The sequence below is a fragment of the Chenopodium album genome, chromosome 12 (genome assembly GCF_948465745.1).
Source record: "Chenopodium album chromosome 12, dcCheAlbu1.1, whole genome shotgun sequence".
Lineage (NCBI taxonomy): Eukaryota > Viridiplantae > Streptophyta > Magnoliopsida > Caryophyllales > Amaranthaceae > Chenopodium > Chenopodium album.
The window spans coordinates 46,794,102-46,866,190 of NC_137845.1; the positions used below are offsets into that span (position 1 = coordinate 46,794,102).

A 72,089-nucleotide genomic window follows, 5' to 3' on the forward strand; every position below is an offset into this window, starting at 1 on the left:
AATTGATTTTATGGGACCATTTCCCTCATCTTTTGGGAATCAATATATTCTTGTGGCAGTGGATTACGTGTCTAAATGGGCTGAGGCCATTTCTTCCCCAACTAATGACCACAAGGTGGTAATGAAGTTGTTCAAGAAGGTCATTTTTCCAAGGTTTGGTGTCTCAAAGGCGGTGATAAGCGATAATGGTTCTCATTTTATTCACAATGCCTTTCAAAATATGTTGCAAAATCATGGAGTTCATCAACAATTTGGCCTTCCATATCATCCTCAAACAAGCGGCCAAGTCGAGGTTTCCAATCGGCAAATCAAGTTAATCCTTGAAAAGACGGTTGCAAGAAATAGGAAGGATTGGTCGGACAAGTTGGATGATGCTCTTTAGGCTTATAGAACGGCTTTCAAGACACCTATAGGTACCACTCCATACCACCTAGTCTATGGCAAATCATGCCATCTCCCGGTTAAACTCGAACACCGTGCTTTGTGGGCAATCAAGAAGATAAATTTTGATTTGGCAAGTACGGGGGAGAAAAGGTGGTTAGATCTGCATGAGCTAGAGGAGCTTCAATTTGATGCTTATGATTGTGCTAATATTTACAAAGCACGTTCCAAGGAAACTCTTGATAAGCTTATTGAGAAGAAAGAGTTTTATGTTGGCGATAAAGTTCTTCTCTACAATTCGAAAATGAAGTTGTTTCCAGGAAAGCTCATGTCAAGATGGAGCGGTCCTTACTTGGTTAAGAATGTCTTTCCTAGTGGTGTTGTAGAGGTTTCAATGATGGATTCTTCGTCTCAGTTTAAGGTCAATGGCCATCGACTCAAGAAGTATTTCGATGGTGCTTTTGTTGGCCTTATTCACATATTGCTTCTCTGACAACCACCTTAATAGGTGGAGAATGTCGAGCTATGACGTTAAACAAGCGCTTCCCGGGAGGCAACCCGGTTTTCTAACCCTTTTCTTTTGATTTTTCAATTCTCTATATATATATATATTTTTTTTTTGAGAACTTTTCTTATTCTTCTTTGTTTTCTTGATTTTAGGTACCATGAGATTGGATCGATGAAAATTTCCAACAATTTCGGTGTTAATTCAAGGTTTCATGAGGTTTGGTTAAGCTTAGGTGAAGGAGTTTGTTGGGGTTTTATGCTCTCATGTTTGCATTTTCATTGATTTTCTTCTCTTTTTCGAGTGAGTTTTCAACTATCTTGTTAGTGCAAGCACGAGAGTATGTTAATGAGCGGAATTTTCTTGCCTGGTGCGCACGCACCACCCTCCCTGCGCGCGCGCACCACAGGGGTCAAATTTTTGGCTTTGTTTTGGTGCGTCTCAAGCAATTTCAGCCCCCCCCCCCCAAGACCCTACCTGGTGCGCACGCACCACCTGGCTGCGCGCACGCACTAGGTAGGCCAGCGTTTGTGGCTTGTGTTGCAACCCTAAGCACGAAAAGCAGCCCAGCCCCTGCTGTAGCTGGTGCGCACGCACCAACCCAGTTGTGCGCACGCACCAGCAACACCGGCATCGCCCCCCTATTTTGTGCCCTCTTCTCCCTAGTTCACCCCTTATTCACTCCTTTCTCTCACCCCAACTTCCCCTTCATTCCTCTACTCTCTTATTTATCATCAAAACCTTTCTATTCCTTTGCAAATTCATCCTTTTCTTTTCAAAACATCACAAAATTACATTAACTACAACCAAATCTTTCAAAAATAAAAATAAAAAAAAATCTGAAATTTCTAAAATTTGGGCCTAAATTCGAACTTTTGAGGGTTTGTGTTGGTGCTTGGAACTTGTCTTTGGGTGTTCTATTTAGTCTATATTCTTCATTTGTGCAATTTTCAAGTGATTAAAAGCTTCATTGAGGTATAATTTCTCACTTTCTAGTCATCTTCTTCCTCATTTTTGAAGCTTGAAACCCTTGTTTTTGCTTTCATGGTAGAACTCCATTGTTGGTTCTTTTAGCTTGTAATTTGTGTTGAATGATGTTATTGGATGATATATTGAAGCTTTTTCATGATGAATTTTTATACCTTGCTTGAATCCTTGATTCACCATTGTTGGTCATTTTCTCTCTCATGGGTATTCTATATGATAGTTTCATTTCTTTGATAATTCAATGTTTTGGGATTAATTTGCTCATAATGATTCATGATTTGGTCTCTTGTGTCCAATTTTGCCTTCACTTCATAACTAGTTGTTTCAAACTTATGTTTCAATATTCAAGGCATAGTTCATGTGTGACCATTTCTTGTTTCATTTTTGAATAAATAATGTTTGTGCTTGACTTTAGAGCAATTTCTTTTGAATCTTCTTGAACAATGATAATTGTAAATGAATTGCTTTGCTTCTTGTAGATGGCCCCTATCCGTCATAAGAAGCGTGCTAGAACAAGTTCAAGCAAAGCTAGGCACGTTGTTCCACCTCCTCCCGAGGTGGTAGAAACATACAGCATTGAATTCTCTAAGGAATTACATTGGGATAGGTTCAAGCAACTATCCAAGCGGAAGCTCAAGTCAACAAGATTCTACGATCAAACAGCAACCAAGCTACTTGGAATTGATGATGACGTTCGCTACCTAGCCAAGAACCTCGGCCTCTTAGAGTTCTTGGATTTGAGCGCCCCTACCTATGCTAGGTGACGTATGAGTTTCTATCATCCCTTGAAGTGGTTCGGGATTCAAGTGGTGACTCTTCAAGGACTTTAACCTTTCAACTTTTCAACAATGATCATCGGTTGTCGAAGTCACAACTTTGTTCCTTCTTCCGATTTCCTTGGGCCGTCGATGAAGTCCATCTTGTCTATCCGGCCAATGTTAAAATGACTAGAGACCATGAATATGATGAACTCAAGTGGTGGCGGCGTATCTCTGATGAAAGGAAATATGAGCCTCAAACTTCCAAGTCCACATCGATCGTTCATACGGCTATGAGATACTTTAATCGTATTCTCACATATGCCCTATGTTCTAAGGACTCTTTGGGAGCTATTTCCCGCGAGGAGCTTTGTTGGCTATGGTTTATGGACTAACAATATTATGTTTATTGATTTTTAAATTGGATTTTAAAAAGGGCCATGTTTGGATTGGTTCCAACTTGTGAACAATTTAATTCTACTCTTGTTTTGAGGTTGAGAACTCAAGTTTTATTTCTTAAAAGTTGGTTTTTATTTTAGTCTTCTGATGTGTGACTTTGAAATATAGCCTTAGCCGTTATCACAGTGGCGGTAATATTTTTGTGATGAGTGTCATTTATGGCACTCTTAGGCTAGGTTTTCTTTATAGTTTTACTCTCATTTTTAGTCCTTTTTGCCGTGTTTTTATATAATAATGCTTGCTTTGCATGTTTGTGTGTAAGTCTAGAGAAATGCGTGCTTTTAATAGTTTTCTTGTTATTTTGTTCATTTCTCGACTATTTCTCTCGCTTCTTTGTTTCCTTGACTTGTTTTGTAGGAGTGTTGAGTTTCCCGAGGTTTGAGCACCAAGGAGAAAGCTCGAGCGCATTCAAGAAAGTTGATGGAGCTAAGTTCGGGATTCCAAATATGCAATTCAAGCTAGCTCCGCAAGCTCGAGGGCCTTGGAAGCAATGCTTTGGCTTGAGGCGTTCAAGTGTTTAGAAGAAAAAGGAGTTGCCCTTCTCACGAGCATCGCCTCGAGTGCACCAATGATAGGGATGCTCGGGAGCACGGAGATTGATCGAGCAAGCGAAGGAGGCAAGGCCACGAGCACCAAGCAAGGGTGCGCGTGCGCGGCGCAGGGGGTGCATGTGCGCAGACCCACTTGTGCGCGCGCGCGGCCTGGTGGTGCGCATGCACCAGGCGCCCCGCTCCCCTTCTCTCGTTTCTTCTATTTATACCCTTAGACTTTTCCTTTTAAGGGGGACGACTTATTTTGTACTTGACACTTATTTTCCAGATATAGTAGAGAGAGAAAGTAGAGAGAGAAGCTTAAGATTACTTGATTGTACTTGAATTTGATCTTTGATTTCAACTTGATCTTGGATTTCTTCTTCACATCAATGAAAGTTTGTGAGATTTCTTTCCTTTGAATTTACTTTTATTGCAATTTCCTTTAATTCTTGAATGTTTGATTTGAATTTAATTCTTTGCTTTAGAATTTGTTGAGTGATTGAATTCCTTCTTGATTAAACTTGACATGAATATGATTGTGATTGAATTTGATTTGTTTTTCAATTTCACCATGATTTGTGAGTAGATTAGTTGCTAGGGAGAAGGGGAAGCATGCTTGATTGATGATTTATGCTAGTTGATGATCCTTGATTGATTGAATTGTTGCAATTAAATTGGTTGACATAGTTGTGCATGTGATTAATTAGACTAGGAGTGATCAGCCTATAAGATTAATCTAGATTGCATTGCAAATTTCAATGACATGAACCCTTGATTTGAGAATTGCTTTAACTGATTGAATTTGATTGTGATTTTCCTAGTTAGCCATTCTTAGTGAACCCTAGCTTGGCTTATAGGAGATAGCTCTTGAATTTCATTGATTGCAACTATTGTTTGTCCTTTGCAATGTTTGAATTGATTGAGTGATCTTTCAATTGGCATAATCATTGAGCTTGCATGTGGAACCTATTCCCTAGTGTTTAATATATTGAATTTCTCGATTTATCTAGCTTTCTCGATACCTTAGTCACCAACCATATCTTTCTACAATCTTCGAAGTAGCTTGACCTAGGCTATAGCTTGCACCTACTCATTCATTTGGGTTCGACCCTTGACTTACCATATACTCGTATTAGGTTGGTCGAGTGTTTATAAATTTTGTTTGGCTCTTGGAAAGGGTAGAAAACGACCTATTTTTCCCTACGTCATTTTGATATTTCCTAAAAAGGGTTTTATTTAGAGAAGAAAGTTTATTTTAAAAAAAGGAAATTTCCAGGGTATTACAAATTGTATGTACTATCTAACAAGGTATCTCTCCTCTCTTTAAAACCATAGCCTCCGATATTGAATTTTAGGAGGGTTATCCATTAGTTTTACCGGCGAAAAGCCCCAATCTTTATTTCTTTTGTGTTTTTCTCTGCACTACTTTTTTTTTTTTTGAATGGAATAGGGAGGGTGATTTCTTTAAATAATAATAATCATTCGGCAGTTACAATCATCCTTAAGATATCTAAATTCTCAATACAAGAATAAAACACCCCTAAACTAATGGCATCGCTTCTGAACTGCTCCTGAATAATTTTAGATGTCTTTGCTTCGTTCTTGATGGAGCTTCATTGATGTATAGTCGCAAAAGTGATAAAATCTTGATTGGACATCAAGATCTACAAATTTGCAAGACAAATCTTCTAAATCTTCACCCCTATACCAACACGCAACAGACCCGCAATTCCATAAATTTGCAAGACGAATCTTCCAAATTTGTATCCCTGCACACACTAAAAACAAACAATACTAAACCCTACATTAAGGGACCGTCCAAACCTACATGGAGGGATTGACTATAATCACCAAACAATTGGTGATCTTTATTTACAATATTAAAGAAGAATTTGGGGCTTACCATCTATAAAGTCGATGACAGCCCCTAAGTTTTACTATGGTGGCTAGGTTTAAAGAGAGAGAACGGAGAAAATTTTAGGGTTTTCTTACTTGATTTTTGTATTTGTTACTTTTGTTTGTTTTTTGGTTTACAATAACTCTTCCTCTTTGGGAGGAACTTTCACCCCTCGACACACTGAGTATCTCTCCTTCTTTAAGAGAATCTTTTTTTCTTCGAAAGACAAAATTTTTCTTCTCCTCTTTTGAGGCAGAATTTGCTTTATTTGCTTAACGGATTGTCGTGAAACTATTTCATTGTAAAAAATTATACGGAATTGAAAATTTACCAATTTCTCGATTACAATAAGATAATCAGATGAAAATAAACATCATGACTAGGGGGTGCTTATGATGCGAGTCGAGTTCGAGTTTGGCGTATCTCGACTCGATTTGTTAGCATATCGAGTCGAGTTTTGACCGAGTCAAGCTTTGACCGAATCAATCTCGAGTAGCTTGTTAATTGTTTTGGTCTTAGAAGAACCCCCTAAATAGCGTAACATTTGTTCTTTCTCTTTAATTTTGTATTACTACCTCCGATTTTTTTTAGTTGCAACTTTGGGGTATTATTTGATAGATATAAAGTATTCCAAAGTTGCAACTAAAAAAAATTGGAGGAGCATAAGAAATATACATGTGATGATATGGGTACTTAAATGATATATATTTATTAATTATTATTGCAAAATAAAGTTATTGAATCAAAATATTTTTATTTTGTTTAAATATAATAATGTATAAAAGAATTCGAGTTTCTCACCAGTTTTTGAGTCGAGTATTGAAATATTCAACCTGACTCATTAACATTTCGAGTCAATTTCGAGTCAATTTTGAGCTCGATCTTTTTACACTTTTGATTAACCAAAAAGAAAAGTAATGCATCTAAATTAAAATTTTCAAATATAGAAAGCAATGCATTTTTTTCTTTTTTTCTTAAATCACAATCCTTCTTGACTCTTCAAGAGCTCTAGACTCTCCATAGTCAAAATCAACAGCACCATACCTACTAAACTCACCAATCATCATCGTGTTCGTAAAATTTAGCTAACAAATCTATGGCTAAATCATTCACATTAGCACTACCACAACCACAATCACAGAATCTGAATCAAATTCTAAATTCCCAACTTAATAAAAAACACACAATTATCTCATCATCATTATATTCATGGACCCGAATTTCCAGCTCAATATTCCGAAATCCCAATTGTATAAATATAACTAATAATAATGTCAATAATTATGTACATTATAGAAGATTCTCCAGTGTTTTTGCTTCTCCAGTTTCTTCTATTTCTTATTGTTATTTTCCTCTTTACTCGAATTGCAATTCTCTTCGTTTTCCTTCTCTTTCTTTACTTCCTTTGCGCCGATCTTGTTTATCTTCTCTTCGGTTATCGATAATGTCTCAGAATGATGAACATGGCGCACCCATCAGTCAGGATTCTAACAAAACAGTAAGAATTTTTGTTACAATTTCTTTCTTATTTATATTTATATAATTCCCAATTTTTGTTTAAGGGTAATTTGTTATTTAATTTGATTGCTCTTAGTAAAATTTTGATTTTTTTTCTGTATATTTCTAATGTTGTAACAATTATATTTTTCTTTTATATGGTGGGTTATATTGAGATGATTCTTTCCTACCAGTGATTGATATTTGTTGAATGATAATGATTTTTATAAGACCGTGTATTAATTGACTAGAAACATTTGATAGCTAGGCAAGTTAGCTGAAAGCCTGAAACATTAGTTATCGATTGAAAGGAATGCTTTGTTTTCCTGATTTTCACTTATCTGAACGTAGTCTGATATGTAATACAAAGTAATGAGGAATGTTGATACTTAACTGATTTTTCAATCATGAATGTGTGGGACTATTAATGAATTAATTAAATTTACCAATTTCTGAAGTGATCTTGCGCATTTAGAAATGTTTTAGGCCATCTGGTTGGAAATTATAAAAGTGGATCGAATTATTTTTCTTAGAATTTTCTGAATAAATTGAAATCCATTTCTTTTTGAGACTTAGCCCTATTCACTTCACCTTAAAAAAATAATATTAAGTAAAAATAATTTCAGTTCAGTAAAATTCAGTTTTCTTTAAGAAAATTATAATAGAAAATCAGTAAAAAAATAATTTCAGTTCAGCAAAAATAATTTAAGTTCAGTAAAAATAATTTAAGTTCAGCAAATATAATTTTGTTTCAGTAAAAATAATCTCAGTTCAGCAAAAATAAGGTGAAGTGAACGGGACCTTAAGCTTTTTGTTGTTGTTGTGGGTAGGTAAGATGTATGATCAAGGGCCGAGTTCAAGGAGTGTTTTATAGAAATTGGACGATTGAGAATGCAAATCAATTGGGTTTGAAGGGTTGGGTGAGAAATAGGAGAGATGGGTCTGTGGAAGCTCTTTTTTCGGGCAAGGCTGAAGTCGTGGATGAGATGGTGCAGCGTTGTCGCCGTGGGCCACCAGATGCTATGGTTACTGCCCTTAATGTTGATCCTTCAAATGAGGATCCTGGATCAGGTTTTGAGCGCAAACCCACTATATGAACTTGACATCTACTTTGATGGAGTATGTTTTAGCTGTATACTTTGAGTAATAATTCCCCTTGCTTATGTATCTGCTCATTTAGGCTCGTAGTGCACAGGATTTATGAAATAATAACATACTTTAGTTCATCTAATTGTAACTGTTTAAGTTCTATCGACATATTACTATGCCTTGTCTTTTAAATGGGATGTGTAATATGAATAATGAGATGTTAGAGTCAAATCTTTCAATGTGAAAATGAAATGAGAATAAAGGAAGTATATATTGGGATGTTGCTAGTGTTGCTACTTGCTATGAGCCTATGATGAAAGTCCTGTCTGCAACTGGGTGTTTTCACTGTTTTGCACTGTCTTCAATTCGACAGAAGATATATTCCTTGTGTGTGTGTACTGATATTCCACCCTACATGATGCAACATCATGGCTGGGTTATACTTGGTATAAGATTGTGAGTTCGGCAATAAATATGTTTGTGTAAGAGGCCAATCATCCTGCATGTTATAAGCAGGCTGATTTAGCTCTTAGCTCACAAAATGACCTTCTGAAGCTTCAGTGTAGGGACTCCGTATGAAAAGATCTCAACACGTAATAATTTGTTAACCTGTTTTTTTCGATGGCCAGATAATAGTAGCTGTCTATCTCCATTCTATGCTTATCTTTTGTACGAGTAAATTTTTGTGTTGCTCTTCTCATTGGCCCTTCGAAATCCAAGCAAATAGCAAGTGTGAATGTTTGATCACTATGGTTCTGAGAACATTTAGAAAGATTCTTGGTGTCTGGCTGTGAATCTTGTTACTGCTTCACCACGTTACATTTATGGCATAATGCATTGTCACATGAGATTTTTGGTGTTTATCTCAAGCACTTGGCATTTCCGCAAGGGCACTGTGCTCTTAGACTACCAAAAATAAATCTTTAACTTATGAATGTTGATGAGTTCAATGGTCGGATAAGTTATTTAGTTCTTTGATGAGATTCATTAGTCATTACAGAATAACAGTCATGCCCAATTTTTTGAGGTGTACCAGTTTCAAGTGATCTTGTGCTGAAATGTTTTGTAGAATAGCCTTTGCAACATTCCATATGTCTGAGTTTATGAATCCTCGGTTCCACTTCTGTCTTTGGCCGTCATGAATCAGTTGTTGACGCCTATGTTCGACTACTCTGGCTCTTCTTCTCAGCTTTCCTCTAGGATTTAGATATAATGGTGTTGCTTTTGAGTTAAATTTTCATTTTCTCATCATCCAACGTCATTCTATGTCCATAACTCTTTTAATGTACCCTTAGATGATCTCAAGCGAGGGAGGGGGGAGGGGAGATACCAATTTGTCCCCATATTTTTTCTTAAATGATACTGTACCAATTTGCTATCGAAAATTTTCAATGTTCTTATTTAGTTAACTATAAAAAATGATATCAATTTGCTATTGAATTTTTTTAAAATATTGATGGTTAAAGATGTATATTTAAAATATCCATTTGACCAGTCATCTCTTGCATATTATATTCCATTAAACTTTATCAAATACTCCACTTGAATTAGAAAGAAAAAATATATATATATACTACAGAGCCTATTATTATTTCCCTCCTCACATGATTGATGTTCACCACTCCTACCATGCTCATACTTTCTTTTTTTTTTAATTTGTTCAACTCAACATAATATAACGAATTGTTTAAAGTGTTGCAATTATAAAAACAGAGAGTAGCTAATCTATTCTACCCATAACGTTCCTAAATCATATCCTTAGACATTATAATAGATTTTAATTAGTAACAAGAATTTAACCAACAAGGCTAAAACAAGAAAAATCTTTTGTGAAAAGTAAAATCTTGCAGCCAAAAACACCAAATAAAAATTTAGATGATCATGAATCACATCAAAGTGCTTGAAAAATGTCTACAACTGCAAACAACAATTGAGGAGCCATATGGATAATACTCTGGAAACAAAATAGACAAGACACAGTACTTTTTTCTTCAGATGAACAAGAATGTCAATGGAAAGATCAATAAGAAAACAAATAAACGAATTCATATGGAATATCATATTCCACGAGATTCAATTCCCACAAAGGATGTGTCAAGTAAAGTATAGCCTCAAGTTTGTATCAGCTTAGTCCTTTAAAAGGATAATACAAGCCTAAAATCATATTATCACGGTTATTTAGATGGCAACGGACCAACATTAAAGATCCCATAACATTACTTTGTTTCTAGGATGAGCCTGAACTTCGCCTGCACACCTACTAGCATATCGGATATACATATGCCTCTATTAAAAAGCAATCTACACCAATAAACTTTCAGGTTTACACTTCAATGCCTCAAGCTACCAAAACAATTTGATGTGTCAAGTGCACTGCCTCGACCAAAAGGGCTATGAAAAGCTTTGCAAAACTGTATTCTACAGAAAAGAAACTAATGCAGGAATAGCAGCTGGGGCCTTCTTTGTCTTAGCATGAAGCCTTGCCATAAATGCTGGGTTGGCTTTAAGCCTTTGTTTGACATATGACGTTCGAGCCTCCTCTACCAATGCATTAGCTTTACCAGCATCTTCAATAATATTAAGCAACATTCTCAGGCAGTCCTTCCTATTCTCTTCACGATGTTCAAACCTGAAAGCAAAATAGTCTTCTAATGAGATATGTTCCCAGGTAGGCAAGGAAGATCCAATTCAAAAGGCAGCTAACTATTTTGTGAGCAACATGAAAAAATCTAATATAATGTGACTTGTAACCCACAGAAACAGATCACAAAAATATGATTGAAACAATGTCGGTTGCTTCTGTTATTAGATAGTACAGTAGCTACCAAATGTTGAGCAATTCACAGAAGGCAAAAAGCTAGGCAAGCCTAGCACAAAAGACATATCAGCAAGCAGTAAACCAGCGAAACAATCACCAACAAATTCAGGCCTTGTTTAGTTCACCTTATTTTTACTTATTTCAGAAAAAATAAGTTCATATCAGATCAGAAAAAATAAGTTCAGATCAGATCATCGTTTTATGTACAGTTTGTTATCGCTAAATATCTTTAATTTCGTAATGAAAAAAATTCTGAAAATCACATATTAATAAAATACACATTATTACGAATCTAACAAGACCCCACTTGATATATTTTTTCCGTATAGATTATCATATATTTAAGGTCAAAGTTTGGTCAAATCTGACATTCAGATCAGATCAGATCAGACCAGTCCAGTTCAGATAAGCAAATATAAGGCGAACTAAACAGGGCCTTAATCACCACAATGCTCCAAAATAAAGGAAAAGGAAATTAAAATTGGTATTATACATAAAACCCAAGTTTCACCCATATTCTTAAACTAATTGTGAGTTTCGTCCCAGGTTTTTGGAGTGCTTCTCAAGTAGTCCCAAGTATCGTTTTTCAGTTTTGTTTCTTTTCATTCTTTGATGTGATAACACTTAGGCCATGAAGGATTGGGAGTAATAAATAAAGGTGATATTAAAAGTCGAACTACGAGAAGCATAAGTGAATAGAGGTGATATTATAGGACAACGTGTTTACAAATGAAATAAGGCAGTTGTGACATGAAGAAAGTAGAGAAATGGAGGAATTGTTACCTTCATAATGAGGGTAATAGTTACCCACCCTTCCTTCAAGATAACTATTACCACAAAATGAGGATAAATGGGTAATAGTTCCTTTTTTCTTCAACTCTCGATCTCTCACCACACCAAAACTACTCAATTTAATAATCCTTCTTACAATTACACATCACTATCTCATCCTTCCTTACATTCACTTTTAGTTTCTTTAATTTGACTTATAAAAACTTAGTAATACATCATTCTCAATCCAAGCATATCCATGTAAATAACACTTAGAAGTATACAAGTACATCAAAAATGTTTCCCTAAAACAAAAAATACTTCCTGGAATGTTTTTGTATGTGTTTAGAGTACAAGATTACACTACGCTACCTAATCATATTAATTAGCCCAGCAGTGCTACTGCTCGGTGTTCCAGTACACATATTCCCAATAATTCACAGGAGGGCCAAATATTAGATCAAAGTGCTTGTAATTAATCAAGATGGGTTAAATTTAAGATTACTACAAATCCTTACAAAAGAACAAAAGCCTTCTACCTAAATACAGATACACTAATACTAATCATCCAAAAATAAAAAAAAAAGGAGTAAAAAAATTTTACCAAACAAAGACAAGTTAGCTGGGCTCTCAACCTCTGCAAGTCCACACTGCTTCATATGATCATATCTAGGGCATCAATCCATTCAAATTCACCGATAGGTGAAAGGCTTTACACACAACTAATTTTCCATTCAAGTTAAGTCAAGGTGATGCTAACCACATTATGTAGTGACTGTTTAATTCTATATTCTTTCCACCAATCAGACTCCTAAGACGATCAAGGCCGGCCATTAGCGTGTGCAGCTTGAGCGGCCGCACAGGGCCCAACTTTGGTTGGGGCCTCATATCATAAAAAATGTATAAGTAATATATGTTGTAGAAATATTCATACATACTTATTGTGGCCTAGTGGTTTCATGAGCTCAAGCATACATTACATGCAAGTAGTACGTGGCTCAATTCCCACTATTTCTACAACCATTAATGCATTTCATGACTAAACTCTTTATACGAATTATTTCATTTTTTGATAATTACAACCTTCAAATATTTGTTCTTTTATTAAGAGTGGGGAAAAACAATGATTTTATTTCTTGTATAAAAATAAGCTGTGAGTGGAGAAAATTCATGAGTCAAATTTACTCCATATTTGCACAGGGCCTCCAAATAGGTTGGGACGGCCCTGAAGACAATGTCAATATACAGAAGGCATACATAGATTAACTATTAATTGTTGAATCTTCAATTTCATAGAAAGTAGTATACCATTACTTGTTAGTATCAATGTTGTCTCCTTGCTATTTCACTTCACACTTTTCTGCCCAACATGATTTCGTTTAAGGCTAAGGATATAACAAACCAGATTCGAAATATTTTAATAATTTCAGAACACAAAATGCACTTAAAGCCTACGTGTTGTAGGACTATAGTTTGGCAATTTTAATTGCAGAAGAATAGAATTATAAAAACTACAGAGATCTATCTCAAGCTTACCTCTCACTTATGATTGTTAGCTCGTCTTTTCCAGGATGGTATCGTTTCCCTACTATTTCCCTCAAACGACAGAACTGATATTTTGAAAGTCCAAGCTCCTTCACTGTCACTGATAATTTTACCTTTCTGTTTTTAGGATGCCAAGCATCACCACCTGGTGCAAATACCACTCGTGTATGCCATCTAAGGACTGGACCCACACCTGGTGGATCATCAGACTTCTTTTTGTCAACCTGCTCAGTCCCCTCATCGGATTGTGGAGTTCCCTCTGCCTCCACCTTCTCTATATACTCAGCCACAATCTGATCTTCAAACTCCTTGAAGTGCTGATATGCTTCCTCTGGTTCAAGCTCCTGTCTTTCACACTTATCTCCCAACTCATCAAACTTTGCTTGGACTTTCTGCTTCATGTCGTCTGAAATAATCCGTTCACATTCATTGTTTAATAAATGGAGACTTAGCATTGAAAACAAATCATACTCTATCACTTAAATTTGACTATTAACAGCAAGGATATATAAGTAGTAAATTAGTGATAAGAAAACAGATAACTAGATTAAGAAATCGTAAGACATCATCGCTGATAAGAAACTAGCAAAAAATGAAAGATTATGGATATATACCTGGGAGGAGCTTGTCCCAATCGCGCATATCCTCCAAAATCTCCTCACACTCCCTCATATCCCTAGCATATCCTTTTTCAGTTGCTTCCTTGATGATGGCATTCCACTTTTTATCATCCATGTTAAAATATTCATCCTCCGTCATCCTTTTGACAACTATATCCTTGGCATTGTACAAGTCAGGAATATCATCATCTGTTTTATGACCATCCTCGAAATCTGACTCAACTTCTTCGTCAACTACATCATCTATTGGACTGAATCGGAGATACTCTGTTATTTCGTCATCAGTTTCTTCATGCTTCCCTATCAACCTCCTCGCCAATATGGCTTCAAAGACCGATGAAAGCGCTTCTTCATCACCATTCATGTACTTTTCTATCCTCATTTTCAGCTCTAAATTCAATCAATTATACATTATCAGAATCATCATCTAAAATACACAAGGGAAACAGCTCAAAACATTCTAAAATTACCATCCATTTACATTAAATCCAAAGGTACCTTAATTAAAGATTGTTCAATGACAGTAAGTTCAATGTAACAAATTGTTTGAATTAAACAAATTGAAACCAAATATTCAACTCAATGAAAATCAAAATCTCACATTTTCACCAATTAACAAGAATTTGAACTATCTAAGATCCAAAAAGTAAATACATATAAATTAAAACAACTATACAACTAATCTATAATACATCAAATACCCAAAAACTGTAAAACCCCAATAAAATCAAGACAAAAAGGGATGAATCAAAAACCTTTATTACTGACATCTTCGACATCAGTGGTGGGATCTTGAACCTGGGGTTGAACCAAGCTGATTTCAGGAGGAGGAGGTTTAGGGTTTTGGTCAGAAGAATTATCTTCAGAAGAGAAAAATCTGCGAGAAAAAGAAAGAGAAATTGGGGGTAAGATTACATTTTGAATTGATGGGATTTGTTTGGAAGAAATTGAAGGAGAAGATAGAAAGTTTCGAGTGTAGAGTGAAGCATTTGTGAGAAGAGCTCTTTTCATGGCTTCTTCAGCTGATTCAGTCTCTCTTCTGCTAGAGTTACAGTTTTTCAGGGTTTAGGCTTGATTTAGTGAAAGTAAAACGATGTGCAAAATGCTAAAATGGCTTTCTTTGGTTTAGTTGAGTTGGGTTGGTGGTTCGAATGAGAGTATGGCTTTTACAATTGGGCCTATCAAGTGTAGGAGATTGGGGATGGCACATAGGTAATGTCGTAATGACTATATTTGGGGTGATAACTAGGGGTGTTCGCAGTGAGATTTAGGATTCAAATCGCACCAACCTGTACTTCTAATCAAATCACATCGCTAAATGCGCTTTGGTGCGGTGCAGCTTGCGGTTTAACCATACTTTTAAAAAATTATAATTTTTTTTTTAAAACAAAACTTTTATTTTATTTTGAGATAATTAATTTATAATTCAAATATTAATCTTTTTTTTTTACCTTTAATTAGCTATTAGTCAAAGATTAGCTTATATAATTTAGTTCTTTTATATTTTTTTTAATAAAAATATAGTATAAAAACTGCAAACCGCATCAAAGTGCGATTTGGTCTAATTTTTTTGAAAATCGCACCAAACCGCAAATCGCGGTTTGGTCATTTTCAAAAACCGCACCACAATTTTCAAACCGCAAACCACACCAAACCGCAAAATTGCAGTTTGGTGCGGTCTAAACCGCACTCTAAACAGCCCTAATGATAGCACTAATTGAATTTGCGGTTTTGACCTACAATAGCTAACTCCGATAGTGTTTTACCCTTGGAACCACTATTTTAGCTATTGGGTTTTAGGGCGGAATCATTATATTGATTAACAGTTTACCCATGTAATTTGATGTGTTAAGCATTTATTTACAAATATGCCATTTGATGTACATTTCAATTACGGATATCAAGGTGACAAAAATAGAGATGTAAGAAGTTGACCGACCCGAAAATTTAATTCGAACCCAATCCTGACATGTTATCAACCTGATCCAAATTCACTTGACTTGTCACGCAGTAACCAGTCTAACCTAACTTGTATTCAACTCGACTCAAATTCAACCTAGACATCCGTTATCGTATATAGCTACATTACTTACAATCTTACATAAATGCTCCTTTTTAGATATGATTCTACTCCATGACATGTTATCAACCTGATCCAAATTTAACTCGCCTTGTCACGCACTAATCAGTGACCTAACTTGTATTTAACTCGGCTCAAATTCAACCTAGACATCCTCTATCTTGTTACATTACGTACAATCTTATATAAATGCTCCTTTCTAAATAGTTTCTACTCCATGACATGTTATCAACCTAATCTAAATTCAACTCGACTTGTCACGCACTAACCAGTCTAACCTGACTTGTATTCAACTCGACTCAAATTCAACCTAGACATCCTTTATCTTATATGGTTACATTACTTACAATTTTACATAAATGATCCTTTCTAAATATGTTTCTACTCCATTCCATAGTACGTACTTCATTTTTTAATTCAGTCATTTTATTTGGACATAAGAATGTATGATAATTATTATTTAAAGTATGATGATGTTATAAAAATGAAGGAGCTTTATGTATGTGCCACGTGTATCCCTTCTTACACCTATATAGCACCACATCATCATTCAACAACTTTTAGGTTCATGCCACATCATCATACATTTTTATAACATTTAAAGTCAAAGTTTGGTCAAATTATACAATCAGACCAGACTACATCAGATGAGATAAGATAAGATACGATAAGATCACACCAGATCAGATAAGTTCACATAAGCAAAAATAAGGTGAACTAAACAAGCCCTTAATATCTTACTCCCTTCGTTTGTAAAATATTTTCACTATCCACTTTCGACCGTTTTTAAATACTTGTTCCATTTCTTTATTTAAAAAGTTTTTAAATATTTAATTCATTTCTCTCAACTAGTGGGACCCAATAGAATTATATTTTATTACCTTTAAATTCTCGCTCTCTCCTTCAATTTACCTTCCACTAACCCCATTATTACCTCTATATTTTTTATCTTTCTCCAATATTTCTAAAAACTTCACATATAAAGAAATAGAACAAGTATTTAAAAACGAAGAGAGTAATACATAATGTACGAGACATCTGATCATTATTTTCCACATACTTTTTCCCTTTGGAACATACATAACATTATCCCTTTGGAGTATTTAATATCTACACTATAATCTAATCTATATACCTCATTGTCTAATCTAATCCGATCTAATTATTCACTTTGTACTTCATATGAAATAAGCAAATTCACATAATTGTACTCGTACATTACAATTTACATAGCCTGCACCAGCCACTAGGACAGTAAGACACCCCATTTCCCAATAAACTCTGCATCAGCAACTGTCCTTTATCCGTACACCATACGCCGTACGCGTTCCCATCTGGCACTTACATATGAACTCAATAAAGTAGGACTACTTGTTAGAGGTTACAATTATGAAGGTGTTATTAATTAGTGCCCATAAAAATAAAAAATACAAGTCCAAGTCAAACTATCCAAGCCAACCCATAAAATTCTTCCCTCTAATCTCCACGTCAATACCAGAATAATGTGTACACACATACTTTAGAGTTTAGACTATCATTATCATTATTGTTCATTAGAATCCAACTATCATTATCATTATTGTTCATTAGAATCCTCAACAACACTGGATTATGCATATACTTATATTTTAGATATATAGTTCTATGTAATTATGATTTACAACGAATTGTTGACTTAAACCATCATAAAATTAATATGATATTCGATCATAACCTAACTTATACGAAGTACTATGTATGGTTTCTTCAACACTTGCCAAGCTTCGTAGAAGTCTTTCATGAATTGAACTTCTTGTGTAATGGTAAACTTAACTTCTTTGTGCAAGTTCCAAATCTGAATTTAGTTATTATATATACAGATCAATGGTTACATACCTAACAAAAATAATAAGAACCATCGACTACCCATAGTAACATTTTCCTTGGTTTTCGTTGAACTTCCACACGGTACAAACTACAACAGGTAATCGATGTCCACAATACAACCTATCACGGGTACCACTTGAATTTGATTTATTATTGAAAAATGATGATGATGTTGAGCTCATGGTTCAATTGGGTAAAAATTCAATTCGAAAATTTTTAGGGTTTTCAAATTGGGGAAGAATTGGGAAGCTTGGTTAAATAAAGTGAGAGAAGAATCAGAGCAAATAAAATGAAAAAGGAGAAAAGAAAAAAGAGAATGTCACGTGATATTTAGGTTAGGGTTAAAAAATTACAAAAAGGACAAAACAAAATAAAATATTCACCGGCTATGGTGAAATAATCAGTGACCGGGATGTTCATTAATGACATACTTTGCACCTACGTCATTAGTAATTAGTTGGTGATGCTTTGACAGCTAGAACATGGTGTTGGGTGAATCCGGCTCATATTTCAGAGTGTTGAGACCAATTTAGTTTACATCTATCAAAGGATGTTTTATAAGTACGTACTTTAAAAGGAGTACTTATAAGAAAATTTAAGGATAAAAATCTCCCAAAAAAAAGTAAGATTTTGAGCCTTGCAAAGGTTCGCCCTATCTTACCGGTCGATATCTCCTTGTCAGGCACAAACCTTGAAATCTTCTTTTCAAACAAAGTTACATGTCGAAACAAACTTCATTCGGTCAGACCGAACAATCTTGTCTAATCGGGTGACCTAGGTTACAATATCATCATATCGGAAACAATGCAACTTGTCTTCAAAACATCATAACTTTCTTGTTTCTTGTTAGAATTTGGCATGTGACCTATTGTTGAAAATATCTTTAAGTCTAGTTTCCAACAAAATTAAAAATCACTCCATGTTCATTTGAAGATCAAAAGTTATGAGGAAAAAAGTGAACATGAGTTAGTTTTATCAATTCTAGCTCTTTTGTTGACATTTTGCTTCATTCTAGCTCAAATTCATCCCAAAAAGATATGTTGCAATCCTTGAACTGCTTATTATACTCATCACTTGAAATTCATCAACTCAAACGGAAAATAGTAGAGCACAACTTAAGCAAATCATACTACACAATCACTCATTAAGTTGGCCATTTTAACTTCAACAAAATAGCTAAAAAAAATGAACAATTAGATAATGAAAAGCATTCTCTAATGATTAAATTACAAAAACAAGTTCGTTTTCATTATAATTCAAAGGACAAAACATGTCAAAGACTACACATGTGAGTAATAACACCTTTTGCTCTATAACTACACAATTTTGTCCACTTATTCTTCAAGCTAATATAAGACATGTTAATCCAACTTATACAAACCAGGCAAAAATGTAGAACTTAATTGTTTGCCGACGTTAAATAAGACCATAAAGGCCTTGTTAAGGAGTTAGTTGTTAGTTGTTAGAGATTAGCTGATGAGTTAGCTGATTTGACTAGCTGATTTGACTAACTGATTATATTAGCTGTTTGTGTAAAACTGTTCGGTAAGTAGCGGTTAGCTGTTTCAGAGATAAAATAACCAAAAAGCTATAAGTTCTTCCAAAAAGCTCCTAATATGAGCTTTTTGAAAAAAGCTTTTTTATCCCAAAACTCTCTTCCAAACCTCTAACTACCAAACACCCCAAATGGCTTTTTGGAGTTGGTCAAACCTCTCTTTTCCCCTCAAACCTCTCTTTTTCCCTCAAACCTCTAACTCCCAAACACCCCCAAAATCTGAAAAGGAAGTTGAGCTACTCTTGTACGGACTACGTTTGCATGCTGTACGGAGTTCGTACTAATCAATTCATGCTACAGTACTAAACGTGTGTTTGATTATTACATCTGTACTGCTTGTGTTTGTTCATCTCATCCTATCTAAACCGCCCAATGTTAAGTTAAGTCAATAAGACAATAAGTCATGAGAATATGATACTCCGTACATGAAATCTATATATTTCATAATCCAATTCACTTTTTATTTAATTTCCAATTTTTTTGAGGGATAATTTGATTTCACAAAGTATTGTATGAGTCTATTTCGACGTGAATCTTTCCACCCAAAACTGATACATGATAATATGTTCAATAATTTCTTTTGAAATTTTCAAAATTTATATGAATGTCCAATTTTTTATTTTTATTGACAAGAATTTGTCCAATAAAAACTTATATCTATATTTTAAAATTCAAGATAATTAAAAAGCTGTATGAAATGTACGTCAGTACGTACCCTATAAATTTAATCTGTTTCACCTTGAGTTCTCAGTTCTGACCCCATACAATACCAAAAAAAAATACAATGTAGGCTAAGTAGTAACAGAATAAGGCTTTTAATAACGAAGTGTATATTTACATGCATATATAACTTATGAAACATCTGATACTTGTATATTGTTATCAACTGGTATAATCAGAGGTCAACTAAGTCTCATGCCAACGTTAAATAAGACTATAAATCATTAAATCTGAAAAATAAGGTGAACTAAATAAAAGTATAACTTAAATGTCTTTTTTTTATTTTGTTTTTTTTTTTTTTATTTTTTTTTTTTTTATTTTTATTTTAAGGTAATGAGAAAGACCATAACCGTACCTCAACCCTCGCGGTTTTGTTGATCCGGTATTTGCGGATCAGACACTTTGAGAGTGAGGGGAAAGGGTAAGAGATCCCCACCCTCAAAGTGTCTCTAGTGGGGATTGAACCCCAAAGTTGGAAGGTGACAATCTTACCACTAGACCAAGCTTAGCTTGGTAAATATAACTAAAATGTTGTTCTAAACGAATAGTCCACCTTTCAATTCAGTAAATCACGCTTCATAAGAGCAACTCCCATGGTTGTTGCAAGCAGTGCAATTTTTAAAAGTCTCTATCTACTAGCTTGACCACTGAAACTAAAAAATACAATTAGCTTGACAAGCTAATTTGCTTAAGAAAAAGTTTCCAAATTTTTTGGAGATTAATATATTAAAATAATTAAATTTATAAGGCTAATTGAGAATGTTAAACTTATTTATTAGCAAGCTAGTAGCTAATCATTGGGGCACAAAAATAGCTACAAACATAATTAGCTTGAAATCATATGTGGCATGGCAAGCTAATTTAACAATTAGCTAACTATTGGAGATGCTCTAAGTTTCTCGTATCTCCTTTGAATGATATATATATATATATATATATATATATATATATATATATATATATATATATATATATATATATATATTTGTGTTAGCTAGTTATAAAGAATCTAAAGATAAACAAATGATTAAATAATTACCAAAATAATAATTTTCGTTCTTAGGCGAAAAACGTGCATTAGCATTTAGTAATGAGAGTATCATTATTAAAAAAACACATTTTTAAATTCTTTCAAAAAAAATAAAAGAATTTCAAACAAGTCGAATACAAAAAAATAAAAATAAAAAATAAAAAATAAAAAAAAATATTCAAACCGCCCTAAAGAAGAACACTATAGTGTAGCCAGCGAGTTAAGAGCGGTGAGGTAAGACATGAGCAACTGTAGACCGCGTTTTTTAAAGACCCTACTTTGTAAGACTCAGGAAAACATCTGACTAACAAATGTTCTTACAATTAATGCAAATTTTAATTAAACTTATATTATTATTTTGTTTTATTTTTAATAAATTATTATAGTCCATATACAATGATCCCACATCACTTTCATAGAACCTTCATTTTCTTACAATTTTTATTACCCAATTCTTTGTCATACCTCGTTATATATATAACCCTTAACAAGAATCCCAAACACCAAAAACAAAATACACATTATTAAAAAAAATATTCCAATTCTATAACCAAGAAAAGCAAGCAAGTCAATCCAAAAAAAAATATGGTAGGAAAAATTATGAGTCTAATGAAGCTCAAGAAGTTTGTAAAGAAGCTAAGGTGGTGCATGAAAGTGTTACAATTGCAACCAATTCGAACGATCCCTAGTAACGAAGAGTTGGTCGAGATCCTAGGCCAAAACGCGGCATTGCCACCAAAAGGGCATTTCGCGGTGTTAGCAGGGAAGGGTGACGACGAGGAGGCTGAGTTGAGGAAGTTTGTGGTGGAGTTAAGGTTTTTAAGAAACCCTACACTTTTAAAGTTGTTAAAAGAAGCTGAAGAAGAGTATGGTTTTCAACAAGAAGGTGCATTGGTTGTACCTTGTAAGCCTGAAGAATTACAAAAGATATTGGAAGACAAATTCTAAGATAACAACTTACTATATTTATTGTTGATCAAGCTTTTGTTTAGTTAATGTAGTCTAGTTAGATTTTAATTTCCAAATACACACTAATTAGATTAGCATAATTCTTTTGGATTATAAATGTAAAAGATGCATATTCATTCCTTTCTTTTAGTTTTTGATATGGTTTGTATTCTTTGTAAATGATACCCAATCCTATGCATGATGCATTACATTTTAAAATGCACACTGCTATATTTTGGGATCAAATACACATATGTTTTTGTTCTTTTTCAATTCATATATTTATTCGCAAGTATATGGTGTTTCGAATAATTCTTTATGTTACATTATTTTGCTTTTGTAATTAATTTTCAATTTATTAATTACATGATTTACGCCACATTTATGAAAAGAGATTAACTGTAGTTAGTCATGGTTGCCAGGATATGCACCTTGTCAACTGTTAATTATAGCAACAATGCTTTAAAAAAAAAATTAGCCCCTGTAGGGAATATTTCAAGCCATTAACCCCAAGCTTGAACCCCACTGTGATCATACACTTAAGCATGGTGGCGTCCAAAGGGAAGGAAGCTAGAGCAAAAGAGTCGCCAACAAGTTTTAGGAACTTGTAAACCGTTCACAAGGTGAAGATTACACCCCTTAACTATCCAAGAGATCGTCAACTTCAAAAGATCTTGAACCAAATAGGGTTCGGGGATGAAGGTACAAATCCAACCTAAAAGAGATTGAACCTGCCCTAAATAGGCCTCTACTTCATTCTTCTTATATTTATGTGCGCTTTCTGACTAACATGCAATCAATAGATTAACCCTAAACCTGCTTATCTATGTTGGTTGAATTTAATGCACAAATAAAACTATTATTGGCGGTCACTTGAATTATAATCATATTAACTCTAAACAAGATTATTAATTATCTTATTAAGCGTGATTACAAGTACAAATTCCCTTTAAACATGCATAAAAGGTGTGATCAAGCAATAACAATAAATAAGCATCAAGCAACATAACAATAATCAAAATTATAACAATCATCATAATTACCATAATTATCATAATCACGTTAAAGCATAATAATAGCAAGATCCTAGGCATGATACTAACAAGATTAATAACAAACCCTAGCATGTCACTAAGTAATAAAGATCAAAGCTTTATCCCTAACATGATAGTAACATGATATTAGAAAAGAGTAAAAGGCACCCTAAACATGATACTAGAAAGCAATAACAACATCCTAACATGATGCTAGGAATTAAACAAATTTAAACATGCTTTCTACAAGAATAGAGCAATAAGATTACATACTTTAATGCCTCGTGCCTCTTTCTAATAACAAAATACACGCGTTAGTAACTTCAAGGAAAATATAAAATCAAAACAATTAAATCATATAATTGAAATAGAGATTAGGGACCAAACCCTCAGAAATTATAAACTTTCACGTCTAAGGCGAAGGCAACTTCGAACTCGGCTAGGTGTGTCTAGATCTTGTGAATGCGGAATTTTGTAAGAGGGAAGGTTTAGAAAAAGAATAGAGAGAGAAAGCTTCTAGCTTTTGAGAGATGATTGTTGATTGTTGATTGTAGATTGTTGATGAGAATTGGTGAATAAAAACGGAGGTTTAGGACCCTATTTATTAGTTAACAGTCCGAAAATAGGTAGAATTTGATAAGGAATAAAATTCCACTCTGTCGCTGCAAAACCGACCTTGTCGCTTGGCGACAGGGCTTGTCGCATGGCGACAGGCCCGTCGTTTGGCGACAGGGTCTGTCACATGGCGACAAGCCTGTCGTTTAGCGACAGCCTGGATTCCTACGCGTTTTCAAACACGGAGTCCACTTATCAATCAAAATCGATTTGTAAAGTCTGTATGAAAACTGAAATCGTATCTTTCATAAAACAATATTTTATTCCAAATAAAACTTTATCAAAATCTAATTATTAATCCTAATCTTATTAGGATTAAAGAGAACCCTCTAGAGAATTCTAGAAGGCTATAATCAATTCTAATAACTTTAGGAATAATAAATATTGGGCCCTCCCCTAGATCATTGGGCCGCTTGTAAAGATCAAACCGGGCCCAGTTTAGTATTTTGGCCATAACTTCCTCATTATTCATCGGAATTGGGCTTATAATATATCGTTGGAAAGCTCTTTGCAAGCCCCATCCAACTACACTATTATTGGACCCTTGTCGTGGAACAAACTAAACTGGATTGGCTGTTTTCATAAAATAGAGTTGTTTTCGAAAACAGAAAGAAAGAATTTTAATAAAAACCAACCGCAACACTTGACCTTTCACACTTTCACCTCATTCGATAATCATTCGATGCAAAAGGTATTCATCACTGAGTTTGGTTTTGGGGAGACACATTTGGGTGTCTACAGAAGCCCCCACTTTAACTGAGTTTAGAGAAACGCAAGTTTCGAAAACGAAAGTCAAAGTAGCGATAGGGACGGAGAATGATTCAGAACGTTCTGCGATCCTAAATCATTCTTGTAACACCGATACCTGCAGACTAGCGTTAGTCAAACAAATAAAAGAGTTAAGAAACGTGTATCTTGCTCCGTCGAGCACACGTCTCTGAAGGTAACCGATTTGTTACACTTGTTGAAGACCGCTCTGCTTATAGCTGCCTCCTATTTCATCGAAGACGACTCTACTTATAGCTGCCTCCTATTTCATCGAAGACGACTCTGCTTGTAGTCATTCTTCGCCGCTTGTGACCATCTTCCACATCCTAGGGAACACGATCGAAGATAACTCTGCCTGTAGCCATCTTCAGTTTTGAAGTTCACTCGTCTCTGAACAATAGAGCTTTTTTTTTATATGTCCACGCGTCTCTGAACAAAGAGCCTTGAAAAGAAATGTCCACGCGTCTCTGAACAAAAGAGCTTTAATGATATGCCCACACGTCTCTGAGCAAAGAGCTTTAATGATATGTCCACGCGTCTCTGAACAATGGAGCTTGAAAGAAATGTCCACGCGTCTCTGAACAATAGACCTTGAATAGGAAATGTCCATGCGTCTCTGAACAAAAGAGCTTGAAATAAATGTTCACGCGTCTCTGAACAAAAGAGCTTTGAATGAAATGTCCACGCGTCTCTGAACAATAGAGCTTTGATACTTGAATGTTTGTTGCGATAATATTCCGAAGAAAACTTCCGAAGACCAACGCTTGTCGATCTTTAAAGCTCGCTTTGAACTTTGCTTCCGCTATGCCAGTACGTCGGCGCTTTTGCTGCTTGTGAACCATTATGTCGGTGCCTCTGTTGTTTATGAACCAGTATGTCGGTGTCTTGCGATGAGCCAATGTTTAGGCGCTTTAAGCTAAGTGAGACAATCTTTCGTCAGGTCAATCACTTATTGCGATTGTAATCAAGCCGACTACTTAATCAAGTCAAATTGCTTATAGGGGCTAACTGGCATACCAAGGAACCCGAAATCGCTGTATAAGGTCCGCATAATCCAATATGGGGCCATGCATCTCATCGTTGCTCCGGCGCACGCTGGAAACCGCTGTCGTCGCACTGACACCTGCTGGAAGACTCTGGCGCCGCACTTTTCTTCTGTCGCCAGGCGACAGCCTTGTCGTTTGACGCTGGAGTCAGGTTTTCATTCGCGGTTTTTCAAAAAAATCCGAGAATGTTCTTGCTCACTGGAATGTACCTGCATTTATATTTTGGACTATAGGATTTTGCTTATCTTTCTTTAGGGTTGACCTAAGACTTAGTATTGCTTGACTCGACGTGTAACTTGATGTACTCAAATCGACTCGTGTGCATTATAATGTGATTGTGTGACTCGAGAAATGTAAAAAAGCAAAATTTTCCGTCATTTTTTGTGGAGGGTACCAACTTTCTCCCGCAAAAAAAGAAAGAAGCGAAGTTTTTGAAGGTGCATGTTGAATGAGCTTAGTCAAATGTATGCGCCCACATTGTATCTCATAGTACAAGGATTGTAACATCTTGGACTATCCTAGTTGACTTGGTAATGAAAGTATTTAGGTAGCTTAGGCGCGGAGGCTAAGTACTTCATACTTTGTGATGCAATGATGATTGATCTTGATTTTGACATGACAAGGCATGCTTCAGCATTGTGTTAAGATTTCATGACAAAGGGTTCCTAAAGGTAGGATTATTTGGTCATGTATTTGTGATGTGCGTGATAGTGACACTAAAGTTAGGCTGCAAGGGCTAAGAGTGTGGACAAATATATTGAAAAGAGTCAAATGGTGGTGACTCTTAGGCTAGGTAGGCTAATAATGTAAGGATCAAGCCCCCAAGTCTAGCTCTAAATAGATAGGGATGAGCATTGGAAATCCCTTGATATGATCATGGTGTGAGTGTGTGAATGTGAATATGAATGCATTTTTATTACGGCCACACCCCAATGTGAGGTTGCCTACGTATCCGTTAGGAATCAGGCCGAACGTAGCTCTAGCCGAACCTCGCATAAGTATGTGTATTCCTCAAAGAGGTCTTTTGAGGGTTGTAACGTGGTTAGGCTAAAGGTTGAAGAAGAAAGGGATAAAGGCTTAAGACCCTAGATAAGCCCCCAAGGTGTGCAACCTTGCTTTTGAATCTTTGTATTATTATGCTTGAGGTTTCTCACTTTTGAGCTCTTTCTTTTTTATTTTTGCTCTCTTTTCTCGCTTTTGCATTTTTTTTTTATTTTGAACCTTTTTTGATAAGTGTGGGCAATCCCGATCATGCGGTCTATCACTCACTTGGCATTCATGTTTCTCAGGCACGGTACCAAGCACTTGATAAGAAATGCAATCTGAGACGTGTTCATATCAAAGACATTTCATATGAGAGACATTGGAACACTTGCCCTTTTGTACACTTTTATTGTTTTTGCTATTTTATTTATTTTGATCTTTTGAAATCACTCAATCTTTTTAAAATTGCATAAATTGCACACTGTCCCATCCCAAGATTAGGTAGATGTGGGTTGAAGAAAGAAAGGTCTATCGTTAGACGAGGCTCAAAGTGGTTTATCAAGAAAGGATTTATATTTTTTAAAGGGTGAAAGGTGATATGATATGGCTACAAGGGGGTGCCTCAAATCATTGGTATACCTTGTGCTTAGTTCGACAATGATTTTTTTTTTTCAATGCGATGATCATATGCAAGAGAATAAATGCTCATTTTATTTAAAAGTGAAGGGTAGAAATCAAACTCTAAAAAATAAATCTAAGGAGGATGAAGGGTGCCTATGCTAGACTTATTGGGGAAGGGTTTGAAAAAAGAAGAAGAAAGCATGAAATCTTGGTAAAAAGCTTGCCTTGTGCATTTGTTTCATCATTACCCTTTTTTTGTTTGTCAATCACATGACTCAAACTCGACTCAACATGCATAATGGGAAAAGAGTGTAATGAGGTGAATGATGTATGAAGGAAGCATGTAAGATGAAAGTGGTGCATGAATGTAGGAAGTGTGAAAGAAGAAAAGTGTAAGATATTTAATGTATGGAGAAGTGATGTGAAAGAATATGGAAAGCTATAGAAATTTCTGGAATAGGACGGACCCCCAACTCAAATGACGGAAAGGACGACTCATGCATGAACCTAAGACATGGTCAAATATAAAGTCGCATAACTCCCCCCAAATGTTCATACTCAAGGTATATACGTTCCAAGAGTTTTGGAGCGTAATCTCTTTCACTTTACGTTATTTACATATTATTAAACTTGGTGATGACTCTCAAACCATAACACAATCAAACATTTTAATTATCCAAACAATTAAACATTCCAATTTAATTCTTGAATAATTAGTGACCACATAATATTTAATGTTGAACCCTTTTTAAATCTACCTCGGTGTCAAAGACACCTTAAACAGTGGCGGAGGCAGGAATTTTAAACCGGGGGGACAAATGAACATCATCGCTTAGTTTGACAAAAATATCAGAGCGAAAATATACCTTTTTTTTTTTTGAGGAAAAGCAAAAATATACCTAAATAGTTATTGTTTTACAACTCAAAAATATAAAATACGGAGTACTTTGTCAAAAAAATTAACATCAAGTATCATTTTTTTTCTCCATAAAGAACTACTAGGCTATTACATTCGTAATTTGGGGTAGAGTTCATGCAAAACTATAATTACAATAATTGAAATACGTATATGGAGTAATTGTTAAGAAATATATTGAAGTAATTTTATTTTATAAAGTATTTTTTATTAAAAAAAAAAAGAACTACAATTACAGTTATTCTAATAAGTAATTGGAGTAATTTTCAGCAATAAATTGAAGTAATACTATCATATAAAGATTTAGGTTTCAAAATCTTATAAAGATACATTAAAAAACCAAAAAGGAAAAAAGCAAAAACAAAAAAAAAAAAAAAAGAAGAAGAAAATGCTTGCTGGAAGAATCGAAACCCTGTCCATCAGACCAAAAACTCATGCATTGCCCACTCACCGCTGATCCAACTCCATTGATCTATCTTAAGAAGCGCAAAATATTATATTTAACCTATATCTTTTTTTGGGGAAGTGGGGGGACAGCTGTCCCCCCTTGTCCCACGCTGGCTCCGCCAGTGACCTTAAACGCATAATGCGCCAAAATTCATATCCCTCGGTGTTAGAAACACCTTAAGTGCACTAAGGCACCAATACATAATTTATTCCTCATGTACACAGACACTTAAATAGCTCTTTTCTCATGCTTATAGCATCAATAAAAATTATATGAATCATAATAAAATTCCTTTTTAATACTCCAAACTAAATTAAACATTTAGTTTAATTAAACATGCTCTCTATCATACCAATAATAAAAGTGTGGTTCATATACAACATGCCAAAATAATTATTTCCACTCAATAATCCATCACAAACAATCCATGCTTCATAATTATATTCAATCACCAACATCAACCAAATAATAAATTCCAATCAAAATCTATCATGATACTATGTGAAATCAATTATTCAAAGCCTAGCATGTTCCTACATCACCAAATAAATACCAAGTACGCGAACGTACCTCAAATCGTCTTTTCAACTAACCAAAATGCTAGAATTTACTCAACTTAAAGTCTCCTACAATACCAAAATAAACTCAATTAATCCCTTGATTACACAAATTTCCAGCAACTTTTAAACATCTTAAAACCTCTCTAACAAGCTGAAATTTTGGTTTAAAACCTTTAAAACTCTTTCTTTAAGTGGATAATTAAAACCACGAAGTAAAAACATAATTATAGTGCTTATATAAAAATTCCAGCACACTATTTAAGGTCTAAACCCCTCAAATAAATCTGAAAATTATATTAAAACCAACTAAAACTTCTCTATTTATGGGTAATCAACCCCTTTTTATTAAGACACAAAAGTAGCACTTTATAATAAAATTCCAGCAATTTATTCTTAATGAAAACTCATTAAAACTCCATAAAGATACAATCTTTAAGCTTTATTAACACTTTCAATCAATGGGTATATAAAACCCCCAAATTAATTTTAAGTTAGAACCCTAAAAATCAATACTTTAATAATTAAAACCATAACTTTTAATACTTTATAAAATCTGAAAATTAAACACTTTATAATCCAAAATTTACAATATTTAATCATTAAAACACAATTACAAAATATATTAATCATGTTTAAACAATTAAAATCAATACCCAAAATATAAAGTATAAGAATTATAATTAAAACAAGATAAAAGAGGAGAGAGATAGAGAGAGAACCACCGAGGGGTGGTGGTCGGCCGGCTGGCCGGCGGTGTTCCGGTAGGCGACAGGTGGCATAAGGTGGCTGCACATGCGTGAGGTGGGATTTGTTTCCCAAATTCCCCACGTAGCAAGAAACAAAAGAAGGAATAAGGAAAAGAAAAAAAAAAGAAAAGAAAGAAATGAAAGAAAAAGAAATAAAGGAAAAAGAAAAATAAAAGAAAAAGAAAAGAAAACTTACATTGTGCAAATCTGATTTTTAACCTCTTTGTGTGGGAAAATTTTGGGGTTTTGAGAGTTATTTATAGAGTAGAGAATAGGGTTTAAATTTGGGCTCAATAAATAAGTGGGCTTGGATTATAAAACATTGGACCCACAAAGGTTCAAATAAAGGATTGGACTTATTTAAATAAAATAGGTTATTCCAATAAGAGTATGTAGGACTAGTTACATACAATATTTTAAATGAACCCAAATAATTAATAAACATTTGGCCCAAAATATAAGTTACTTTTATAAAACTTTATAATTAAAATACTTTAGCCTTTTAAAATATTTAATTAAATTACTTGAAATTTTAAAAATATATTTTATAAATACTTTATAAAAATACATAAAAATACGGAGTATTACAACCATGATTATTTTTTCATAGTTAGGTTTTTTTTTTAACTAAATAACACTCATTAATGTCATAAGTGGGATAAATATCATAATTAGAGTCATTTTATAAATTTGTATTATATAAAAAAAAGGAGGTCACCATGTGATGTGCGTAGCAGAAGTTGGGGGTCACTATTGAGAATTTCCCTAATAATAATAATAATAATAACAAAAACAATAATGCACTATATTTTTCATATACAAATGACTGAATTTATATTAAAAAAATAAAATTGATTAGAAAGCTAGTAAATTACTATATGTCCCACTCTTGACTTTTCTATAAGCTTAACTACTATGTATTAGTTACAAACTAGGTGTGAATCCCGTGTAATGCAAGACATTTAAAGAAAACCATTTTTTCAAAGCTTCAATTAGATTCGTTGTCCCCTAATCATGATATCTAAATTTAAATAATTTTTAATGATAAATCCAAGTCTAATAAAATCTAAGTTAGTTTTAATAATAAATTTAATTCTATCGTGATTGACAATAATATATACAAATATACAAAAGTAATGTTGTCTTCTATTTTAAATGAATCTCAATCTCTCCTCCACAAACTCAGATAATTAGGATTTCGGGATAAAGGTCGAAAATCATGGTTTTTTCAATTTTCGAAGCTTTAGGGCTTGATTTCTCTCGATTTTAGGGTTTGATTTTGCTTGATTTTAGGGTTGATTTGCTCGATTTTAGGGTTTGAAAGAGGCTTTTTTTTTCCGGTAAAAAGGGGGTCAGTGGCGGTGGGAGAAGAGTGCTTGTACATGATAAAGAGAGGAGGGGATCACCAGCGGTGGTTTAATTTGGGCGTTTGGGGTTTTGTGTTGCGGTGGTGGTCTGGGCGGTGGTTGGGTGTTGGGGTTCTATGTTGCAGTGGTGGCATGGGCAGTGGTCTGGGTGTTGGGGTTCTGGGTTGCGGTGGTGGTCTGGGGAGAAAGAGGTTGGTTTGTTTATGTTTTTTTTTTAATAATTTAATTATTAGAAAATAAAAGAAATTAACCATAGTTAGTGAGTTTATATTAAAATAGATGTTATCATTGGTAATCAAAAATTCAAGTTTACCAAGGATAATAAGATTTTTTAACGTTTATCACTGAGAAAATTAAAAAGTTCGAGTTTACCATAGAGAATTTCCCTCATTTGTTTACATTATAATGTAATAGCACAAATAAAAATTATATAAAAAAAAAAAAAATTATCTTTGGTAACGTTGAACTTTTATTTTTCTCAATGATGAATTGTAAAAAACTCTATTATCTTTGGTAACATTACATTATTGATTACAAAGATAATAGTCGTTTTAATTTAAAATCATTAACTATGGCCTGGTTAGTTTTTAAGTTTTTTAATAATGAAATTATTTATTTTACTAACAAAACAGCCCACCCCCTCCTCTTCCCCTCTACTGCCAGCCCGGCAGTCCCCCTTCTCCACCGGCATCTCATTCACCTCTTTCCTCCGGCGCCCTCACCGAGATGATAAGGATTGAAAATCCTTAAGATTATATATTATATTATTCTTTAAATATTCTAGATATTATTCTCATAGATATTATCCCCCTTAATTGTAGCCTTAATGACCATGTTTAATTTACACATACTTACCATTAGCTTATAATTTACTATATATGTTTTCTCAAAATCAATAGTAAAGCACAACCTTTTATCAATCTCTTTATGGTGTGGTGCATCTCACCATATCACACCCGACCTCAACAATCTGGCCTTGCATTCCCCTTACAACAACACCAAGGAATTAATCATCGGAGATGGTACAGGTTTAAAAATCTCTCACATTGGCTCTCTTTATATCTTTCTCATTCATCCTCTTCTCTTAAACTACATAATGTTCTTTATGTTCCTTCCATGTCTACTCGTAACATTATCTCCATATCTCAATTTTGCATTGACAATAACTCCTCAATAGAATTTCCACCAACGTCTTTTCTTGTGAAAGACCTCAAAAACGGGGCGTGTCTTTCCCAAGGTCCAGTTAGGTTGGATGTATATGAAATCTAATCCACTCCACTCCACCTCAAGCTTTCACAAGCATTAAAACTGATTCACTTGACTACACCATCTATTAGGCCATCATATTATAATAATAATAATAATAATAATAATAATAATAATAATAATAAATAAATAAATAAAAAATTAGACAACTTATTTCCACAACAAATGTTTCTAGCATTTCTACCTTAGATTGCAACTCTTGTGCTTGCAATAAGTCATCAGTTACCATTCTTTATCTCCTCTTCTGCTCCCTTACAATATATGTACACTGATTTGTGGACTGCCCCAATATATTCTCATGATGGTTATAAATATTATGTGATATTTGTAGACCATTAAACAAAATACATATGGCTTTTTCCTTAAAAATAAAAATCAGACACCAAAATTATATTTATTCGATTCAAAGCCTTAGTTGAGAAAGAGGAAATACAAGTTTATCAGGCTGATAAACTTTGTATGCAAATCAGGGGGTATTAATGCCATTTCAGTTATTTAATTGGGGGTATTTTTGTATTTTCACCTTTTTTCCCTCCACTCTCCATTCCCAACCACCTTCTTTTTCCAAGCCAGTAAACCTGCATACCAATGATACCACCGCTTGTGGCAGTTTAAAATGATGCTGCGATGTTAAGGCTTTCCCCTAAAGGATTGATATGGCCCTAATTTACACTGTCTTCTACTAGGGTGTCTTTTTATTACCTCCGCGAAGCGGCGTTGGGGTCGTTGTTACGGAATAAGGAACATGGGGCTGTGATGGTGATGGACGCGAAGATGGTTGTGGTTGCGATGGGCTGTGATGGTGATGGTGGCTGAGAAGAAGATGGTGGTGGTGGTTGTAATGAGGATGGGCACGAAGAAGATGGTTCGTGGTTGATCGGTGATGGTGACAGAGATCTAAAGTACTTTTTTTCTTTTTCTTTTTTGATTTTTTCTTTTTTTTTTTTTATTAAATTGCACAATATTACAAAAATGCCACCTGATATACATCTATATCAGGCTGATTAACCGGGGCCTCCTTGTTGAGAAATTCTTTCAACTCCCTCTTATTACTCTACACTCTGATAATGGGGGTGAATATGAATCTTTACAGGATTATTTAGCCATTGACGGCATATCTAGACTTACCTACACCTCCACACACTCCTCAACATAACGAATTTTCTTAGAGACGTCATCGACATATTGTTGAGACATTCCTATCCTTATTATATCATACATCTATGCCACTAGAATATTCTTGATAAATTGCCTTCCTACTCCCACCTTGAAAAATGCGTCTTCATTCTCAAAATTGTTTGGAAAACAACCTAATTACAACAAATTACGAAGCTTTGGTTGCTTATGTTATCATTGGTTAAAACCCTACACTAAGCATAAATTAGACCCAAAATCTACTCCATGTGTATTTTTTGGATACTCCTCTACTCAAATTGCCTATTAATCTATTACTGTCTTGATCCCACAACTAACAAAACCTACGCATCTCGACAAGTTCATTTTGTGGAAAAAAATTCCCATTTTCTGATCTTGTAACCTGAAGAAATTGAGTTTCTGATTTTATCAAACAATAAAAATTGAGTCCTTTTGTATTTTTTGGTGGTTGGGAAGAACAACTCCTCAAACCTTTCTTCTCATTCAAGCCAATTGGTGGCTGTGCAATTGCACTCTCTTGAAAACTACAACCTAGGACCAGCATTATATATAGCAGGCCTTACGATCCTGAGCATACATTTGTCCTTAAAGAATTAATCAAAAACAAAGCTGCTAGAAGACAACACAAGCAAAAAAACGAAATAACAGCAAAAGAAAAATTAAACTATTCTGATGTAATTTGCAAATAAGTTGGTTTAGCCTGGAAATTAGGAGCAAATTTCTTCACCCCCTCCTCAAGTTGGACTTGCATATGGGAAACAAGTCCTAACTTGCCACATAGATATCTGTGCTGCTGCTCAGATAAACTCTTAGTCATGATATCTGCAATTTGCAGGGAAGATCGAACAAAAGCAGTAGATATGAATCCTGCTTCCAGATGCTCACGAACATAATGACAATCTTTGTCAAGGTGCTTTGTTCGCTCATGAAAAATTGGATTTTCAGCAATGTGGAGGGCAGATTTGTTATCGCAATACAAAGGTATTGGATGACTAATGTTGATGTGCAGATGTTCTAAGACTCCATCTATCCACACAACTTCACTTGTGGTCTAAGACATACATCTATATTCAGCCTCACAAGAAGACTTTGAGATTGTCTTTTGTTTCTTAGTCTTCCAAGACACCAGAGATCCCCCTAAGAAGACATAATAGCCTGTAAGAGATCTAGCTGGAAAGGGGCAAGCTCCTCCATCAGCATCACAATAAGCCACCAATTCCAACTTTGAATTAGATGGATAGAAAAGACCAAAATCAGGTGTACCCTTGAGGCACTTCACAACATGAAGAGCTGCCTCCCAATGAGGCATTCTTAGGCAAGCCATAAATTAACTTAATTGTTGGATAGAGTAGGAAATATCTGCTCTAGTTAGGTTTAGGTATAAAGTTTCCCTACTAAGCTTCTGTATCTTTCTAGATCTTTCATAAGCTCTCCCTCGTCTGTTGAGAGTTTAATCTTCTTTTGAAAAGGACATGTTACTAGTTTGCATTCCAGCAAACCTGTAAATTGCAGAATGTCACTCACATACTTTGTTTGGTTTAGATTTGTTCCTTTTTCAGTTCTTGACACCTCTAAACCCAAGAAATACCTCATTCTTTGTCTAGATCTTTTAAAGTAAATTATTTGTCCAGATCAATTTCTAGCTTTTGTATGTAATGCTCATCATTTCCCGTAATCAATAAATCATCAACGTAGACAAGCACTATGCATATCTTTCCATTATGCTCTCTGCAAAACATGGAGTAATCTCTGAAAGATTGATTGAAGGACCTTTTTTCAGGAACTTAGTCAGCTTGATGTTCCACTGCCTTAAACCTTGCTTCAATCCATACAGGACCCTCCTTAATTTGCAAACCTTCCCATCAGGAGCTTTATTGTAACCTTTTGGAGGCTTTAAATATACTTCTTCATCTAGATATCCATGTAGAAAGGCGTTGTTGATATCTAGCTGATGTAATTTCCAATTCATGATCGTTGCAAGGGCTATAAGAATTCTTACGGTAGCGAACTTTGCAACGGGGGAAAAAGTATGCTTATAGTCCTTCCCTTTGACTTGTCTATCACCTCTTGCCACGAGCCTTGCCTTTAACCTGATGACATTCCCATCCTTATCATATTTTACCTTGTATACCCATTTGGAATCCAAGGCCTTTTTATCTTTTGGAAGATCAGCAAACTCCCAAGTCTCATTGAGTTTGAGAGCTTGAATTTCTTCTTCCATAGCATTTTTCCATCCCTCTTGAGATGATGCTTCATTATAGGATGTTGGTTCAATCACTTTCATCACATTATGAAAGGAAATTACATAGTCGGGGCTATAATGAGCTCTCTCCTCCAGCTTATAAATCGAAAATGAAGGTGTAACTTCATCATGTTCAACCAAATTACTTGGTTGGAGTTCATAAGAATACCCCTTCAAGTTACTCGAAACTCTTCTTTCTCTTTGAGATCTTCTTACGCCCTGGTTCTCTTCCCCCAAATTCTGCTGACTGATTTGTTCTTGAATTGTCACTTCCAAGTCTATCTCACTTTGTAAATCTTCTTGATTATTCGCTGGGTCAACTTGATCTTGTTGCACAGTTTGGCGGTATTTCTCCCCATTTTCTTCATCAGAATCTATAAGAATTTCTGTTTCTACAAGCGGCAATTGATTCATTTTTGCTTTCATTTCATTGATATTTCCATTCAAGTGCATGAAAGAAAATATGTGCTCTTCAAAATAAACATCTTTCCTAATAAAAACCTTTCGTTTCTACAGATCATACAATCTGTATCCCTTTGTACCAAAAGGATATCCCAATAAAACACTTCTTATACCCCTTTCATCAAACTTATCATGGCTATTATCAGTCCCACTTGCATAACACAAACACCCTATCACTCTCAAGTGATCATAAGTTGGTTTTCTTTTCATCAATCTTTCATAAGGTGTTTCCCAACTTATGACTCTACTTGGAAGCAAATTAATGAGATGAGTTGCTGCCAGTATACATTCCCCCCAAAAATATTTTGGAAATCCTGAGTGCAATCTCAAAGCCCTGGCTGTTTTTACCAGAGTTCTATGTTTTCGTTCCACCCTTCCATTTTGCTGTAGAACCCCTAGAACACTTTTTTGGTGAATGATTCCTCGCTTTGCAAACATACTGCTACAATCTTCCTGGACAATTTCAGTCCCATTATCACTCCTCACTATTTTTACTCTAACATTGAATTGATTCTCAGTATAAGCTAAGAATCTTTCTATCACCCCTTTCACTTGATATTTATTTGACAAAAGGTGCGTCCAAGTCACCCTACTATAATCATCTAAAATAGTGAGAAAATAAGTAGATCCATCTACATTTTTTTCCTATAAGGTCCCCATAAATCTATGTGTACGAGATCAAAGATATGCTTTGCAATGCTATGATAGATAGGAAAGGCAATCTATGGTGCTTCGAAATGGAACAAGTATCACAATAAAAATTTTCAACATTCTTGCAATTACAAAACTTAAATGTTTCAATTTAGATAATGATCCATGCCCTAATCTAGCATGCATCACATCCAAAGTAACTGACTTATTACAAAAAACTTCTTTTCCTGCCATATTTGCTCTCATTACACCATTATTTCCCGTAAAACATCCATTTTGGGGTTCAACTTCACTACAACTAAATTTATAAAGGCCATTTGCTCTTCTTCCATAATCCACGGCATTTTGATCAGTAGGGTCCTGAAAAACACATCCCTTTTTGTCAAAAATAACTCTCAAGTGGTTGTGCTATATCAGTTTACTTAAGGAAAGTAAGTTATGTTTGAACTGAGGCAAATACAACACATTCACTAATCTGATTTTAGAACCCAATGTGACTTCTCCAATTTGAGACACTTTTCTCATAGTCCCATCCGGTAACATCACATTCAAAGGGGTTTCAAGAGTTTTTAAAACATCAAACTGATTTTTATTTCCATCCATATGATCAGAAGCACCGGAATCAACAATCCATGAATTACAATAAAAAAATGTCATTAAAAGTGGCTACATTTGAGATTGATATTATACCTGCAAAATTGCTCATTTCATTTGTTTTCCCAGATGTGCTTGCACCTCCCTGCTTGTCCTGGAAAGCTCTAATAACTTCTTGCACAACAGCTGAAATAAGATTGCTATCAGGTTTGACGGTTCCATTTTTTCCAGCTTCTCCATCTTAATCGAACGGAGTATCCTGTTGTGCACTCTGTTCAATTATACCCACATTTGCAGCCATCTTGTTCACATTCTTTCCTTTTGGCCCTTTGTACCAAGGTGGGTAACCAATCAACTCGAAACATCCTTCCTTTATATGTCTTTTCATTCCACAATAATCACACTAAAGCTCTTGCTTCATTCTTTTTACCTCCTTGAAACCCTTATTCTGAAAGTTTTCAGAATATGTTTCCCACCTTGAGTTTGTCTTGATGCCTGAAAAGCACTCGTCTCGACATTTCATTGAATTTCTCCTGTAATCTCTTTCTGTTTTTCAGCTTGCAACACCAAATGAAAAGCTTTGTTGACAGTGGGCAGAGGTTCTGTACTAAGAATGTTCTCCCTAACATTTTGGTAATCTTTCTTGAGACCCATAAGGAAGCTCATGACTCTATCCCTTTCTACAATCTACAACAACTTCTTGTACATACTACATGTACACTTTCCAAGTATACAACAAGTGCACTCTGGTATGGGTTCTATATTATAAATCTCATCCCAAAGTTTCTTGAGCTTACAATAATACTCCCCCACACTCATTTGTTCACCTTGTTCAAGTTTTCCCAGTTCCTTTTTCAACTGGAAAAGGAGTGGTATGTTGCTTTCGGAGTACCTCTCAATCAACTCATCCCATAACTCCTTTGCATTTTGAACGAGATTGAGCCCTCCAGAATTATCATCTGTCATGGACCTAAAAATCCAACACCTCATCATATAGTCTGCTCTTTCCCATATATTGTAATCCTTGTGTCCTGGGTTCGGCTTACTGACCTTCCCTTCAATAAACCCATTTTTGTTCTTTGCACCCAAAGCCATCTTGACATATCTACTCCATATCATGAAGTTATTCCCATTAAACAACATAGGTGTTAATGGAATTGAATGATTGTCAGAATTTGCCACAAAGAGTGGATCCTGATAAGCATTATGATGTTCTGAAGTGTCATCTCTAGCCATCTTAGAATAAAGATGAAACCTTTAAGAGAAAAAACAAAGAAAAAATAAAGAAATCCCAGAGATTTTAACCTGTCCGCTCTGATACCATGAAGAAATTGAGTTTCTGATTTTATCAAACAATAAAAATTGAGTCTTTTTGTATTTTTTGGTGGTTGGGAAGAACACCTCCTCAAACCTTTCTTCTCATTCAAGCCAATTGGCGGTTGTGCAATTGCACTCTCTTGAAAACTACAACCTAGGACCAGCATTATATATAGCAGGCCTTACGATCCTGAGCATACATCTGTCCTTAAAGAAATAATCAAAGACAAAGCTGCTAGAAGACAACACAAGCAAAAAAAACAAAATAACAGCAAAAGAAAAATTAAACTATTCTGATGTAATTTGCTGGTTTAGCCTGGAAATTAGGAGCAAATTTCTTCATAACCCAATCTCCTCTTTACCCACGCTAACAGAAGAGTGGTGCCCTATCTCAATTCCTATTTATATGCCACCTACACAGCTTTAATCCTCCAAATTCCCTTTCCACTTCTACTTCTAATTCTCCTCTAAACTCTCCGGCTGCTCCTAATTCCACTACTCAAAATCCACTTACTCCCACTAACACTCTTTCCAACTCTTCTTCAACATCATCTAGTGATACAAGTCATGCAACTAATACCGTGGCTACTTTCGTTGCCCACTCCACAACAAATCCTCTTCTGTCAAGTGATCATACATCGCTCTCAACTCAACAAATCACATCCCCTGCCGTCACTAATCCCACGCCACAATCTTTTTACCAATCTCATACCATGACCACAAGACTGCAAAATGGGATAAGGAAACCGATTGATAAGCTTAATCTTAATGTTGAGGTTAAAGAAACATTAAGGTTAAGCTTAAGTGGAGAGCGGCCACAAGAGTGTTATGTGACCGAAGCATTCTCTTACAGTTGAAGGGAAAATTCTACATGATTGCCATAAAACCAATGTTACTCTATGTTACAGAATGTTGGGTTTCTAAGAAAAAGCACATTAAAAAGATGGAGGTTACGGAAATGCACATGTTAAGGTGGATGTGCAAGAACACTATAAGACATATAATCAAAAATGAGATTATTCGCAAGAAAGTAGGGGTGACAGACATTGTAAACAAACTAAGGGATAATCGTCTGCGTTGATTTGGACATGTAAGACGGAGATCCGAGGGTGTACCGGTACAAAGAGTAGAAGAGTGGGACCATGGAGGGGTTAAACGAGGGAGAGAGAGTCTGGAAATGACTTGATTGGAAGGAGTTAGGAATGATTTGAAGTATATGGATTTGTGTGAGATAAGACATTGGATCGTAAGGGATGGAGGAGGAAGATTCTTGTCGATGATTACACGGAATAATCACTTTTAGTTCATGACGTCAACCCCACTAATGGGATTAATGCTTTGATTAATTGATTGATCCATCTACTTTCCTTTTAGCCATTTTATTATCAGTATTATTTTGTTTTTTTTTTAAAAAGAACTTATAAGCTTTCCACCTAACCTCATCTGTAGAATGTTTTACATTAAATGATCAACAATTACACGGAGTTTAATTTGGCAAAATTAGGGAGTTCATATGTAAACGCATCTTAGGCATATAGTATATATTTTCATTGTTATTCAAGAATGCATGTCTTAGGTCTTAGTACATATAACTGATATAAGTAATAAGCTGCGTAGAAGAAGAGTATGGTTATCAACAGGAAGGTGCATATTGCATCTTGTAGGCCAGAAGAATTACAAAAGATATTGCAGAACAAATTCTAAGACAAGACAATATTAAGCATAAAGCATTAAGTTTTAAAATTGCATACTGCTAATTTGGGATTCAATATAATCAATAGACAAATGTTTGTTTAAAATTAACTATACAAGTCATATATATTCTGTAGTTATTTTTAGTATGTGAATTTTGAAATTACACAGGGAAAGGAAACTTCTATGAAAATACAGGAAACTTCTACGAGCATACCAACTTCCAGAAGAATTATGTAACAATATTACTATTTTAAGCTATCAAAAGAGGGAATTTCTTCCTTGGTCTCCAAGAACGTTCCATTTATTTTACCTCTGAGCAATTACTTGGACCAACAGGTTCTCTTAAGCAATAAGATATAGCATTAACGGCAGCTTCAATCGATGCATCTTCTCCCTACAACAAATATAAAATCAAGGAGTCATGCAGATTCAGTTGGGTAAGGGGCAACAGATTACCCGAGAAATGAACCCCTAATAGATACCTAACTAGCTATGCAATTCGACATTTACGAAACGACATGATTAAGTAATCTCCGCTACATCACACAACCAAAACTACCTGTCCCTGAACTTGAAATGTAAAAGATGGCAAACAAAAGGTATTGCTTTGAGATTGAAGGGACTTTCACATGTTCTTTCCAGTAGAATATATTTCCATATTTCCCAGCCAAACGACTCCAGAAACTACGTGGTATGTCAAGGTCAACTTGAGCTCCCACATTGAAATTCAATATATTCCCTATCAATCAGTTGCATTCTAATCATATAATGTACCAGCACAAGATTTATTCAAGAGGAGTTCCAAAAACGATATTTTTACCAAAAGTAGGATCAGCAACAAAGACAATTGTTCTATCATCCACTTGCCAAAAATCCTTGATAACCAACCCTGTGTGAAGACTATGGTTATATTCTTCTATAAAGTTATGCCAAAAAATTCTGAAAATCAGAAAATGTAGACTTCTAAGAAAAATTATAACTTGGAGGGGGTAAAAAAGCAAGGAAAGAAAGCTGTGGCTACCAGGCGTATCTGGGTAATTTTGCGCCAAGATTCTCAACTTGAATCCTGTATCTTTCTCAAGGTCAGCAATCTCCTCTGAAAGCCTCTTTTCCTGGAAAATTGTCATTGCAGTATGAATACTCTTCCAGGTAAAACTTATTGTTTTGCCAACAGTATATGCTGTACGCTCTGGATAATAATCTACAACATATACAATCAAAGTGCTAGAGATAGTTTATCCTCTTTTGCAGTAATTCATGAGGGCATCCATTCCATTTACATTAACCAGTGACCAATGTACATTTCTATGCTTAAGGTCAGATAAAAAGATACCAGGCTTCCTTTTCTTAAAACTTGCTTATCAAATCCTGAGTTAACAGTTGAAGTAGATCTTCAGCATTTGTTTGGGACAAAAGAATCCTAATGTGATTTACTTCTAAGAACTGTTTTTTATGATAAGGTTTGGCTATAGAACCCCCTAGTAGCCCCCATATCCGCAGCAATAAAGAATACTTCACAATAGTATTAGTATTAACTTCCCTGAATGTGTTTCTTTAGTTGTAATAGTGCCTAAAATTAAGGTTATAAATAGCCATGGATGTAATCAATAGAACTCAGGCTTTGCAAATGAAAAATAAACAAACACTTTGAGTGTTCTTAGGTTGAATTATGTAATTTAGATGGAACACTACAAGTGGGGAAGGAGGGAGGAAACTGTAGACGGGAAATTAACACTGTTAATGCAGAACAAAAACTTTAAGGAATATGAAGTGCAAGAAAGATATTTACATAGAAACTTCTTTTGCCAACCAAGAAGAAAAACCAAAACCACTCAAGATTTAAACTCTACTATTTTCACTTTAATAGGAAACACCTTGCAACCTACTCCCTCTATCCCTATTGGTTTGCCCTATTTCATTTTTCATGGTTTCGAGATACGCCTTAAAACATAAATATCTTCAATTCTATACACGCAAAATTTATACTACCACCGTTTCATATTATTTGCAACGATTAGACATTTTTCCTCTCTACTTTATGTCAAATCGTTGCAGATAATATGAAATAGAGGTAGTAAAAACTTGAAAATGAGATGAAACTCTTATCAGTAGACATTGTAACGAATCTAACAAGATCTCACATTACTATATTATTTCTTATAGATTAGTGAGGATTTATAGTCAAAGTTTTTGAATTTTGAGGCCAAAAAATACAATGGGGCAAAAAATAAAGACAAATCGAATAAAAGGAAAACAAGCCACTCGTGAGTTCCAAAGTACCCTCAAACCCTTGCTTAAGTCACCCCAAATACACACTTGATAATTGGTTAAACTCGTATAAACAAAAACTCATGAATATTTAGGAGCTTGGAATTGGTTAAAGTTAGTGGATAACAAATATATTTCTTTGTGATACACTTCCACTTGATAATTATGAAATGTACACAAGTCAAACAATTAGTTTGTTTGAGGTTTGATGAATTCTATAAATTTAGAGAAGCAATAAACTCACAACCTACTTCCCACTCTCCACAACAATCATGTTCCCATACTCTTAGGACATGATCCCACTTGATGAGGGTAACATGCTAACTTGGTCACTGAGTGCTAGGAAAATCTCAACTAATTTCCTTAAAATTAGCCACTATATATATCAAATTAAAAACGTGATAAAAAGGAAATTTAAAAAAAAAAAAAAAAAAAAAAAAACGTTGACAACCACAGTAGCTAACATGCAACGAGAAATCCAAAAACTTCAAACGTCTAGTGCATTATGAAGATATCACTAATCAATCTCATCAACAAGATGATGAACACATGGATGGAGGAGATGATGATTGCAATCCATTACACCAAGCCGATGGTGAAACTTAATTACTTAAGTGGAGAAACATTGAATTACTGGCGAACCCATCGTCCTCGACACCAAAAAAAGGATTTTAGAATCAAAGTTGAATTTCATGAATGTAAAGAAGGTGCTCATCTTGATGAGTTCATCGAATGGCTCCACAAAGTTAAATGTGTATTTGATTTTAATGACATCACACACGACCGCAAGGTCAAGGTTGTCGTTAGATCAAGAAGCATGCATTCATCAGATGGAAAACCTAAGACAACAAGAACAAGGTTGTAGTAAAATTTGTACATGGGATAAAATGAAGGTGAACGCAAGCGCAATTTTTTTCCAAATCACTATTGCCAAGATTTGTTTCCAAGTGTATTGTTGAATTTGAAGACTTGGCACTAAAGTGTGACAATGTCGAGTCGAAAGACCAAACCATTCCAAGATTCTTGACAAGCTTGTATTAAAAAATCTCAAAAGTTGTACAACTCCAAGTCCCAACTATATTGGTCATTCAATGACGTCACCAAACTTGTTTTAAAAGTTAAAAGCCAACATCTAAAGGAGAAGATGGATTTAAAGTTTTCTCTAAGGAAACTTCATCACAACGAAAACGGTTGAAAATTCTAAAATTGCAACGAAAGCGTTTTAAAATACTTAAGGCCAACTTTAGGAATCGCGGCGAAATATTTTTCAACTAATTTTGTGGTGGTATTAGAGTTGACCTGAAGTATCCTTAGGGACAACTTTGAATCCCGTCTTCTCCTTCACTTATTAGCTTTTAACTTTTAAAACAAGCTTGGTGACATCGTTAAATAACCAATATTTTTTGAGTTGTACAACTTTAGAGATTTTTAATCCAAACTGATTAAGATTCTTTCCAACAATTTGTCCTTTCAGCTCGGCATTGTGACATTTTATTGACAAGTCTTCAAATTCAGCAATACATTTAGAAACATATCTTGGCATTAGTGACTAGGGGGAAAAAAATTATACTTGAGCTCACGCTTCAATTAATCCAATTTACAAATTAATTTTACGACCTTCTTGTTTTCATTGCCAACTTAGATTTTCCCACCAAATGGATGCAAGCTTCTTAAATATTATGGCGACTAACTTGACATTGCGATCGTGTAGGATATCCTTTAAATCAAAGACACGTTCAACGGTGTGGAGCTATTCGATGAACTCATCTAAATGAGAACCTCCTATTAAATCAGAATTTTCAACTTTAATTCAAAATTCCTTTTCTAGGTGACAAGGATGATGGACTCGACGGGAGTTTAATGTTTTTCCACTTAATTATCACCATCGGTTTGCTGGAATCATTTGCACCATTCAATTGATCGTCGTCTTGTTAATGGGATGAATTAGTGGTAACTTCCTGACGTGCAAGACGTTTGAAGTTTTTAGATTTCTCTTCTATGTGAGCGTGTCATAAACAGGGCGTAGTTGATGATTTTCTCCACAACAAATAAGTAAAATCTAGCTACACTCTCTATACACAAGTATTCACTTTCTTTTTGCCGTTTTTCAAACCTAATATAAGATTAATGCCTCATTTGGCAAAACTAGCGATGGTGGGTAAGGTTTAGAAATTGAGTAGAGGCCAGAAAATAACTATCAGTAACTATCGATTAGTAGTAAGTAGAGATTAGCTATCAAAGTAATGGTTGATTCTATGAGTGTTAGGCAAAAATAGCGGTTAAAATATTTGAATTCAATTTTTTTTAAAAAAATACACATACATATTGTTTAAAAATTACCAAAATTTGACATACGTTACCCGATACCTTTAAAACGGTAATATTTTTAACGCACTAACCGCTACTTAAATCACTACCTTGTACAACTCTCTATTTTTTCCTAATAATGGGTCACTACCTCAACCGCCAAAAAGGGCCTAAGTTAAAACATTATTTCTCTTATAAGGAGATCATGGTGCTATGGGCGTGAAAATCAGAGTCTCCGATAAAATTAAAAAAAAATAATCAAAACAAAAAAATGTAATTTTTAAGAGACAAAATGAGGTGTGAGAGAATTACCTAGGAGGGGTCAGATTCATGTGAACAGGTTGTAAGATTATTGGGTCCTTAGCAATTTGGGGTGGGACGAAGTGAAGGTGATGGCGCGATGGAGTACAGTGGTAGGGTTTATGGCGGAGGTAATTTTTTCTTTGGGTGGGGAATTCAAGCGAGGGGAAAGTGGCAGGAAAACGGTGGGGTAGTATGGCGGCCAACATTATGTGGGTGAATAAACCAAGTTCTACAATGAGTAGTGAAGTGGCGTCATCGGCCTTGTCAACATGAGAACTTCAATAAAGGGTGGCCGAAAGGTTAAAGAAGCCTTTTAGTACCAATTTGACACCGTAATGGCCAGGGGTACTGGGGTAGAATAACAATAGTCCACCACCACACTGCAACGATACAACTCTTTTAATTTATGGACAAAGATCACCACTAGGAAGCAGCAGAGCAAAACCTTGGATATTGTAACACCACCAAGGGGTAGCCTTAGAACACTAAGTGTTAGGTTACTTTTCATATGCAAAGCTTGAGTTTTACTAATTACATCCATGGCTATTTGTATCCTTAATTTAGGTATAATTACAACTAAAGACTTAAATGCAGAGAAATTGATACTATTGGGAAGTTTTCTATATTTCCAACATGGTGTTACTTAAGTTTTCTATATTTGCAGGGTGTTATTGTATCCATCATTTCTCTCCACTACTTCCTAGTGGTGTTTCTATATCTAGGAATTAATAAAGTTGTATTGCTACAGTAACCAACAGGCATGGTGATTTGGCTAATTGTATCCTGCCCCTAACCAGTGAGTGTCAATAAAGGAAACAAGGAGGCATAGATTAGAAACTTCAAGAGGCGATGTCCCACTTAAGTAAGCTGAAGTATGTCTTTCCACTAAACATAGTGTTCTGGATATTATCTATATTGGTTTGTTACCGAAAGTCATCTGCTCTAATCACAAATAACTCTGACAATGGTCATTACAGGACACCAGTTAGACCAAAAGCATATGATAACTCTGATGCGAGTATCTAATTGATAAAGAAAATATTCCACAGAGGAGCAGCTCAACATGTCAATAGTTAAATCCTTAGGCAGTTGCATAATATAGATTATAGCTTAATAAGAATGGAAAGATAGCAGACCTGCCCAGCAGAAAGGAAGCCAGCCACATCAATAACAGCAGTGTATTCTTTAGGGAGCATTTCAGGTTTATTAACACCTGTTTTGGCTTCAGCATACTCAACTCCTACAAAAAGTAATACATAATCCTTTCAGCTGCTTGAGAAAAGAAAGGTATCCAGCAAATTGCATAACTGACCACCAAAGATAGATTTTTGGTAAAACATATACAGTGTCCAACATAAAGATCCAGGAACTACCCATCAAGATCATGAACTTCTTACTATGCTTCTTATTGGTGATAGTAGTCACAGCAACCATGCTGCTAACACAGCCACATCAGTATCACAACATGCAGCTACAGCAGAAGTGGCTCGAGCTCTTTCTTCCTATTTGATCAAGACTATTCTAGAAGGTTCACTATAGTTCTTATTCTCGAAGCTTCCTGAGTTAGTTAGTTGGGGTTGCCAACTCAGCATTGTAAATAACAGAATTCTGTTAAGCCTTGTATATTTCCTTCTCTATATTTGTTGTACTATATATATAATTTATAAGCTGTAATAACATTATTCAGAAAATAATAAACACTTTAACAATTCACAAATTTCTCTCTCTAAATTCTCTCTTCTCTCTCTAAAATTCTCTCTCCTTTGTCCTGTTCTTGAGGAAGAAGTCAGCATAGTTGCTGATTTCATCACTTCTTATGGTTATGCACAAATTAACAAAAATAATATTAATCATAATAATTTGAAGTCAATGCTTCATCCCGGACAAGGAACCTTTTTTATCTACGAAGTTGTTGAAGTAATTAATCACTTGCATATGTATATTAATTTCATCAGATTATAGAATGTCGATAAATAAAATTATACAAAAAGAAAGTCAAATCCAAGAGAATTTGTTTACCTAATCCCTCAGAAGCAGCGAAAAAAATTTAATATTGCCTAACCATAAAAACAGAGCCCTAACCTACTGGGTGAACTCATGTAAATGAATTATTTGCTACAAAAATTGACCAGAAACAATTCAAGAGCTGAAGAGTTTGGTCGGTCTGTTGAAAAACTGTTAGGGTTACAGGCCATTCCAGTCCTTATTTAGCTTTTCAGTTTCCACCTTCTAAAATCCAATGCAATGCCAATGTAATATATATGCTCCTGGTTATATGGAGCCTGTCACTATATATATATATATATATATATATATATATATATATATATATATATATATATATTGGGCAACAAATGCCTACTATCTTCTTCTTTCCTTTTCTGCAGAGGATGTTTTATACACGTAACTATGTGTTCATCATGTCCTATGATTTAAGAGGTTACTTTGAAAATTACCTGACTGTCTTTTCTAATGAAATAAGGTTAACTTTAATAATGAAGGCAAAAATAATTTTTGAAGGAAGAATCCAGTATGCATTCTCAAGGTTTCCACTAAATAACTGCTAAGGTTAAGTTTTGGTAACAGAAAATTGCTAGGACCTGGTGAGATGATCAAACAATTATAGTATATTCTTGTCATAAAGTTATGAATCCATAGAGTTCCCTAAGAAGAAATGAGCTTACAATGATATATATGTGATAACTTTAAACAAAACAAACCCCTTGCTCACTCAAGCTTCAGCCTCAAGATATGCACCGTTTTTTCTAGAGCCGTAAAGAAGGCTTCCGCTCAACAACCCATTTGATAGGCAGTAACAAACGATGGTAATGATAGTGACTAAATTCTTATGTCAATGACCAGATTAATGCACATCTATTCCCGATTATACCCCCACAGCCTCAAATATGTGCTTTTCTTCATAGACTACCATTACCATCATAAGCAGTATCACTCCAAGAACTTGTATTGAAAATCAAGGAAGTGAAACACAGAGTCAAATGCTGAGAAGCATTACCATAGAAATTGTCATGGGACATCTCTAGCAATTTTACTCATTAATAATATGTTTTTGTCAAATATCAACACCCAACAAACAAGTTATAAAAGGTTAATTACTAAACTCTGAATTTGGGATACCAAATCGGACTACAAAACCATTTACCTATTGTACTTCTAGGTTGCATAACTAACAACAACCTATTTCAATAATACAAACCATACCCCAAATCTATGTTTACTCACACTTGACCACAAAAGTTGCATAACAATTGTCCGCCACAGGAGTACCTGAGTAACCAAGTCACAGTATGTGAAAAAATTTGTTGGATACCATAGAGTTCGAGTAACATAGCTCATACAAGGCCGTGTTTATTCACTGGATTTCCACTTATTAGAACTAAGTTCAAATAAAGGTTGATAAGTTCAATTCAATTATGCTCAAGGAAAATTCAGACAGGTGCGTTACGTAGGCTACCTAATTTCAATTTACATCTAAAAACAAGCTTTAACAATGCAAATTAAAAAAAAAAAAAAATAAATAAAAATTATTCCATTTCATTCCTAATTAAGTTCAAGCTTATATTTCCCTTCAAAAAACAAAATGTTCAAGCTTATATTCTTATCCAATAAATCATCAACCAACACAAAATGCACCCACTAAACATACACCATAATAAAATTACAAAAAAGTTAAAGAACAGCTAAAACACTAAAAATAAGAGCAGACTTAGCAATTACCATTAAAAGAGAGTGCAAGAGCAAGAGAGCTAGAAAGTGCAAGTTTCAGGGATTTGGACCCAACTTCAGATACCCATTTCTTAAATTGGATCAATTTTAGTTTTGGGATAGCAGGAGTTGTCATTCAAGCAGTTAATTTAGCCGGTCTTCCGCCATTAACAGCCCAGGGAAGATGGCGGACCGCCATTGTTTTACCTTGAAGAAGTGGGATAAGACACAATTCCAGAATTCTGTTTTTATTTATTTTTTTTATTTGGGCCTGATAGCCCTTTTTTTGTAACGCACTAACGCCTCTAATTTACGGAGTATTTAATTTTTGCCTTTTGGATGTCACAATTCACGACTCATCTCGGTGGTTCGAGGGTCAGAAATAGTCAGCATGCTAGCAGCCCGACACGGCACGAGCCCGTAGGTGACACGGCCCGACACAAGCAACAGCCATATATCCCAACAACTCTAATGTAACGGCTAGTTTTTGCTTTCTACCGGCTAATTTTTGCTTCTAAGGCCTACTTTCTCTAATTCTCTATAAATACATCAACTCATCATCCTTTTTTTCCCACAATTTATCTATTCTCAATTCTCTTAATCTCTTATAATCTTTAATTCTGTGATTCTCTCAAACTCAATTATCAAAATTCTTAAAAAAAAATTAGAAGCTCGTGAAATTATTTAGTGGAAAGCAATCGAAGCTTGGTTGTAAGATCTAATTTATCTTTATTTTAATTTATTATTGTTATTATTTTGTTATTATTTTGTTATTACTATTGTTGTTATTATTATTTCTATTGTTATTATTATTCTTATTCTTATTCTTATTATTATTGTTATATTGTTATTATTGCTTGTATTATTATTATTGTTATTAATTATTTATTTTTTGTTTAAATTAATTGTGGTATTTTTAATCATGGCATCAAATCCAAACCCCTCTTCCTCCTCCTCTAGGAAACCCCAAATTTCTCAATATCATCTACATGGCTTCACTTACAATTATGAGAGGGATAGGGATGAACTTGTGAGAATGTTAATTCATGCTGAACAACCTTTTCTCTTTGCCGAAAATGATCCATTTAACAATTACATTAATAGAGCACTACAACCCCAACACAAAAAAATCTCTAGAAAAACTATCCGTTCAGCTGCTATGAAAACTTTTTTAGAGTACAAAATGAGGTTAGCTAAAGAATTAAGTAATCTTACTTGTAGAGTTTCTTTGACCGCAAATGCATGGGATAGTAATTATGGATATTATTATTTGTGTGTGACTTGTCATTAGGTGGATAATGATTGGTTATTACAAAAACGCATTATTCATTTTAAAATGCTAGAATACCCACACACAGGTCTTAATATTTCTGATCATTTAATGCAGGCTATTGATGCATATAATCTTAGTCCCAAAATCATGTTTGTAACATTTGATGATGTAATATCCATAATATTTAATGCAAATTTAGTTAAACAACAATTGACCGACGTCATATTAGATGGAGATGTACTTCATATTAGATGCATGTGTCATGTTCTTAATTTGTGTGTGAAGGATAGAACTAATGCAATTGGTCCATTTTATCACAAAATTAGAAATACTATTATTTCTATTAACAGTTCTAACATGAGATTTCAGGAATGGAAAACTTTTCTTAAGCAGCAAAAAATAAAGGGTATCAAAATCCAAACGGATTGTCCAACAAGGTGGAATACCACCTACGAAATGTTGAGTAAGGCAATCGAGTAAAAGGTTCCACTAACAGTTTTTTTTAATCAAAAGTTTCCACAATTTGCTTTACTAGAAGAAGATTGGTCTAATTGTGAAAAATATATGCAATTTTTTAAATTATTATATAGTATGACGCATGGTTTTTCTTCAGTTTATAATCCTTGTTCTCATTCTTTTCTTAGCAATGCATGTTTACTTGCCCAACTTTTCACTGAACATCGATCCCAACAAGATTATGATGAATATCTTCCATCAATGGAGGAAAAATGGCGTAACTATTACACCAATCTTCCTATGATTTATATTTTTGCTTCTATATTAGATCCAAGGCAAAAGTATGATGGCACATTTCTATTAATTGATATCTATTTTCAATTCATGCAATTTGATGATGATGTTGAGTCTTATAAAGCTAATGTGACCTATCAATTTTTTGCATTATATAGAATTTATGAATCTAAATATGAAACTGTTTCTCGATTTGCTCTTTCTCAATCATCCAAAAATGTAAGTAAAAGGGCAAAATGTTTATTTGCACAAGCTGCTAACATGATATCTAAGTTTTCAGGTAGTGAATCATCGTCTAGGAGAACACAAAGCGATGTTTCGGAGTTGCAAATGTACTTAAGTTATGACTTCATGAAAGGCATGGATGAAGAAGAAAAGTACGGCCTCGACCTCCTTGATTGGTGGAAAGCACATAGCACAAAACATCCAATTTTGGCAACAATGGCGCGTGATATTTTCGCTATCCAAGTTTCCTCCGTTGCCTCCGAACGAGCTTTTCGTGCATCAGGAAGGATTTTAGACGATAAAAGAACAAATCTAAAACCTGAAACACTTGAAATGCATGTGTGTCTCAAGGATTGGTTGGATGCCGAATATCGCTCGCAAGATCATACTTGTGCACAAAACGACAACGATGATGAAACATCTGCTTCTAACCTCTTCGATTCTAACAGTTCTCAACCAATTTAACTAGCCGATGACCTCAAAGAAGAAGAAGAAGAAATGTAATTAGATCAAATACTATTAACCATAGATATTTTTTGTATTAATGTACCCCGTACAATAAAATAAGTTATTCATCAAGTATTGTACGATTTTTATCATTATCCTTGAATTAGATAGGAATGTTGTTGTAACCAAATAATTAAACAATCTTTTAAGCAATAATAATATGGAGTTTGTATTCCTTATTGTTTATTACTATATATACTATACTTAGATTCTTAATTGGTCAGGGGGTTTCTTGATTAGGGGTTACTCGATCGATCAAGGGTTAGTTTCTTCAATTTTACATAAAAAAAATATAGGAGTAATTAGCTGTGACACGTTCACTAAAAAAAAAATCCTTTTGTCGCGAATCATTTGTTAAGAAAAATTAAGAAGCTTAACACAAAGGCAGGGGAACGACGGGAAATGAACCCACGCATGGTGGATTCACAATCCACTGCCTTGATCCACTTGGCTACATCCGCCCCTTTCCTAATTTAGTACAAATTATCTCTTCCTAACTAGTAAAGGTAAAGGAGCAATAACAAATTTCTTGACAGAACAAGAAATCTATAATACCCCGTATTTTTATACGTATTTTAATTAAAATAAGTATTTTGAGAAGTATTTAAATAAATTGAAATATTTTATTTAAAGTATTTTAATTATTCATTTTAATAAGTTTAAAAATATTTTATAAAAGGAAAGTTTATTTAATTAATTATTTTATTTAAGTTGGGATTTAATTTAAGAAAGTTTTATTTTAGTAAAGTTTTATTAGGGAAGGGATTAGGAAAGACTAAAAAAGGAAAGTTTAGAGAGAAGGGTTTCTAGAGAAGGGGTATAAATATTCAACACTTGAGGCAAATCAAACATTGCCCAGAGTGGAGAAAACCCAAGGTAAACTTCTCTCCCTTTCTCTTTATTTTTCTTTTTCTTTTTCTTTTCTTTTTTTTCTTTCCCTTCCCCTTTTCGGCTTCCCCCTCACCGCCGGCCACCACCACCACCGGTGGGCCGCTGGCCGCCAGCAACAGGCAGCCACCAGCGCTGGCAGCAGCCGTGGTGGCTATCGGCTGCCACCTCTTTTTCGAACAAACAAAAAAAAATTTAAAAATTTGTTTTAAATACTAGTTTAATCCTAGATCTAATTATTAATTATGAGTTTTGTGATTTGATTTTTTTTCATATTTGATTATGAGTATTATGTAAATTAATTTTCAGATTTTATTTCTAATTGAAAAGCCCCAATTTTTGAAACCCTGGGTTCTTGAATTATAAATTATTGAAGGATTATGATATATAATTGTTTAAATCTTTGATTAAAGTGTTTTAAGGCTAAATTACAGCAAGTTTTCATTAAAATATAATGCTGGAATTTTTGGTAGTTGCATTAAAAATCAAGTTTCTTTAAGGAATTTCAATCACCCATTAATTGGGATTAAAGTATGATGTTTTAAATATAATTTCAGCTATTTTAATTAAATTATAAGGGGTTTTATAATAGTATATATTGCTGAAAATTTGTGTAGAGAGGATTTTAACACTCTTCTATGATTTTAAATTGTAGGAGACTTCGAAGTGAGTGATTTCTATTAGTCGTGGCGATTTTAAGATCGTATACAAGGTACGTTCGCGTACTTAGCATAATTTTATTGATGTAGTAGCATGCTAAATGTGTTTAATTGATTACAAGTAGTATCATGCTAGATTTGGAATGGAAATTATGAATTGGTTGTTATTGGTGATTGAATATTGAAGCATGAATTATTTGTGATGGATTAATGATTGGAAAATTATAGTTTGGAATGTTGTTTATGAACCACACTTTTATTTATGGCATGATAGAGAGCATGTTTAATTATACTAAATGTTTAATTTGGTTTGGAATATCAAAAGAGAATTTTATTATGGTTCATATAATTTTTATTGATGCTTTAAGCATGGGAAATGAGCTATATAAGTGTCTATGTACACGAGGAATAAATTATATGTTGGTGCCTCAGTGCACTTAAGGTGTTTTTAACATCGAGGGATAGGATTTGTGGCGCTTTATGCGTTTAAGGTGTCATTGGCACCGAGGTAGAATTAAAAAGGGTTCAACATTAAATATTATGTGGTCACTAATTATTCAAGAATTAAATTGGTATGTTTGATTGTTTGAATAATTATTGTTGATTGAATGATTATGGTTTGAGAGTCATCACCAAGTTTAATAATATGTAAATAACGTAAAGTAAAAGAGATTACGCACCAAAACTCTTGGAATGTTTATACCTTGAGTATGAACATATGGGGGGAGTTATGTGACTTTATATTTGATCATAACTTCTACTGGAGTACAGGACGCTGTACATTCCTTTTATTATTATTATGCGCAGGAATTCCGCCACTTACGAGTGGTTATTGATGTTGGCACGGTTAGCTCCCGTGTTAGTAACCTCAATTTATTGGAGGAGGTTAGTGGGGAAACCCGTTCGATGCGTAATCAACGCTAAATAAATTATGTAGTTGTCTAGTGAGAAGTTTTGTTGAATGTTGTATGCTTGAATAATAGGTGCAACAAGGTAAGTTGTGTGTTGATGGGTAATTGCATGTTAGTGTGTTAATTACGCTTATGTACTCAGCTTTGCTGATTGTGTGTTTTGTGTGTGTGTTGGCCTTGTCTTTATCTTGGCCCTATGATGACCCATTTTTAATGGAGAGTAGTGGAAACAAGTAGAGAGAAGTTTTTCAGGTGATGAAGCATATTCATGAATGGGCATGAGTGAAGAGCGAATCATGCTAGTTTCTATAAGTATATGATGTGTTTAATACTTAAATTATTTATGATATTATTGTTATGCATGACTAACGCAAAAGTTTTAAAGTTAGTTTGGTTTTAATAAGGGCCTATAATGGTTCCAAGTTGCAGGTTGATTTTATTTTACTTTGTTTGACTTTGGTTTGACTTTACTTTCGTTGATTGACTTTTCAAGTTGACTTGTTTTGAATGGTTTTGAAATAAGTCTTCCGCTGTGTGTCTTTGATAGCTGCCTTAGCCGTTTTCACGGTGGCGGTAATATCTTAGATGTTCCTATTTAAAGTTTTAAACAGGGCAAAACAGGTATTTTAAAAGAAAGGAATTTCTAGGGTGTTACAAAATCAGTACTGCCCCTTTACTTTCAATAACTCGTAAACCCTAGACGAAAAACGCAATGTTATCCATTTGTAGATGGAGCTTCGATAGGGGCTAGGTCTAGAGGGAAGTTATGAGCATTACGTTCATGCATAACTTCCATACCAAGGTTAGCACAGTTAATGATATCAACCCAAGTATTAATTACACGACCTTGACTATCAACTACAGATTGGTTGAAATTGAAACCATTTAAGTTGAAGGCCATAGTACTAATACCTAAAGCAGTAAACCAAATACCTACTACAGGCCAAGCAGCTAAGAAGAAGTGTAAAGAACGAAAGTTGTTGAAACTAGCATATTGAAAGATCAATTGGCCGAAATAACCATGAGCAGCTACAATATTATAAGTTTCTTCCTCTTGCGCGAATCTGTAACCCTCATTAGCAGATTCATTTTCTGTAGTTTCCCTAATCAAACTAGAAGTTACCAAGGGGCAAGAACCCATGCATAGCACTAAAAAGGGAGCCGCTGAATACACTAGCTACACCTAACATGTGAAATGGATGCATAAGGATGTTGTGCTCAGCCTGGAATACAATCATAAAGTTGAAAGTACCAGAAATTCTTAGAGGCATACCATCAGAAAAGCTTCCTTGACCAATTGGGTAGATCAAGAAAACAGCAATAGCCACTGCAACCGAAGCCGAATATGCAATAGCAATCCAAGGACGCAAACCCAGACGGAAACTAAGTTCCCACTCACGACCCATATAACATGCTACACCAAGTAAAAAGTGTAGAACAATTAGTTCATAAGGACCACCGTTGTATATCCACTCATCAACCGACGCCGCTTCCTATATTGGATAAAAGTGCAACCCTATAGCTGTAGAAGTAGGAATAATGGCACCTTCTTTAGTGAGATTATATGAGCAAATGCCTGAACCAAAATATGTTATTGCTATGGGGGCGTGTACAATTACAGGGGGGATGTTCAGTACCGATTCTTATAGTACTGTTCGAGGAATTGATAAACTAATTCTCGTGGATGTCTATTTTCCGGGCTGCCCACCTAAACCTGAAGCAGTTATAGATGCTATCACAAAACTTCGTAAGAAAATATCTCGGGAACTCTATGAAGAGAGAATGAAGTCTCAACCGAAGAATTGGTTTACTATCAATCACAATTTTTGTGTTGGGCGTAGTATTCATACCGGAAATTATGATCAAGAATTACTGTATAAATTTCCATCTACTTCCGAGATTCCTGCTGAAACATTTTTCAAATACAAAAGCTCCGCATCTTCACCCAAATTAGTGAATTAAACAGGATTCTTTTTTTGAAATTATAAGCAGCAGGTCAATTTTAAGAAATTTCAGCATATCGTAAAATAAATGGAAATAAAATATTTATACAAACAAATAAACAAATGAGGGAGATAGAAACAAAATGCAGGGTCGTTTGTCCGCTTGGCTAGTCAAATACGTGCTAGTTCATAGATCGTTGGGCTTTGATTACCAAGGAATAGAAACTTTACAAATAAAGCCCGAAGATTGGCATTCCATTGCTGTTATTTTATATGTATATGGTTACAATTATTTATGTTCTCAGTGTGCTTATGATGTCGCACCAGGCACGCTGTTAGCTAGTGTGTATCATCTTACAAGAATCAAGTACGGTGTGGATCAACCAGAAGAGGTATGCATAAAAGTATTTGCTCCAAGGCAGAATCCTAGAATTTCGTCCGTCTTCTGGGTTTGGAAAAGTACGGATTTTCAAGAACGGGAATCTTATGATGTGCTGGGAATCTCGTATGATAATCATCCACGCCTAAAACGTATTTTAATGCCCGAAAGTTGGATAGGATGGCCCTTACGTAAGGATTATATTGTCCCAAATTTTTATGAAATACAAGATACTTATTAAATGATAAGAAATTTATTTTCACTTCTACAACATCAGATATCTAAAGATTCTTTATATGTTCTATTCTAGATCAAACAGAAGAATTGATGGCCCATCGGTATTCTATTATGGATAAAGAAAAAAAGAAAAGACAAATGAAATTAAGTTAAGAATTCATTAAGATTCTAAAAAGGTGTCTTTAATTTTGGATGAGCTAAGAGCCGATAGAATGAACTAAAAAGTTCTGTATCATTATGAACAAATAAGAAAACTTGAAAACATAAAAAAAAAACTCTTTATTTTAATTTTCTCTACCCATGTATCTATAAAATAGATGGGGTATATCGCAGGATAACTAGCGAAATACCTTATGTATGTGCCATGATCTTAGCTAGGAATGAATATGTATATCAATCCATCAAAAAAAGAATGTGAAGTGCCAGGAACCAGATTTTAACTGGTGACACGAGGATTTTTAGTCCTCTGCTCTACCAGCTGAGCTATCCCAACCATTCATTCACCTTTTTGGCGCACCATTTCCTAATTTCATTTTACTCGATAACTCGGGTTTATGTCAATTAAACGGACAAAAAGGATTACAATGTCTTATATGCGTACCAGAATTCCTTGGGTTTTGCAAATTTTTCTATAATTAAGTTGATTTAAGTTTTAGTATGAGTAATAATATGAATTGTGAATCACTAAACTGAGTACTCCTTGCTCAAAAATATTTATTTGTAATCATATATATATATATATATATATATATATATATATATATATATATATATATATATATATATATATATATATATATATATATATATATATATATATATATCACAAGACTTGTGATAAGATAAAAGCATTTCCGTTCATATCCATTTCGAAAAGAAAAAGAGGTATAACCGCCTTCAACCCATTAATGAAAAAGAGAACCACTTAGGGAGTAAAAAAAATCTTTTGGGGATAGAGGGACTTGATTTTTAAAGTCGACGGATTTTCCTCTTACTATAAATTTTATTGTTGTCAGTATTGACATGTAGAACGGGACTCTATCTTTATTCTCGTCCGATTAATTAGTTCTTCCAAAGATCTATCAGACTATGGAGTTAATGATTTGATGAATGAATATTTGATTTTTTTTTTCAACTTGAAATTGATTCAAAAAAAATTCTTCCATTTTTTTGTTTCATATTCTAATTTTTTTTTTTTTAGAGAGAATATGAAATTCTCTCCTCTATCTAGAATAGAGAAATAATTGAAAAAAAATATATAGAATAGATTCGGGGTCTTAGTAATCATTTAATAAAGTATATTCTTCAACCTTTTTGGAGTGGGGGTTCGATGGAAGAATTCTTAGAATAACACAGCACAGTCAACCCCATTTGTTAGAACATCTTCCTTTGAGTCTCTACACCTAACCTTTTTTTGTTGTTGCTTTCTGAATCTTTTTTTTTTGCTTTTGAAAAAAGGAGTTGGCTCAGGATTGCCCATTTTTATTAATTCCAGGGTTTCTTGAATTTGAAAGTTTTCACTTAGTAGGTCTCCATACTAAGGCTCAAGCCAATTAAGTCCGTAGCGTCTACCAATTTCGCCATATCCCCCCTTTCTTTTTAAGATTAGGATCTCCATGTGATGTCCTTTCCTTTTATTCTTTCATTTTTTACGGAACCGTGGAATTCATTAGATTTAATATGGATTACTATACCGAAAAATGCTTTTGCCATTTTCCTTCTTTTTTCTATCTTCCTTCTTCTCTATCAGAAGTCTCCATTTGACTTTGATTTTGTCTAGTCAGACATGATTCTATCCTTTCTGTAGCTACAATTCAATATCGAGGGATATATACCATCTATATCCTCCGCCCCATTCATTTTTGTATGCAATTTTGAATACTCAAAGGGTCGATTCTTTTTTTGTCATCATGGTCTACGGCTGCACACAGAAGAATATCTTATTTTATTATGGTAATATAATCCAGAGTTCTTCTTTATCGATTCTCATTTTTTTATTCTTGTTTGCTTTAGGTTTTCTTAAGGCAGACTCTTATAACTCTAATAGTTATCCATTTCTTAGAATTATAGATATAATGAAAATTGTCATAATGAATTTTTGTTTTAATTTTGATTTGAAATGGATTTGAAAAATAAAAATAAAATTATATATAATTTCTAAATCTAATTGAAATAGAATCGAATCGTTCTAGACGAAAAATAGATTCTATATAGAAAGAAAAAAAACTAAAGTAAATATTTCTATTTATTTGATATTTGATTTGAAATATTTCTTTCAAATTTATATCATAAAATAATAAAAATGAATAAGCTTACACTAAAATGTAGTTATTGAATGCTAGTGCATGTATAATTTCCGGGAGCCCGCTTAGCTCAGAGGTTAGAGCCCGCTTACCTGTTTACTATTTTGGTGCGTGTCAGCCGACCACACGTGCTATTTTTTGGACCTATTCATATATCTTGTATATATATAGAGTTATAAATCTTACCTTATTTTTTGTCAGATATATGAAAAACTTACTTTATATATATGGATATAAATCTGATATGAATAGCATGATTGACTCATTAGCTATTATTATACAAAGGATCTTTATATATTCTTTATTAGTAGATATAATAAAATTATTCTACTTGACTTGTATAAAATCATTTATCAAAATTATTACCAAATTTCATTTAAAACAAAAATAAAAAATAAAAAAAATTCTACTTGACTTGTAAGAAAATTTAATTTTCCATATTTAAATAAGATATTTATGCGATATAATAAAACCATTTAATATAATTATTAGTCACAAAGTATTTATTCCTCGCCTATTGTTAACTCCATCGGACACATAGGGTTTAATGATGCGTTTTTGGTGTTGATCCTGAAAGTCAAGTACCTTAAAAAACTATTCAATTTAGACCCATAGGGTAGTGTAAAATTTTTAATAAATTGGTTACCAAGGCTTAACTATTGCTTCCCAAGTTGATTTCCCCGACTCAATGCTCTTTGTTCCGAAGAGACAAATTACATACAATGAACTTATCGTCAAAGAAATGCTTCACACGATGAGAAAAAAACAAGGGTGAACCAGAATGATGGCAGTGAAAATTAATTTTGAAAAAGCCTACGATAGGCTTAGATGGCTTCATTAAAGAGTCCCTACTTGAGTTGAGATTGCCTCAAAATTATGTAGACATAATTATGAACTGTATTATGTCTACAAATTTGAGAATTTTATGGAACGGAGAACCAACTAACTCCTTTAAACCAATCAAGGCGAAGTAAACGATGAAATATAAGATTGAAAAAAATTTGCTGCAATTGCCTCCCATTGTTCATCAACTGATTAAAAAATTCATAAATTTAATAAAAAAGAAATAAAAAATAATAATTAAAAAAAAAAAAAAAAAGATAGAAAGAAAAGCTGATTGAAATCGAAGAGTTTATTTCCTAATATGAATTTTGCTTGGAAGGGAAGAAAAAGAAAGAAAATGGGAGTATTTTATGTGGTTTGGGGAGTTGGGTATGTAGTAGTTTGTTGGGTCACTTTGGTGCAAGATGCAGGAGAGTGGATGAGTGGTTTAGGTAGATTTTTCTAGTCTTGGGTCTAGGGATAAACTATTACCAAACCCACCCAAACTATGCGGGTCATGCGGGCTTTTCAAGCCAATTCGAGCCAGGCCAAAAAAACAACTAAAAGCGCATACATTTTGATTTCCCAAGCCCGCCCAAATTTTTTTAAGCTCGCCCGAATTTTTTTAAGCCCGCCAAAATCAGGCCGTATCAGAGGCTAGGCTCAACTTGACCAGGTCTACTTCTTCCCTGCCAAGTTTTCATTGGCTGCTTACTTCGCCTTGATGAATGTTCATACATATAATTCATTATCCAGCCTGCTAACTTCTCCTTATTGCAAAGTTTCTTTTTTTTTTTTTTTTTTTTTGACGGGTACTTAGTACTTTAATCGAATTCACAGGCTGACAAAATATCAGTATCTAGATAGGCAATACAGAAAAATCCCTGGTCTAACTTCAGATAATTTAGTAGGCAAAAATTTATCCAGATTATATAGATAAAACAGAAATAATAGTTTTGTACTGCAGACACTTTCCCCCCTCAAGCCCAAAAAGGCATAAAGAAATCAAAGAGATGCTCCAGAAAATTAAGCGAATAGCATGACAAAGCAGTGGGATCACACAATAAGTCCAAATGACCAAATAACATGACGAAGCAGTAGGATCACACAAATAGTCTAGGGAAAATATACAGGCCAGTTGAAGTAGTAAGAGTCTCGAGCATCTTTGTCCATGTATTCATTCCACTGCAACACAAGAAAAATAAGAATATGAACAAAGACTATCCATAATCGTATACCACCATCTCTAGCCTAGCATATAAACTCAAGCAACAAGTAATGTACCTTGAATTTATAAGGTTGCTTCTTAGCCATGGCCTTCTTCCAGTGATGCTGCTCATACAGCATAGCTTTATCATGCCAACTACAAATTGCAAGTTACAGCATGAGAACATTGACCAAATAAACTTGAAAATTATGTAATACCAAATATTTATACACTAATACAAAAGAAAAATGAATGGAACATCTATACTAATAAGAACTTAAGAAGGAAAAAAAGTTACCATTTAGTAAAAAGTCAGGCTGCATAAAAGATAAAAATATGCAACAGCAATTAGCTTTTCAGGCAGCCAAAAGCAGCATTTCAGTGACCCAAAAATAAAATTATAAGCCTTTATTATACAAATACACACCATAGAAATTCAAAACAGTTTCAGATTTACAACCTAGTCCTACAGTAGGGACTATAGACAAGAACAGGAGTTTTCTTCAAAAGAACTTAAAAGACTTGGGAGTTTCAGCAGCTTCAGGAGATCAGCTACCTCAGGACAGAATGCAAAGCAGTTAATTCCCCCAAACAATTATAAATGAGGATCACTAAATAGGTATGTGGGATAAACACAAGTTCAGACATGCTCAGGCATAATCTTTCAATAAATATTTGCGCAAAATCAAGCTAAACCAGCCTTTTATCACAAGCAGATAAAGAATCCTATAGCTTCCAACCACCAAGAAAAAGAGAATATCCACCTAATTCTTCTCCACTTTTAAGTTAACTAATATTTCCCTTTGTACTAACGAACTCCACAATAACAACAAAAAAACAATTAGGAAACTGCAGCGTTCCCAATCAGAACTATGAAACTGGTGTCTTTTTTTGCATTAATAACCACTTCACCAACAGCAATTTTTCTCTACATTGTCATAGACAAAATAGCTATATTGAAAGTACGTCAAAACAATCACCATCAGTAAGAATGCTAATGTGGGGCATAGTTGATGATTTTTTTCTAAACATAAGCAATCATATCCCTAACATCCAAGATGGTCAAATCCAGGCCCAATGTTTAACTGGATTTGAACAGGGGGTTTCTCCTACATTGCAGTTGGACAAAGTACTTTAAGTCTTTCAAGGTTTAAAGAAATGGAGACAAAATGACCATCCAAAAACACATTGAATTGGGAATAAATAATTTTCAGATCCCTAAATAGGGAATTTAAGCCTATAATTTATTTGTGCATACCACAAATGAAAACTACACTCTTGCCTATTCACCACCAAGCCACCAACAAAGCTTCATTTTATTTCTCTGTTATCTTTTGGGTAGTTGAAATACTAGTCATATAACTCAAGGCACAATTAACAGAAATGCAGGTTTAAATCGAGGAAATTTGTAGATTAAAGAACAGAAGGAAATTGAAAGAATTAAAATAAGGTATGCCGCATGTTTCTCTTTACTCCTCACTTCTCTATTTTCTCTCCATTATCCTTCCCCTCCCTTTCACCTCCATTTTTATTTTTCTCCATTATTTTTCTATAATCATATTTTCCATTTAAGATTGTTTTCTTAATAAAATAACGTTCCTGAATTTTTTATCTATCAAAACAAACAAAACCTAAAGGATAATCTGAGCAGAAACTAAATTGAAAATGGTTTTGGGTAAAAAAACGGTGAAGATATTAGCATCAATAGTCAAAAGTGGAGGAAGATTCATTGGTTAAAGCATTACACTAAGAATCTTAAAAGGCATTATTTAACCAACTAAGGAGAGAACACTGAACTTTGAAGTATTAACAAATTCCATTAAAATTTCATAGTTTCAATTTCATATTATATCTAAAATCATTCTCGTTATGGTCATTCTCAAGTGAAACATACATAATTCTTTCCCCAATTGTAAGATAGATGCTACAAACAAGATGAATTATAACATTATCCAAACAAGCATTAAAATAACAGTGTGGAATGATTTTTAAATCCTTCACAATACATTAAAAAGAAATTAAATTAATCATGCAAATCACACAACCCACAATTTCATTCATTATTACTCCAAAATCCAAATACAAAGAAAAAAGAACAAACCCCAATAAAAATAAAAAAAATAAAAAGGGGAATTGGGGAGTTTAAACATATAATTCAAGCAGAAAAAAGGGCGAAATCAAAGTAAAATTAAGAGCAATAAAAGAAAGAAAGAAAGGGATTAGAAACAGAACTTCCATTGATTGGTGAGTTGCCACATGTAGGGATTGAACCAGGCAAGAGCAGAGAAAGCAGCGGAACCAATCCAGATGTTCAAGAAACGGTCTGGATCTGTGTGTGGAATCCCTGGGTCTCCTCTGTATGCATTTCCGAAGTATTTCTCCATCTCTCTCTCGCCTTTGGATAGACTTGGGGGTGTTTGAGGGATGAAGGACTTGAATATAGGAGGGGTTTTGAGGTGATCACGGGCCGGGCTTTGTCCAAAATATTGACCCATTTTGAGCCAAGGTTTTGGGTCGAAAAAGCATGTCAAACTCGATATTTTGGGTTTAATATTACCAATTGGTTGTTGTTGTAGTGGTAATTGGGATTACACTTGGTAGAGAGGACTCGTGTTCGATCCACCGCAACAATAATCGGGAGGGAATTGGAACCTAACCATCCAGAACTGATCCCCGTATCCAGATTAGCCCAAAGGGTGAACCGTTTGGGACACTAAAAAAAATTTTGAGTTTAATATACCGGGGTTTTAAGGTAAAAATCAGGCTAAACTAAAATTTTAAACCAAAACGCAAAAGAAAATTGTAATCGAGTCGGATCTGATTAGGCTCGAAATTCTGTCTAAACACAACATTTTTTTGGCTTGGGATGTAATAGCTTTGATTAGGTCAAGTTTTTCCTTTTAGTACGGCAGTTAACGCGCATGACGCGTCATACCTAGTCATATTCGAAAGTTGTTTCGATTTGGCCTTAAATCACAAATTTAGTTGTTAATATATAAACTTAGACGTATAAATGTCCAAAGCAACATTAATGATAGAAAATACGTAAATAAACATTTTTTAGGGTATAATTGTCCAAACACTTTTCATTAATAACAACTTGTACATCTTAATGAGAATATATATGTAAATACACATTTGTAGGGGTGCTTATGATGCGAGTCGAGTTCGAGTTTGGGGTAGCTCGACTCGACTCGTTAACATATCGAGTCGAGCTTTATCGAGTCGAGTTTTGACCGAGCTTTGACCGAGTTGAGCTTTGACTAAGTTTGACCGAGTCGAGTCGATCTCGAGTAGCTCGAAATTTGATCCATCTTTAGTAAAACTCCGTAAATACTATAACATCTCTTCATTCTCTTTAATTTTGTCATTTGAGAAGTATATATATGATGATTAGAGTACGTAAATTATGTTTATTTATTAATTAATAATCTAAAATAAAAGTTTTTTTATCAAAATATTTTCATTTTTTGTAAATATTATATTATATGAAGGATTTCGAGCTTCTTACGAGCTTTCGAGTCGAATAATGAGCAACTCGACTCGACTCGTTAACATTACGAGTCAATCTCGAGTTCGAGTCAAGCTCACACGAGTCGAGTTTTGATCGAGTTTTGACCGAGTCGAACTCGAGTAGCTCACGAGTTGTCTCGTCTCATTAGCACCCCTACACATTTGGAAGGGTATAATTGGCATCACACTATTCATAAGAGTAATTTTATGCTTTTTATAAGGTAGGGATTTGGTTTTTTACAAAAATACTTGTATAGTAGAGTTCTTCATGGACAGGACGGAACGCAAAATGGGCGGGTTTAGACAACAATTTTGGGAAAAATTGAACATTTGGACAAACTAGGCCCAACCGCTAATATAAATGGGCGGACACGGACAAGACAATTTGTACCGCGGGCTAGCTTGTCCAGCCCGTTTAATAAAACCGTATGATCGGGATTGCCCACACTCATAAAAATAAAAAGAATGCAAAAGCAAAAAAAAAAAAAAAAAAAAAGAAAACAAGAGTTAAAACACTCAAGCATAAAAATACAAAGATTCAAAATCAAGGTTGCACACCTTGGGGGCTTATCTAGGGTCTTGAGCCTTTGTCCCTTTCTTCTATAACCTTTAGCCTAACCACGTTACAACCCTTAAAAGACCTTTTCGAGGTATACACACTTGTGCGAGGTTCAGCTAGAGCTACTTTCGGCTTGATTCCTAACGGATACGTAGGCAACCTCACATCGAGGTGCGGCCGTAATAAAAATGCATTCATATTTACATTGATCATATCAAAGGATCTCCAATGCTCATCCCTATTTATTTAGAGCTAGACTCGGGGGCTTGATCCCTCCATCATTTAGCTTACCTAGCCTAAGAGTCACCATCATTTGACTCTTCTAAAAATAATACTTATTCCACACACTTAGCTCTTGCGGCCTAACTTTAGTGTCACTTTCACACACTACACAGATACATAACCAAATATACTTCCCTTAGGAACCCTTTGTCATGAAATCTTAACACAACGTTTAAGCATTCCTTGTCATGTCAAAATCAAGATCAATCATCATTGCATCACAAAGTATGAAGTACTTAGCCTCCGCGCCTAAGCTACCTAAATACTTTCATCTTTAAGCCAACTAGGATAGTCTATGATGTTAAAATCCTTGTACTGTGAGAGACAACATTAACGGATTAAGCTCATTCAACATGCACCCTCAAAAACTTCACTTCGATCTTTTTTGCGTCTTTCTTTTTTGGGAGAAAGTCGGTACCCTCCACAAAAAATGACGGAAATTTTTTTGCTTTTTTGCATTTTTTGAGTCGCACAATCACATTATAATGCACACACGAGTCATGTACGTAGAGTCATGTCACCTTGAATTGAGTCTAACACATGTGTCAAAACACATTAAGTCACATAAGAGTCACACACGTGTCAAAACACATTGAGTCAACCTCAAGTCAGTCAATCACCTTTGGTCAACCCTAAGAAAAACACCAGCAAAGTCTTTTGGCAATCTTTTGATTTTTACAGGATACAACCATTTAGCAAAGCTCCTGTTCACAGCCAATCGAACAATCTCAACAAACATTCAAGTATCAAAGCTCTATTGTTCAGAGACACGTGGACATTTATTTCAAAGCTCTTTGTTCAGAGACGCGTGGACATATCATCAAAGCTCTTTTGCTCAGAGACGCGTGTGCATATCATTTCAAGCTCCTTTGTTCAGAGACGCGTGGGCATCCTATTAAAGCTTTTTGTTCAGAGACGCGTGGACATTTCTTTTCAAGATCTTTTGCTCAGGGACGAGTGAAAATTCCTAAAAAAGAAGCTCTTTGGTTCAAAAAACGAGTGAACATCAATGACGACAAAACCCGTTGCCTGGCGACAAGCAGAAATAGCGGCGACAATGCCTGTCGCTTGGCGACAAGCAGTTCCAGCTAACGCTGGAGCGGCGCCAGAGTATAGGGCTCCATAAAATGGTTATGTGAACCTCGTGCAGCAATTTCGGGTTCCTTGGTACGCTAGTTAGCCCCTCTAAGCAACTTGACATGATTTAATAATCGGCTCGATTACAATCGCAATAGGTGATCAACCTGATAAAAGATCGTCTCACTTAGCTTAAAGCGCCTAAACATTGGCTCAAAGGCACGGACATAATGGTTCACAAGCAGCAGAAGCGCCGACGTACTGGCATAGTGGAAGCAAAGTTCAAGCGAACTTTAAAGGATCAACAGGCATTGGTCTTCGGTGATATTCTTCGGAGTATTGTCACAACAAATGAAGATGGCTACAAGCAGAGTTATCTTCGATCGTGTTCCCTAGGATGTGGAAGATGGTCACCAAAAACTGAAGATGGCTACAAGTAGAGTTGTCTTCGATCGTGTTCCCTAGGATGTGGAAGATGGTCACCAAAAACTGAAGATGGCTACAGGCAGAGTTGTCTTCGATCGTGTTCCCTAGGATGTGGAAGATGGTCACAAAAAAACTGAAGATGGCTACAGGCAGAGTTGTCTTCGATCGTGTTCCCTAGGATGTGGAAGATGGTCACAAAAAAACTGAAGATGGCTACAGGCAGAGTTGTCTTCGATCGTGTTCCCTAGGATGTGGAAGATGGTCACAAAAAAACTGAAGATGGCTACAAGCAGAGTTGTCTTCGATCGTGTTCCCTAGGATGTGGAAGATGGTCACAAAAAACTGAAGTTGGCTACAAGTAGAGTTGTCTTCGATCGTGTTCCCTAGGATGTGGAAGATGGTCACAAAAAAACTGAAGATGGCTACAAGCAGAGTTGTCTTCGATCGTGTTCCCTAGGATGTGGAAGATGGTCACAAAAAACTGAAGATGGCTACAAGCATAGTTATCTTCGATCGTGTTCCCTAGGATGTGGAAGATGGTCACAAAAAACTGAAGATGGCTACAAGCATAGTTATCTTCGATCGTGTTCCCTAGGATGTGGAAGATGGTCACAAAAAAACTGAAGATGGCTACAAGCAGAGTTATCTTCGATCGTGTTCCCTAGGATGAGGAAGATGGTCACAAAAAACTGAAGATGGCTACAAGCAGAGTTATCTTCGATCGTGTTCCCTAGGATGTGGAAGATGGTCACAAGCGGTGGAGAATGACTACAATCAGAGTCATCTTCGATGAAATAGGAGGCATCTACAAGCAGAGCGGTCTTCAAAGAATGCAACAAAAATCGGTTACTCCCAGAGACGTGTACTCGACGGTGCAAGATACACGTTTCTTAACTCTCTTATCTGTTTAACTAACGCTAGTTTGCAGGTATCGGCGTTACAAGAATGATTTAGGATCGCAGAACGTTCTGAATTATTCTCTGTCCCTGTCGCTACTTTGACTTTCGTTTTCGAAACTTGCGTTTCTCCAAACTCAGTCAAAGTGGGGGCTTCTGTAGACACCCAAATGTGTCTCCCCAAAATCAAACCCAGTGATGAATACCTATTGCGTCGAATGATTATCGAACGAGGTGAAAGTGTGAAAGGTCAAGTGTTGCGGTTGGTTTTTATTAAATTCTTTCTTTCTGTTTTCGAAAACAACTCTATTTTATGAAAACAGCCAATCCAGTTCAATTTGGTCCACGACAAGGGTCCAATAATAGTGTAGTTGGATGGGGCTTGCAAAGAGCTTTCCAATGATATATTATAAGCCCAATTCCGATGAATAATGAGGAAGTTATGGCCAAAATACTAAACTGGGCCCGGTTTGGTCTTTACATGCGGCCCGATGATCTAGGGGAGGGCCAATGTTAATTATTATTCCTAAAGTTATTAGAATTGATTATAGTCTTCTAGAATTCTCTAGAAGGTTCTCTTTAATCCTAATAAGATTAGAAGTAATAATTATATTTTTTGATAAGTTTTATTTGGAATAAAATATTATTTATGAAAAATACGATTTCGATTTTCATACGGACTTTACAAATCAATTTTGATTCATATGTGGACTCCGTGTTTGAAAGCGCGTAGAAATCAAGGCTGTCTCCACGCGACAAGCCTTGTTGCCACACGACAGACCCTGTCGCCTACAGAGTGGAGTTTTATTCCTTATCAAATTCGAAGGTCGGTTTTGCAGCGACAGAGTGGAGTTTTATTCCTTATCAAATTCTACCTATGTCCGGATTGTTTTCTTATAAATAGGGTCCTAAACATCCAATTTTAATCATCTACAATCAATCATCTACAATCAACAATCTACAATCATCTATCTCTTTCACTCTCAAAAACCTATAAGCTTTTCTTCTCTCTCTATTCTTTTCCTAAACCTTCCCTCTTACACAATTCCTCATACATTAGCACTAGATACACCTAGTCAAGTTCGAAGTTGTCGTCGCCCTAGACGTGAAAGGTTATAATTTCTGAGGGTTTGGTCCCAAATCTCTATTTCAATTATTTAATTTAATCGTTTGATTTATTATTTTCCTTGAAGTTACTAACGCGTGTATTTTGTTATTAGAAAGAGATACGAGGAATCAAATTATGTAATCTTATTGCTCTATTCTTGTGGAAAGCATGTTTAAATTTGTTTAATTCCTAGTATCATGTTAAGATGTCTTTATTGCTTTCTAGTATCATGTTTAGGGTGCTTCCTATGCTTTCTAATATCATATCAATATCATGTTAGTATCATGTTAGGGCTAAAGCTTTGATTTTTATTGTTTAGTGACATGCTAGGGTTTGTTATTAATCTTGTTAGTATCATGCCTGGGATCTTGCTATTAATATTATGCTTTAACATGATTATGATAATTATGATTATTATGATTGCTATTATGATTATGATTATAATTATGATGATTGTTATTATGTTGCTTGATGATTATTATTGTTATTGCTTGTCACGCCTTTTATGCATGCCTAAAGGGAATTTGTACTTGTAATCACGCTTAATAAGATAATTAATAATCTTGTTTAGGCTAATATGATTATAATTCAAGTGATCACCAATAATAGTTTTATTTGTGCATTAAATTCAACCAACATAGATAAACAGGTTTAGGGTTAATCTGTTGATTACATGTTAGTCAGAAAGCGCACATGAATACGAGAAGAATAAAGTAGAGGCCTATTATTAGGGCAGGTTCAATCTCTTTTAGGTTGGATTTGTACCTTCATCCCCGAACCCTATTTGGTTCAAGACCTTTTGGAGTTGACGGTCTCATGGATCGTTAAGGGGTGTAATCTTCACCTTGTGAACGGATTACAAGTTCCTAAAACTTGTTGGTGACTCTTTTGCTCTAGCTTCCTTCCCTTTGGACGCCACCATGCTTAAGTGTATGATCACAGTGGGGTTCAAGTTTGGGGTAATGCTTGAAATATTCCCTACAATAATATATTGCACGCTCTACTTTTTCTACCTCTTGTGCTAACATAGCTCTTGTGGCTGTATCTGTAACGGTGATGTATAGCCTAAGAGGTAGTTTGGGTACTGGTGGAGCTAAAACTGGTGGACTTTTGAGATAATCTTTGATTTTCTCAAAGGCCTCCTGGCATTGATCGTCCCACTCATGTTTTTCTTCTTTTTCAATTTTTTAAATATTGGCTCACAAGTCATCGTCAACTTATTGATAAATCGACTAATGTACTGCAGTTTGCCAAGGAACCCCCCAATTTTTTTTTCTGTTTGAGGGGGAGGCATATCAACAATTGTATTTATTTTAGAGGGATCAATCTCAATACCACGTGTGCTTACTACGTATCCGAGTAACTTGCCAGAAGTTACTCCGAAGGCGTATTTTTGTGGATTCAATCGCATTTTATATTCTTTTATGCGAGTGAAGAATTTGCGTAAAGCTTTTATGTGTCTCATTCTATCTTTGGACTTCACGATCATGTCATGCACATACACTTCTATTTCTTTATGCATCATATCATGCAAGAGAGTCATAGCTGTTCTTTGGTACGTAGCTCTTGCATTTTTTAGACCAAATGGCATGACTGTATAGCAATACGTACCCCAAGGGGTAATAAAGCATGTATTTTCTTCGTCTTCTTTTGCCATTAGGATTTGGTTGTAACCTGCGTATCCATCCATAAAGGATAACATCGCATGTTCAGCCGTGTTATCTACCAATATTTCAATATGAGGTAGAGGAAAATCGTCTTTAGGGCTAGCCTTGTTGAGGTCCCTAAAATCGACACACATGCGAACTCGTCCATCATTTTTAGGGACTGGGACGATGTTTGCCACCCATTCTGGGTAATTACATACGCGAATGAAGCCTACATCTTTATTGCTTTTGTACTTCCTCTTTTATTTTTAAAGAGACGTATGGGTTTCATTCGTCGAAGTTTTTGTTTTACTGGTTTAGAGGTAGGGTTCAAGGGAATGGTATGTTCCGTGATTTCCCTATCTATTCCAAGCATGTCCTTGTATGACCAAGCGAACACGTCTTCGAATTCTTTGAGTGTCAATATGAGGATCGATCGCTCTTCCAAATTTAAGGTTAAGCCAATTTTGACTTCCTTTTTGTTTTCACTGGTTCCTATATTGATTGTTTCACTTTATTCAATTATAGGATTCTTTTGTTCTCGTTCATTCATTAATTCAACCAGTTTGTTAATGTTATCATCTTCATTAGATTGATTATTAAAGCATTCAAAAGATTCAAGAGAAGGCATATACTCGGAAATAGAGCTCATATTATTGAAATCAAAAGAAAGTACATCGAGAGGAGAATCCTTTTTGGGATCCTCATCCTTAGATTTAGAAAATAAAGACTCAGGAATGGCCACAAGGCCTAAATTTTCAGCCTCCTTAAAATCTAGACTAGACTCATCGTCAGATTCTTCGAACATTTTCCCTTCGCTTGTGGTGATCTCCAGCTTGTCACCTTTATGGTTAATCCACTTGAAAGCCTTTCTCCATCCATGCTCAAAGGTTTCGTTGAAAGGGGTGATCAACGAGGTTGGGTTAAAAGCTTCATCTTGGATGGCATTTTGATTAGTCATTATAGCAACATGGTTTTGCTCTAGTCCAAATAGCAAGTTAAATGCTTGCCTATCATAGCACCCTAGAGTTGGGTGTTTTGATTGAACGATTTTGAAATCGTCATTCAAGAAGTAGCAATCGTGGAATATTTCGAATCCAGGCTTCTTGATACCTTCTAGAACTAGTGGTTCTAAAAAGCCTTAACATGGTTAATCTTCTCCCTCCCTAACGAATTGTCCATTGAGAGTTTGATTGTAGGATGGGAGTAAAGAGATTATCCCTTTCTTGTTGTTGTCTCTACGTGCTTTGATCTTAACATCGTGAGACTTGTGTTCTTCTTTGGTTGGCTTGTATCCCAATCCAAAAGAAAAGCTTTTCTTTGGGATA

At 34.8% G+C, this 72,089-nt stretch overlaps 4 protein-coding genes and 1 long non-coding RNA gene across 5 annotated transcripts; 2 read left to right on the forward strand and 3 right to left on the reverse strand.

Annotated features, from left to right (window-relative positions):
- The first annotated feature begins 6,516 nt into the window (after positions 1-6,516).
- Positions 6,517-8,272, forward strand: LOC145572465 (uncharacterized). Its single transcript, XR_014096863.1, has 2 exons — positions 6,517-7,018; positions 7,848-8,272. It is a non-coding gene; the product is annotated as an uncharacterized LOC145572465 (long non-coding RNA).
- A 1,896-nt stretch (positions 8,273-10,168) lies between these two features.
- Positions 10,169-14,955, reverse strand: LOC145570556 (uncharacterized). The gene is made up of 4 exons (XM_081629681.1): positions 14,616-14,955; positions 13,855-14,250; positions 13,232-13,646; positions 10,169-10,735 (listed from the first exon to the last, which is right to left on the reverse strand). The coding sequence occupies exons 1-4, from the start codon at positions 14,869-14,871 to the stop codon at positions 10,525-10,527; spliced, it is 1,278 nt and encodes a 425-aa protein (XP_081485807.1). The 5' UTR covers positions 14,872-14,955; the 3' UTR covers positions 10,169-10,524.
- Positions 14,956-21,720: 6,765 nt separating this feature from the next.
- On the forward strand, positions 21,721-22,059 carry LOC145571231 (auxin-induced protein X15-like). The gene has a single exon (XM_081630299.1). The coding sequence runs from the start codon at positions 21,721-21,723 to the stop codon at positions 22,057-22,059; it is 339 nt and encodes a 112-aa protein (XP_081486425.1).
- Positions 22,060-40,679: 18,620 nt separating this feature from the next.
- LOC145572466 (thylakoid lumenal 15.0 kDa protein 2, chloroplastic-like) lies at positions 40,680-49,457 on the reverse strand. The gene is made up of 6 exons (XM_081631440.1): positions 49,163-49,457; positions 46,561-46,664; positions 41,568-41,658; positions 41,367-41,435; positions 41,176-41,285; positions 40,680-40,940 (listed from the first exon to the last, which is right to left on the reverse strand). Exons 1-6 carry the CDS (start codon positions 49,284-49,286, stop codon positions 40,848-40,850), a joined length of 591 nt encoding a protein of 196 aa, XP_081487566.1. The 5' UTR covers positions 49,287-49,457; the 3' UTR covers positions 40,680-40,847.
- Positions 49,458-60,950: 11,493 nt separating this feature from the next.
- Positions 60,951-63,675, reverse strand: LOC145570557 (uncharacterized). Its single transcript, XM_081629682.1, has 3 exons — positions 63,487-63,675; positions 61,332-61,410; positions 60,951-61,232 (listed from the first exon to the last, which is right to left on the reverse strand). Exons 1-3 carry the CDS (start codon positions 63,636-63,638, stop codon positions 61,164-61,166), a joined length of 300 nt encoding a protein of 99 aa, XP_081485808.1. The 5' UTR covers positions 63,639-63,675; the 3' UTR covers positions 60,951-61,163.
- Positions 63,676-72,089: the final 8,414 nt, after the last annotated feature.

Excerpts from the sequence above, each read along its gene's own strand:
- LOC145572466 (XM_081631440.1), bottom strand. The coding sequence starts at position 49,286 with ATGACAACTCCTGCTATCCCAAAACTAAAATTGATCCAATTTAAGAAA. Across the intron at positions 41,286-41,366 it reads TGTTGCTGATCCTACTTTTG|GGAATATATTGAATTTCAAT; the intron begins GTAAAAATATCG and ends ACTGATTGATAG. Across the intron at positions 40,941-41,175 it reads TATTCTACTGGAAAGAACAT|GGAGAAGATGCATCGATTGA; the intron begins GTGAAAGTCCCT and ends TATTTGTTGTAG.
- LOC145570556 (XM_081629681.1), bottom strand. The coding sequence starts at position 14,871 with ATGAAAAGAGCTCTTCTCACAAATGCTTCACTCTACACTCGAAACTTT. Across the intron at positions 14,251-14,615 it reads CGAAGATGTCAGTAATAAAG|AGCTGAAAATGAGGATAGAA; the intron begins GTTTTTGATTCA and ends GATTGAATTTAG. Across the intron at positions 10,736-13,231 it reads CTAACAATCATAAGTGAGAG|GTTTGAACATCGTGAAGAGA; the intron begins GTAAGCTTGAGA and ends TTTTGCTTTCAG.
- LOC145571231 (XM_081630299.1), top strand. The coding sequence starts at position 21,721 with ATGAAGCTCAAGAAGTTTGTAAAGAAGCTAAGGTGGTGCATGAAAGTG.
- LOC145570557 (XM_081629682.1), bottom strand. The coding sequence starts at position 63,638 with ATGGAGAAATACTTCGGAAATGCATACAGAGGAGACCCAGGGATTCCA. Across the intron at positions 61,411-63,486 it reads CAACTCACCAATCAATGGAA|TTGGCATGATAAAGCTATGC; the intron begins GTTCTGTTTCTA and ends TGCAATTTGTAG. Across the intron at positions 61,233-61,331 it reads AGCAACCTTATAAATTCAAG|TGGAATGAATACATGGACAA; the intron begins GTACATTACTTG and ends CTTGTGTTGCAG.